At 37.6% G+C, this 71,488-nt stretch overlaps 6 protein-coding genes across 6 annotated transcripts in view; 5 read left to right on the forward strand and 1 right to left on the reverse strand.

Moving 5' to 3' along the window:
• The first annotated feature begins 12,804 nt into the window (after positions 1–12,804).
• Positions 12,805–16,487, forward strand: LOC104422036 (protein COBRA). The gene is made up of 6 exons (XM_010034250.3): positions 12,805–13,067; positions 13,500–13,579; positions 14,219–14,675; positions 15,127–15,286; positions 15,458–15,729; positions 15,879–16,487. Exons 1-6 carry the CDS (start codon positions 12,884–12,886, stop codon positions 16,166–16,168), a joined length of 1,443 nt encoding a protein of 480 aa, XP_010032552.2. The 5' UTR covers positions 12,805–12,883; the 3' UTR covers positions 16,169–16,487.
• Positions 16,488–16,596: 109 nt separating this feature from the next.
• Positions 16,597–19,213, reverse strand: LOC104422037 (COBRA-like protein 4). Its single transcript, XM_010034251.3, has 6 exons — positions 18,931–19,213; positions 18,758–18,837; positions 18,109–18,565; positions 17,683–17,830; positions 17,265–17,542; positions 16,597–17,185 (listed from the first exon to the last, which is right to left on the reverse strand). Exons 1-6 carry the CDS (start codon positions 18,977–18,979, stop codon positions 16,902–16,904), a joined length of 1,296 nt encoding a protein of 431 aa, XP_010032553.1. The 5' UTR covers positions 18,980–19,213; the 3' UTR covers positions 16,597–16,901.
• Positions 19,214–31,984: 12,771 nt separating this feature from the next.
• On the forward strand, positions 31,985–33,395 carry LOC104423644. The gene is made up of 3 exons (XM_010036108.3): positions 31,985–32,068; positions 32,952–33,040; positions 33,168–33,395. Exons 1-3 carry the CDS (start codon positions 32,042–32,044, stop codon positions 33,319–33,321), a joined length of 270 nt encoding a protein of 89 aa, XP_010034410.3. The 5' UTR covers positions 31,985–32,041; the 3' UTR covers positions 33,322–33,395.
• A 4,388-nt stretch (positions 33,396–37,783) lies between these two features.
• LOC104422038 (PI-PLC X domain-containing protein At5g67130) lies at positions 37,784–41,169 on the forward strand. The gene is made up of 8 exons (XM_010034252.3): positions 37,784–38,051; positions 38,147–38,269; positions 39,035–39,172; positions 39,259–39,357; positions 39,503–39,734; positions 39,870–40,093; positions 40,389–40,475; positions 40,792–41,169. Exons 1-8 carry the CDS (start codon positions 37,965–37,967, stop codon positions 40,822–40,824), a joined length of 1,023 nt encoding a protein of 340 aa, XP_010032554.2. The 5' UTR covers positions 37,784–37,964; the 3' UTR covers positions 40,825–41,169.
• A 16,769-nt stretch (positions 41,170–57,938) lies between these two features.
• On the forward strand, positions 57,939–60,882 carry LOC104422040 (PI-PLC X domain-containing protein At5g67130). The gene is made up of 8 exons (XM_010034254.3): positions 57,939–58,025; positions 58,115–58,237; positions 59,068–59,205; positions 59,320–59,418; positions 59,543–59,846; positions 59,982–60,205; positions 60,445–60,531; positions 60,850–60,882. Exons 1-8 carry the CDS (start codon positions 57,939–57,941, stop codon positions 60,880–60,882), a joined length of 1,095 nt encoding a protein of 364 aa, XP_010032556.2.
• A 10,206-nt stretch (positions 60,883–71,088) lies between these two features.
• Positions 71,089–71,488, forward strand: part of LOC104423646 — a 688-nt gene continuing 288 nt past the window's right edge. The window contains exons 1-2 of the mRNA XM_010036109.3: positions 71,089–71,112; positions 71,383–71,471. Of these exons, the coding sequence (XP_010034411.3) occupies positions 71,089–71,112; positions 71,383–71,471 (113 nt within the window). The remainder of the gene's footprint in view (positions 71,113–71,382; positions 71,472–71,488) is intronic.

The following is a 71,488-nucleotide window of genomic DNA, read 5'->3' on the forward strand; positions in this document are numbered from 1 at the left end:
AAAACTTAACAAATCTACATTGACTTCAAATCTTCAAAAGAGGATTATGTCAAACATCACAAGATCTCTTTCCCTCACCACCAAAAGTGACCACACAAGGAAATCCCGAAAATGGTAGAGTCGAGAAAGCACACCCCTAAGCCTATGTGAGCGTACTCTGTGTAGGAAATAAGGTATGAAACACTACCAACTCCACCTAAGCAACTCCAATGGCGAAAATGCCAATCAAGTCCAATGCTTGAACTTGGTCAAAAGAGCTAATTTGATTAACATATTTGCCAGATTATCCACCATAGGTATTTTCTTCATCGTAATTGTACCTCATCACATACAAAGCGACACTGTTTGTTGATATGTTTTGTTCTCTCATATACATTGCATTCTTCATCAATTGGATCGCACTTTGGTTATCGCAAAAGATAACATAGGTTCCCTCCTACTTCACAAATTCTGTAACTAAACGCTTCAATCAAAGAGTTGTCTTTACTGCTTCCGCTGCTACCATCTATTATGCTTCAGTGGTAGATTAAGCAATACAAAATTGCCCTCTAATTAACCGTAGAACCACCAAGCATAAAAACATAACTTGTTAAAGATCTCATTTTGTCGAGATTGCATGCATAGTTAAAATCAATGGAGCCAATAATTGAATGTCCTATATTGCAACCTCTATAAAAAAAAAAAAAAAAAAAAAAAAAAAAAAAAAACTAAACCCACATGTAAGGTACCGTGGATGTATCAAAGAATACATTTCAAGGCTTGTTAGTGAGCTTCACTCGGATGTGTCATATACCCACTCATAATACTAATAGCCTGTGAAATATTCGAATGAGTGCACATCATAGCATAAATGAAACTACCCACAGCACTAGAATATGAAACTCTAGACATCTCATCTCTTATTCTTTAGTTTTAGGCGACAAAGAAGCTGAAAGCCTAAATTGGGACACCAAAGGAGTACTCACTGGTTTGGCATTCTTCATGCCAAAGTGTTTAAACACTTTTTCAATATACTTCTTCTATGAGAGGTATAACTTCCTGACCCATTCATCTCTACGAATCTCCATACCTAGAATTTTCTTGTAAATTCCAAGATCTTTCATCTCAAATTCTCTACTAAGTTACCTCTTCAAATTTTGTTTCTCTAACATGTTCTTTGCTGCTATAAGCATGTCATTTACATATTTACAATACACACAACTATCATGCGAATTTCGCAAATAGCCATAACTTAAGATAAAGCTATCAAATCTCTTGTACCATTGTCATGGAGATCACTTTTTTTTTGTTGACACCCGAAATTTTCGACATTTTAATCATCCATTTTGTAAAAATATAAAAAATAAAGAGCCAAAAATAAATAAATAAATAAATAAAAAGAAAACAAAAAAAAAAGAAAAAAGAAAACAAAAAGAAAAAATGAAATGAAATGAAAAGAGAAAAAAAAAGAAATAAGGAAAACGAAAAGAAAAAGGAGAGAAAAGAAAAAATAAAAGAAAGAAAGAAAATAATAGAAAAGGGGATCGGGGGATTGGACGATTTTTTTTTTCGCTCTTGGAGGTCTCTCTTTCCCGCTCTCGCGCAGGCTCTCTCTCTGGGGGGCTCTTTCTCTCTCTTGATTGCTCTCTGATTTGATTGCGATCCGTTTTTCACTCTCGCTCTTTCTTTTTCGATTTTGTACTTGTATCTGCTTTTTAGTTTCGAAGTTGTGTGCTTTCATTAGCCTCTTCTGCCAAGTCACCTTAGCTTGTGTGTCGTTCATGCTAATTGCCGTGTTCGTGATGTTCATTTGGTGCCATTTACTCCATAACCTGGAAATGTTCTCCACCTGTTTGATAAAATTCCTGAATTAGATCGTGTGTGTTTCGATGCGGTTCCGATTGAGAGCTTCCCTTTGCTTGATCGATACATTAGTTTTGTTGTATAGACTTTACTTGTATTTCGTTTCCTTTCATTTCAGAACTTAGTAGCTAGTTTTAGGATTTGTTATTGAAATTCTTGGATTAGATACATATCCAAAGGCAAAAGCAAGCTGAACAAGTAGGACACGCACAAGAAGAAAGTTGATTTGTTTCAATAAAAATTGGTCCTATTTCTTCTTTGTGTTCATTTTTTAGAGTTCCTTGTTCACAATGTTGAATGTGTTCTTTGCCATAAAGTTGTGAATTCATTGGTGCACTTCAATCTGGACTGCTGTCTCGCATTTTGCCCCTTGATGAGTTTGTAGCTGTCGGTAGACCGGTATGAGTTGTGCCCGAAGTTCACCTTAGTGGAGAAACATTTCCTCAGCAGCAAATGATTTTATATCAGGAAAGGATTTTATATCTTTGGTGCGTGTTGGACGATCTGTGAACCTGGCATCTAATGCTTACATTCATCTTTTGCTAGGGCCAGCAACAACAATGCTGTTTGAATTTGTCAAAAAAATGCCTAAACATGAAACTGAATGGAGGCTGGATCTCGCTTCTCTTTTAGGCGTATTTTTTTACATGGGTTATCATTCAACTATTCCCTGTTGTCTTGACAGATCTGGTTTATGAGAAAGAGTAGAAGCTAAGGATTATGATGAAAATGCATGGGCTTAGTGATGGACCATTTTAGCTGATTTCCTATGCTTGTTTTCTCTCCTTATCTTCAATCTATATGCTGAATATGATTATCTTATCTTCTTTGAACTTGCTTTGCCTTGATATGCAAATTCGTATACCTGATATATCACTTTCTGTTTTGGTTGAAACAAGGTGTTAGATAAGGTTTTTTGAATTCGAGCCCTTCTAGACATATAAAATGCATTTCTAGAGCTTCGATTTGATATGTTGCACGCCCTGAACGGACGTCGTTCAGTCATCGAAAAACACCTACAAAGTCTGCAATTTTTTTAGAATGATTTGCGGTTCTGACTTACTGCGATTTTCTGTTTTAACTGGAATGAGCTAGTAGATTATGGTAGATGATGTTATTAGGACTTAATGTCTTCTGGAGATTTGTAATAGACTTCACGAGCTTTTCATAGACATATTATATGTGTGATTTGACTATCGTTTGCCCTACCTAATGAATGTTACCATATCAATGTTTGATTCTGAAAATTCGGAAGATAGATTAGACTGATTTTCATTCGTGCTATGATTTCTATGATGATTTTTTGACGAAGTTGTCTATATGAAACTTGTGCCTCATTGTCTTCTTGACATTTGAAACACGTATTACAAGTTTCGCATTAATGCATGGCATATCATATTTGAATCTCGTTTGATATGAATATCATCCATCCATTTGGCTAATTGCAATTGAAATTTGTTAAGCATGACATTCTTAGTTCCAAGTCACTTTGCAATGTTAATGACTTATGTGACTTATTTGCATTCTGATTTAGGGTTAAATGTTTACCCAAACCTTTTTTCGCATTCAACCTTACATCATGTGCAAGTTTCACATTTTTGTACATTGTCTAGGTGGTCTTACGAACTTTTAAACATGCCTTGTATTTTGTCTTATTTGTGACTTGAATTTGCTGGATTCATGTTCATGTCTGATACCTATGTCTATTCTTTATAATAATGATTCCTATGCGTTGTCTTAGTCATATAAGATGAGGCAAGGGATCATTGTTTCTTAGATTAGGTTTAGATTAGGACCCTTAAGATGGATAAATGCATTTCAACCTACAAACTTGATCTTCTTCACCCTCAACAATGAATCCCTCGGGTTGAGATATATAAATTGTCTCCTCAAGCTCACATTGTAGAGAAGTGGTCTTGACATCAAGTTGCTAAAGCTCTAGACCATAAAGGGCTACTAACGAGAGCAACATAAGAATGAAACTATGTTTTATAGCTGGAGAGAACACTTCATTGAAGTTGATCCCTTATTTTTTATTAAAACCTTTCCTTATCGAATGTGCCTTAAAAATTTCATCTTCAACTCTTGGAATTCCCTCTTTTCTTTTGAAGACCCATTTGGACCCCATAGCTCTTTTGCCTTCACACAATTTCATAAGATCCCAAGTTTGGCTCTTATGAAGAGACTCCATTTCTCCATTCATCACAATAAGTCACTTCTCATATTTAAAACTAAAAGTAGCTTCAACGAATATATAAGGTTCTTTAATACTAAGCTCTTCAGCAATTGTAAGAGCATATGTTACCAAATCAGTGAAAATATACCTTTACAAAGGGTTAATTTGTCATTTAATCCTTCATTTAGCCAAACTTTGAGGTTACTCAATTTCTTCTACTTCTTTTTTGATAGAATTTGAGTCTTGTTGCTCATTGCACTTTTTGGCTGAATAAAAACATCTTTAATTATTTGTCATATATGCTCTACATGAATCTCTACCTCTTTCTAAATGTTCTCCTCATGATACTTGTAGACTCAATAACAACATTTCTTTGTCCAAGCATAGGATTTCCATCAAAAGTAACATCCCTACTAATTATAAACTTTGATGACTGAGGGTCAAAATACTATAGCCTATATCTTTTAATCTCGTCTACATAACCAATGAAAATACACTTCTTGGCCCTGGGTTCAAACTTACTCTCTTTTACATGATGATAAACAGGACATCCAATTATTTTTAAAGTAGAATATCAAAAGGTTTACTTGAACATACCTCATTAGGAGTCTTACATTCAATTTCGGTTGGGCGAACGATTCACTAAATAACACGTGTGTTCACGGCTTTAGCCAAAAAATCTTTCCAAGTCTAGCATTAGAGAGCATACACCTAGCTCTCTTTAAAAGATTCCGGTTCATGCGCTCCGCCACCCTATTTTGTTGAGGTGTGTACCCGACTATTTGATGTTGGACAATCCTCAAATCTTCGCAGTATTTATTGAAATCACCTCTACAAAACTCAAGACCATTGTTCATTATGAGATTCTTTATCTTTTTTTTTTTTTCAATTTGATTTTTTTTTAACATCTCCCACTTCTTGAACGGATAAAAAATGTCACTTCTATGCTTCAAGAAATAAACCCAAAATTTCCTTTAAAAAATCATCAATAAATATTAGTAGATAAATTACACCACCTTTAAATGTTACTTGTGCCGGTCCCCACAAATCGAGTGAATATAGTCAACTGTGCCCTCCGTCGAGTACACTCCAATACTAAAACTAACTCTCGCTGCTTCTTAAAAACACAATGTTCACAAAAGTCAAGTGAGATCGTATAATCTCCATAAAGTAAATCACATTTACTCAAGATAGTCATTCCTCTTTCACTCATGTGACCTAACCGCACATGTTACAACATTGATTTTTCAAAATCTGAAGAGAATGATATATTTAAAGAACCTACAACAGCATTTCCCTACAAAACGTAAAGGTTTTTCTTTATGTTATCTCTCATCACAATCAATGAACATTTTGAAGTTTTCAAAAACTCCACATTCACTTGTGTACATGTACCTAGGGCCATCAAATTGGTGGGTTGGGTCGAAAATGGCCTGACCATATTGACCTATTTAACTAGTTTTGACCCATTTTTATGTAATGTAAATTTGATGACTCATACCCGACCCGACTCATACCCAATTTGACCCATATTATTGAAACACGTTAATATTTAACTCAATCTAGGAAAACCCACTCCCACCCATTTAATCACTTTAAGCTCTCTCTCTCTCTCTCTCTCTCTCTCTCTCTCTCTATATATATATATATATATATATATATATATATGTGTGTGTGTGTGTGTATGTATGTATATGTATATGTTACTTGAATAAAAACTTCACATCAAATTAAAAATGTAAATTAAACAATAAAAAATTAGTAAATAAAATAAAAAATGTGAAAAACCTTAAATTGAAATACTTTTGAAAAATTATTGATAAGAAAAAGTTTGATTAGTTAGTGATTGACATATAATTAATATTTGTTTATAAAAATTTTTTTTTTATCAAATGTGAGAATACGGAACTTCTTAATTGTGATTTACCAAATTAAAAATTACAGTATAATATTTAGAATTTCTATTTCAATATTGATTGAATTTCAATCTAGACAACATTGAGCTTCTTCTAAAAGTACTTCTTCGGTATGTATATGGATATCTACTACCAAAAATATTTTTAAAAATTGATTTTTTAATTATTTTTTAATTTATTATTATTATTATTATTATTATTATTATTATTATTATTATTATTATTATTATTATTATTATTATTATTATTATTATTATTATTATTTATTTTTCTTTCTTTCTTCTTTTTTCCTTCCCCCTTGTTCCTCCGCCAGCGGTGACTAGTTAGAGCTTACCGACCTAAGCTCTGTCGTGGCCAATGAGCCTAAGATCAACCGACCCAAGCGAGCTCCAACTCCACCAAGGTTGGCGAGATCCGGCTTCGCCGAGACCAATGAGCTTGCTGCTCACCCAATCCCAACGAGATCTCAATGAGGCAGAGCTTGCCTATGGTTGTCGCTAGCCTCCCTGTCACCATCTCCACCATCGCGCACCTGAGCACCTAGACGTTTACGAAGGTGAGTGGCGAGGAAGCTTTAGGTCACCGGAAGAAAATGGACGACCTCCCTGCACCTACACTTCTATTTTGTTAAGTGTTAAGTGGGCCACTTGATATTTTAAAAGGGTCGAAAATGTGTCATAAGTTCTAACCACTTTCGACCCATTTAAATAAGACTCACTTTTTGGACACAATTTTAACTGAGTCTTCAAAAATCTCTGACCCATATGCAACCCATGTAGATAAAATATGAGTCCAAAAATGGGTACATGACCCATTTTGACACCTCTACATACACTTAACGGAATCTAAACTATTCAATGAAATAAGGTTTTTTTTTCTTCAAATTTGGGATATGCCTAACATTTGTCAAAGTTCTTACTATATTGTCATGACATTTAAATTTGCACTATACCAATACTAATAATCTTGCAAATTGCATTATTGCCCATCAAAACTGAACCACCACTAACTTCCTCATATGTATAGAACCAATCTCTATGTGGACACATGTAGTATGAACATCTAAATCCAAAATCCATTCATTATCAACATGACAATCTGAAGACAAAACAATAAGAACATTGTTTGCATTAGTTAACTCGATATTTTTCACTAAACTAGCTAAATAGAAACTCTATCAACTTCTTCCCCTTCCTTAGCTTTGAGCACCAGATACTCACTTTTGTAGTGTCTGAATTTGTGACAATAGTAAGACTCCACCTTATTCTTATCTCTACCTGATCTAGACTTCGAACACCCTTTACTATTACCGTGTTTATCACGATGATTTAACCTTCACCCGACAACTAAGCCATCAGCTTTATCCCCACTACTATTCACATTTAATTTTGTACACATCTTCATGGAATTCAACGAGGCTTTCACATCCTCAAGAGTTATAGATTCCCTTCTATATAGCATAGAATTCACAAAATTCTCATACGAGCTTGGTAGTGAGCATAACACAATTAGGGCTTGATATTCATTATCTAACTTCAAATCTAGATTTTTCATATCCATAACGATTTTACTAAATTTATCTTGATGTTCTTGGGTAAGAGTATCTTCTCACATCTTTAGCATATAAAAATGCTGCTTCAAGAATAATCTTGTTGTAAGAGATTTCTTCATGTAGAGCCTTTCAAGTTTATTCCATGATCCCAAAGCCATTTCTTCATTAGCAACTTTGCGAAGCACCATCGGATGATGGCATTAGAAGGTGCTATGCGCCCTCTCTTTCATCTCCTCGATCTCAACTGTAGTCATATTGTCGCGATAATTTCCGTCCAAGGCTCTAATTGAACCTTCTCAACGCAATAACCTTTTTATTTATTTATTTTGATCCTTCATAGTCCAAAATTGTTTTGGCCATCGAAGAGTGCTACTTCAAACTTGATAGATGCCATTTAGAATAAGAAGATTGAAATTCCTTCGCTCTGATACCAATTTGTTGTAGGAAATGCCAAAAGATGCACCAATTGAAGCACAAATAGCAAATGATAAAAGCAAAATCGAAATCACACGAGATGCAAGATTTACGTGGAAAACCCAAAATGGGAAAACCATGAGAAGAGAGGGGTTTCACTATCTTCGACAAAGAGTACGAAAGTATAATCCAAAAGCTCTAAAACCACTTGGTGAGCCATAAGATCTAAAGATCTAATAAGAAAATAAGAAAAAACAAGAGAGGAAATAGTATGGAGCTTAAAGTTGGAGATGTGTTATTAAACACATATTTTTATAGTCTCCCTTTGAAAAATCTTAAAACATAAGTATATGGTCTAAAATACCCTTATCTCTTAATTTGAAAGTGAAAACTCAACCATCATTAATAGTGCACCGTTAACAATGCTCTTAATCGGCGAATATCTGATTAGCAAGTGCAACGCCTTCCCTTTACAAGTGGGACATGTCACATTCAATGGCCCGGATTTTTTAAATATATGTATTACCTCAACTAATGATTTCTTTATGTATATTTTGACATATGTACTGCTCATTGTGAGCAGTCAATGTTTCTGCGCCTTAGACTGAACATTCCAAAAATAAAAGTAAAGTAAGGGAGGTCTCATCCTCGACCAAATCCTTTTTCTTTTTTTAAAGGAAAAATGATAGTAAATTAAAACCTCTCCTTTTCCAAATGAAGACGAAGAGGAACTTCTATAGTCCTAAAAATCGTCAATCTCTTCCAATAATAACTTAGCAAAAATGAAGAAATACATGGACAAATGGCCATCTAGTGGAGGTAAGTGTTTCAAGGTGCTAAAACTTTTGGCTACGTTATTTTTAATTGGATAACAATAATTCCCAGATCCATATAGCGATGAAGATCTTTGGGTTGGCCCAACTGCTTCGCTGGGTGGCGATTGCATATCATTACTATGTCAATTGATCAGTGTTACGTATACATGTCGTGATCTAAGAGCGATTGTCAAAAACAAAAAACACGTTAGTATTCCTATGAAGGTCATTAAAAGAAAGATGGAATACCCACTTTTTCTTTTTTTTTTTTATCAGGGAAATAACTTAGAATGAAAGTTGAGGTTAGGATTTTTCTCGGCCGAAAGGGGTAGTCGGAAGGGTTTTATGCGATTGCTTCGCAGACAGGCAACATTAACAATGCTCTTTAATTGGTAAATTTCCATATCACTGTAACTACAAGTAGGGGGAACCCGATTCCAGTCTGGTCGAAACTCCTTTCAAGTAAAGAAACAATAAACTATCACCACGCGTGTTCAAAATGAAGACGGAAAGGAACTTCTAAAAGGGATAAATGGCCCTGGAGTGGCGGTAAGTGCTTCCGGGAGTGATGCTTTTGGCTTTGTGATTAATTAATCATTGAATATGACGATTCCCAGATCCATATGGGGAAGAAGAGCTTGGGATGGGCCCAACTGTCTCACTTTGGTGCTTAAAGGACCGGTCATATTTGGGCATCATCGGTGTTCATTGCTATGTCAATCAATCAATCAATCATATGTACTCATGACATGATCTACAATCGATCGAAAAAGACTGAGAAGACATTCGCATACCTATAGAAATCATTGAAGAAAAGACTCAAGTTTCTCTTTGTATCAGGGGAGTTAACTCTAGAGGAAAGTTGAGGTTGGAATTTTCTTTGGCCGGAAGTGGTACTTAGAACCGGTCTAGGTTATTGCATCCCATTATAGACGTTGTTAACAATGCATTGAGCTGTTCGTCCACCATTAATAAGTGACCATAAAAAGAAAGGTCGAATCCTCACATTTGGAAGCAAGATATGTTATATTCAATGACCGATGTATTTTAACTTATGTACTCCGGCAACTAATGATTTTTGCTCGTGCTTTTTAACATATGAACTATTTCAACTGGGCTTATCCTGTTAGTGCCTTTTGGTGCCTTATAAACTGATCATTCCAACAGTAATGGAAGATAGGTCCTAACTCGATTTAATCCCTTTTATATAAGAAAAATTATAATGATATCATATTAAATTACCAGCTCTCCTTTTAAAACGAAGATGAAGAGAATCTAGCAAAAATGAAGAAATATATGGATAATGGCCCTCTAGTGGAGGCAAAGTGCTTGAAGGCACTGATACTTTTGGCTATGTGATTAATTAATGATTGAATATTTTAATTCACAGATCCATTGGTGGAAATTCGGCTTCCAAAGAATGTGTGACTTGTTTTCTCTAATCCTTCAATATGAAAAGAGAAAATTTATGTAGCGGTTGTTGGATTGATTAAAGAATTCGATGAGAAGGTGAATGAGCCACGATGAGAACCTTTGACCCAAACAATTTTGTCGTGTTTTGGACGTTCAAACCGTGCATTTTCTTGTAAACTAATGCCATTGATCCGGTCAGAACTCGGAATAAGTTTCATATGAAATTAAAATGACTATTATTTTTGCACACGCATCATGGGAATCATGTCTTTTTGTTTATCCTTTATATATCTAGAGGGTGCCAAACATTTTAAAATTTTCAATTTCAAGCCTCATTTAGAATTGAATTTGCGCCAATTTAATTCTACATTTTTTAGTCTGGTCAATTTAATCCTAAATTTTTTGACAATTTGCTATCCAACCAGTTTTGATTGAAAATCACCGATATGAATAAATTTTTAAATTGTTTTAAAAACTTATAATTTTTCAATTCTCTTTTTCTTTTTTCTTTTTTCCCTTTCATCGTGGCCTATGGGCGAGGTTCGTTGTCCTCACTCCTCTAGGAGAGGCCATTGTGGCTATGGGCAAGGCCAGCCTCGCTGGCCGCGGGCGAAGGTGGCTTTGCCCATAGTTGGCGAGGTTTCGCAGCTCTCACAATAGCTCACCAGCCATAATAAAAAAAGAAAATCAAAGAAAAGGATTAAGAAAAGAAAAAATGAATAAATGATTCAAAAAAATTGAAAAAAATTATCCACGTCAGAGTTGATTATACCACTTAAGATGACCAACATCCATGTCAGTTATTTTTGGCCAAAATTGATCTAATAGACTAAATTAAAATATAAAAAAATTTAGGATTAAATTATCCAAATTAAATGTTTTAGGACTAAATGGCACAAATAAAATACGTGCAAATTTTTTTTTTTTTTGGATAATTTTCTGCTCGATTTAGGAGTCAAGTTACTAATAAGTGCATGGTAGTTAAAAGTCAAGGACCTATTTTGGAAAATTACGGTCTTATATGATGTTGTAAAGGATACGTACCATCGATTCAGGCATTAAAGGAAACTCGTAAAGAGCCTTCACTTAAGATCGTCAAAGTAGATTTTGCATTCACCTTAATCATACTTATTATGTGCAGTTTGCAAAATGTCAAATCTCACATCTAAACTAAAATCTAATCTTATATATTGTACTGATACTGACTTTTGCTGCTTACGAGCATTTATGGAGGCAAATTAATTACATAATTCTTTTAGTTGAGTTATTACGTGAAAAAGGAAGGCCGCTGGAGTTTCTTTCCTTTTGGGTTCATTCTCTCTCTTCGTACATAGCACTATATCATTAACAAAATTAAAGGGATTAATTTAATCATCTAGCTCATTATTCTTCATATCTAATATACTTGATTTTGATTTAAAAAAAGAAAAGAAAAGAAAAGGACATCATCTAGATTCAACGTACATGATATGCTTTAGTAATGGGAAAATATTCATAGTAATGGATTTCAATTAATTTGACTTGGTCAAGAGAAAATACTGCATACAAAAGCACAAGCATCTATATCTATGCAAAAGCATAAGGACGAAAATACTTTATTGGGTGCACATACAATTTTTAGTTTAGTATAGCCGAGATAAGGTTGGATTTCAATAGAATAATACGCCGTGTAATAGAAATACTATATACAATTGTGCTATAAGTGAATATGACTTTATTATGCACCATATACTTTGTGATGGTGATATATCTCTAATTGTGTAAACATGAGTCGCTTCTAATATAGATAGTAAAATTACTTCATCTCTTATGCAATGTAAGATGTGATACACATTGCACCGACAATAGTCCTAATAGTAATTCTAATACTTAGTTGCAACACGTGATGGAGCCAAAGAAGATCTCACCCTAGCAAATTTCCTAGAAACTTTATGGAGTTAAAAGTCCGCAATATCGCATACTTTACGGAAAAATGTTGGTAAATTTCCCTACTTAATTGGGATTTTTCTTTCGGTCACCGTGACTTTCGATAGAAGATGTTAGAATGTTTTTTTTTTGGGTACATGAGACATTATTCCCATTCCCATGTGACCCATGGACTTCTCCCACACGTTAAGATATCCAAACAATCAACCACGAGATGGAGCTATCGAAGTTTGACATGGTCGCCCTCGCTTGCATTTCTTCCTTATCGATCGGCGGTGAACATGAGTTCACACCTCCCTTTCCAGCGTGCCCTGAGTTTCCACATGTATATCATCCCTGCTTGTCAAATCAATGATTAGTCTAATTTGATAATCCAGTTTATACTGGAGACTTTTGTGCCTAGGTTACCACTTCTAAATAAATACACACATATTATCAAAAAATAATAATAAATACTCATATATTCATCGTCAAACATAGGTCAGATACCCCTCTCTCTCTCTCTCTCTCTACATGCCGTGTAATCTCTCTTAGGTTAAAGCAACCCCAGTTTCGTCCAGTCCAGCACCTCACTTAGAAATTTGTCTCTCTCTCTCTCTCTCTCTCTCTACATGCCGTGTAATCTCACTTAGGTGAAAGCAACCCCAGCTTCGTCCAGTCCAGCACCTCCCTAAGAAATTTATCAGTGGGCTCAAAAAGTCTCCTCTCTCTCTCTCTCTCTCTCTCTCTCTTTTGAATATTACTTTACTCGCCATTGCCGGACAGCAGAAGGCCAGCCCAGCGCCTCCGCGTCATCTCTCTCTCTCTCTCTCAAGTGGGTCACACGGAGATGTGCTCACGCGCAGAGCACAGACATTCCCGCTCTCTAGAAAGATCGTACAGAGACCCAAAACAAGAACAAGAAGAAGGCATGGGCTTTTGCTCCTCCCCAGCTTCAAGATCCGTCTCCATGTTGTCCAACACGAGCGTCTTGCTCGTGTTGTTGCTCTCTTGCACCTTCTTCGCTTCCACAGGTTCACCGCATTCTTCTTCATCTCTTCTTTCTTCTTCTTCTTCTTCTTCTTCTGGGTGGTCAAATGCGTCGCTGTTTTTTTGTATTTTTTCTTCCATCTTCGCGTTTGGTGTCAGTCTTGGTCAGCACGAGCTCCCGCTAGTCGGCTGATGCGCGAATGGTCCCAAGGGGATATCTGATGATCTCCCCTGCATGCGTGCTGGGTTGTGATTGATACGGAAGATTTCTCGGAACCGGACGAGTTCCTTAGAATCTTGGTGCGGTTGACGGAATGGCCAAGCCGTTGAGTAACCAAGATTGTCACTGTTTCAACATTAAGTCGAAAGATTTTGTTGTTGTTTGGGGACTCCTTTGGGTTTCTCTGTAATCGCATTGCCTGATAGTGTGTGAACTTGTATTGAAGGAGCTGTTCTGTGATTTTCTTCTGTTTCAGAATCTTATGATCCTCTCGACCCAAATGGCAATATCACGATCAGATGGGATGTTATGAGCTGGACTCCTGATGGCTATGTCGTAAGTGCTGTTCTATTGTTCTTGTTTGTATTCGTCGATGGATGACTCGAATTTGTCCTCTTTCCTTCCTCTCGGACGCCTGTAGGAGTTCTTGATCAATTCAAATATCGATTCTCATCTTGTTCAGGCTCGCTCGCGGTTTCGCGAAAGCACGTCTTGTTCCTGCTTGAACCAGTAAAAATGATTCTGTTCTTTTCTGGGATAAGCATGTTCTAAAGACCCATCTTTGCGTATTTCTTCTTGTTGTGGGAAACGCTCGGTGCAACTTCTCAGATTCTACTAGCATTCATTTAATTTAAAATGATCCCTCGATTTTTTCAAATGCGTGTTTAGGTCTTGAACTGAGCTGCATCCTTTCGAAACCCAAGTTCTTTCATTTGAGGGGGAAATTTGATTGTATCACTCGATCCAACAGGGCGGGAATTGATTTCAGGGCTTGTCTTTTCCCTTTTCCTTTGAGTTTTGGATTTCTTTATCACTTGTTCCAGATTAGATACCCGTATATGGAATTGTGCTCTTTGCTTGTAACGTGATGGACATAGAGGCAAAATTGGAGCGTTCATGCCACAATCATATCCTTCTTTCTTCCTTCCTTCTCTTTTACTTATAAGAATATCTGTGTATTGTTAAAACTTGCAGGCTGTTGTAACGATCTTCAACTTCCAGCAGTATCGTCACATCCAAGCTCCTGGATGGTCTCTGGGATGGACATGGGCGAAGAAGGAGGTAATTTGGACCATGTTGGGTGGCCAAGCGACAGAGCAGGGGGATTGTTCCAGATACAAAGGGAATGTTCCCCATTGTTGCAAAAAGAATCCTACAGTAGTAGATTTGTTGCCGGGAACGCCGTACAATCAACAAATTGCCAACTGCTGCAAAGGAGGAGTGCTTAGCTCATGGCTTCAAGATCCTGCAAATGCAGCGAGTGCGTTTCAGCTGAGTGTGGGGGCTTCTGGAACCACCAACAAAACAGTCAGATTGCCGAAGAACTTCACTCTTAAAGCACCAGGGCCTGGTTATACTTGTGGGCCTGCTAAAATAGTTAAACCCACCAAATTTCCTACTGCAGACAAAAGGAGATTTACGCAAGCACAAAGTAAGTTATGAATAAGAAATATAGATGATTAATTTTGTATTGGAAGGTTGCATGGGATCTTTGGTAAGTGACCATTAGTTATAAGGAAGATACATTCTTCTGCAGCATGTTTGTTAACCTTCTCCTCGCTCTGCAGACTATTCTAGCACCCACTCGGTTTTGTGTTGATAGTATGAAACAATGAATGAATTTTTGTACTTCAAATGAAGATATCTGTTCTATGAACAATTTCTCATAAATAGCAAACCTATCTGTGGTTATCTGTTTATCTAGGAGTAGAGTATGTTCAGGTAATAACAGAGAAGCCTGACCTTGCTTTAATAACATTTAAGAATGCATTAGTTATTAAAATTTACTTTTCTGCTTTAAATTTAGATTATTGTCTTATGTCAGACCCAATATAGCTCGAACTGAAATGGTCGGGTCTAATGACTCTTCTTTTCTTTGGCAGTGACATGGAATGTTACATGTGCATATTCACAATTCCTAGCCCAAAAAACTCCCACTTGCTGTGTCTCACTCTCATCATTTTACAATGACACTGTGGTGTCCTGCCCAACATGTGCTTGTGGCTGCCAGAACAACGCCACTCAGCCTGGGAGCTGTGTGGAGTAAGTACTTTTCACTTAGCCAACATCGTTTTCTAATAGGGCTTTGTGTTCTTTCATTGAATTCATAAAAAATTTATGCTCATCAGAAATCACTAGAACTCTCAGCATTTATCAGTCATTCAAGAAGTTTGCTTGGCCTTAGCTTGTGATTGTTTTGCTGATTATTTACAGGCCAAACTCACCATATTTAGCTTCAGTTGTTTCGAATGCTGGAACAAACAGTCCTCTCGTTCAATGTACGAGTCATATGTGCCCAATCAGAGTGCACTGGCATGTTAAACTCAATTACAAGGAGTACTGGAGGGTTAAAATCACAATTACGAATTTCAACTACAATATGAACTACAGTCAGTGGAACTTAGTCGTTCAGCATCCAAACTTTGACAATCTGACGCAGAGTTTCAGCTTTAACTACAAGCCATTAACACCATATGCAGCAATAAGTGAGATCTCTTTCCCTGGTTACTCCTGTAATATATCCTCTGATAGAAGTATTGTGCCATAGTAACCCAAGTCTCATGTCACAATTTCTATGAAAATGCACCTGCCTTTTACATACTAAGCATTCTCTCGACCTTTTTTTTTGAAACAGATGATACTGCCATGTTATATGGAATCAAGTTCTATAATGATCTGCTTATGCAAGATGGCCCTTCTGGCAATGTTCAGTCAGAACTTCTATTTAGAAAGGATGCATCGACTTTTACCTTTGATAAGGGCTGGGCTTTCCCGAGAAGGATCTATTTCAATGGGGATAACTGTGTGATGCCTCCTCCGGATGCCTATCCGTCACTGCCAAATGCAAGTATTCGATGGGGTGTCTCAAGATTTAGCATAGCAGTGATCTTGTTGGTGCTATTACTTCACTTGGGGCTTTTTTAAGGGAATAATTGAGTGGCAATATTCTTACTCTGTTGATTCAATTTTTGACCTCACAAGATTGATGACGGAGTCCATGCTTGGATGATGATACTTGTTCCAGGGGGTGATTCCGTCAAGTGATCAGATTGCCTTAAGGTGCATTGTCACCTTCACAGAGACCACATTGTTTCTTTTTTACGTTTTTGTACCAAACTGATGGGTCCAACACTTCTTTTGTACTTCACCTTATATTTGTAAAATAGTCGTTCGGTCATGTTGTTGTTACCTACTATTGACAGCAATGTAAATTGAAAATGCATTACATTTTTTGTTTCCTGTACTCCGTGCGATGCAAAACGTTCATGTCATTGGACTGTCAAATGCCCTCGATACTAGGAAGGCAACGTGGAAGAACCGGAAGGAGAAAAAGAAGAAAGAAAAACACACCGCACAAAAGTTAAAGAGCTTTACATTAAATATGTCTTCAATAACATGGAGTAAAGGCAAGTTAAACTTCCATGGGATCAAACCATGTATTGATCATGTTCTGCTTCTTTGTCAAGTAGCCGAATTTTACTGAGAAGTTTGTTTGACTATAACGCACCGTATTTATCTGTCAAGGAATCATGAGTCTGTATACATTACTCTCAATAATCTGATCTGACACTGTTCTCAAAACTGCTGAGAATTGCAGCATGTAAAAGAGGGGGAAAATGAATCTGAATACTTGGCAACTCGTGCTCCTGGAAGACGATTACCAAGCAGCAAACATCATGAGAAGGACCCAAGAGACTAAGGTCGAGACAGGCAGTAACTTCCGACGTGCTGAATTTGGCAGAAAAGGGTATGAATCTGGCGGGGGCAGCATGCACTCGTCGCCGTTGAAGTAAACCTTCCTTGGAAATGCCCAACCTTGCTTAAAAGTAAACGTGTTCTTGTCCTTTTGAAGAAGTACCTCGGACTGAACATTCCCAAGTGGCCCCGCTTCCATCAGCAAGTCATTATAGTACTTCATACCGAAGAACATCCCCGTGTCATCTGCGTATGGAAACACAGATTAGTTCATTAAATGCCCGGCTCATGAAATGGTACAAGAACCAAAAACAGGCACACTCACTTATGGATTCATACGCCACGAGAGGCTTGTAATCCATACTGAAAACTTGGGTCACGTTGTTTAGGTTGGGATGCTGGACTACGAGAGACCAAAGCGTGTAGTTCATCCGATAATTGAAGTTTGTGATGGCGATCTTGACGCGCCAGTAGTCCTTGTAGTTGAGCTTCACATGCCAGTGTACTCGGACTGGGCACATGTGGTGCGTGCATTGTAATAGAGGTGCATTGTCTTTTTTAGGTGTGTTTACCCCTGCCATGCTTAGAATTTTGGAGTCACTCCTGCATCACCAATAGCCACATCAAGTTTAGTTACTCCAGTAAACAGGCTTCGGGTGATTTATCATTGAGCACATAAGCGCTCGATCCTATTTCGGAAACAGCAAGTGCAATAAATGAGTAACAACCCATTTTTGGCTTACTTGACACAGGTATTCTTGTTCTGGCAACCACAGGCACAGGAGGGGCAAGGAGTGATGGTTTCATTGTAGAAAGATGAGAAAGAGACACAGCAGCTGGGATTTTTCCTAGCCAGGAACTGGGAATAAGTGCAGGTCACATTCCATGTCACTGCAATTTAAGAGCACAGAAAAGGTATGTTAGAAGTCACAACCACATGTTTCAGTGTTACACCATGGTTCTTCGGAACGGAGCTGCAGAATTGCATAAGGAATCAGTAAGAACCAGGAAATACATGTCAATGAGGTGAAACGGTTACGCTTTGCCTTTATTCTTTTAGGCTAAGTTGAGACATTCCACCATTAGAACAATAAATCAATCTGAAAGTTCTTTTCGCACAACAGGGTTGAAATTTCGAGATACAAAAAGATTGTGCAAAGCGAACTTACTCAATGCCTGAGTTTTCCGGCGCTTGTCGGTGGTAAGGAAGTTGGTGGATGGCACGACCTTCGCAGGCCCACAGGTGTACCCAGGTCCTGGACCCAGTAAAGTGAAGTTCTTCGGGAGCTTGACCGTCTTATTTGAAGTACCAGACAGGCCGACGCTGATTTGGAAAGCAGAGACCGAAGCCAATGGATCTTGACCCCAAGCGGCGACAACCCCGCCTTTGCAGCAATTTGCATACTGCAGGTTGTAAGGGACACCGGGGAGCAAGTCCACGACTGTGGGTGTTCTCTTGCAGCTATGAGGTATAGCGGCTTTGAACTTGGAGCAGTCGCCTTGTTCGGTGGTTTGAGCACCCACCATGGACCATATTATTTCCTTCTTTGCCCAGGCCCATCCGATGGTCCAGCCGGGGCTCATTATGTGTCGGTACATCTGGAAATTGTTCAAAGTGACGACCGCCTGCATTAACCGGTAGCATTAGGAAAGGACATCGGTACATTTCCCTTTCTTTTCTACGATGGTGCAGTGGTAGTCGAGGTGACTAGAATCACACAGGCTTTGAAGACGGATTTCGGTGGAGAATCTACGATTTCTCCAGTACATGGGTTTACATCACTGGAGATTAGCGAGATTGTATTCATCAGTACTTACCACATAACCGTCTGTGGTCCAAGACATGATGTCCCATTTGATTGTTACATTGCCATTCGGATCCAGGGGATCATATGCAGCTGCAGCGACGATGAAACACCAATTTTAGAGTGGACAAAAACAACCGCAAGATAATTCATCGATTCCCCTTTGGGACATAGAAGCTTACTTACCCGCATGGAAAACGAACACAAAAACGAAGGCTAGGATGACTGATCTCATATCGAGAAAGACAAATCAATCGCGTCTATATGGCAAAGGATGTGGGGCGTGAGTATGCTCTCATGCAACTTCCGGCAAATTCTTCCCAGGAGCTGCTGAAGCGAACTCGCAAGATATATGGTGATGAAGTGCTTCTAACTAGGAGATGCAATGGCTAATGGGAACGCTGCGTGGTTGTGCGCTTATTAATTGGAAAATATGAACAATCTGTGAACAGAATTCTCTTAGGTACGTATCTGGAGATGGCTCACCAACTGGTGGTTGGACACTTATACACACACTCTCTCTCTTGCAGCTTTCTGAATGGGGCTTTCCATATCTTCAAGCAACAGCTTTGTGAGAATGGGCGGGAGAGAGAGATGGAAAGAGATGTCATGTGTGTAGTTTAGTTGAGAATAACTTGCCAACCTTCCAGGTTGAGATTGACTATGACAGGTTCAATGGAACAATAACAGCAATGACTACAAAGTCCCATCCTAACGAAAGGAAACATCTCTTCTTTTTCCTCCAACTGAGGAAGTTCAATGAATATTCCCTAGTGATGTAAATGGCAGATCATTCTAGATGGTTACGCAGCTAAATTTGTACAAAGATCGATATAAAAAATCAAATAATAAATAAATAAATAAAATTTATGTGCATGACCACGTATCACGTTGTCCTGGAACATGGAACATATAGGCCGTTAGATTTTGGGGAAAGCATGGAAACTATTATTTCCTGTGAAAATTGTGCTTTGGTTCTGCTCCTGCTGAAGAAAAAGAAAGACTCGTCTTTGCTAGTCACTTTTAGCCAGAGAGGGAGAGGAATGAGTTAAGGGAAGTAAAGAGCGTAGGGACAAGTAGACAGTAGTGAGCAATGCTCTTTTGATTTTAATAGAGAAGACATACCCACGGGAAAAGTACCAAAAAAGTCATAAATCTATTGTATTGGTATCAATTCAATCCTAAACTTTTCAATTGAACCAATTCAGTCATAAACCTTTACTATTGGTACCAATTCAGTCCATCCAATCAATTTTGGCCAACCGACGTTGACGTGGATGTCGGCCGATGGCCGGATGCTGACGTGGCAATTTTTATGATTTTTTAATTATTTTTTTTCGAATTTTTATTAATTTTTTTCTTTTTCTTTTCTTTTTCCTAGTGTTGGCTTCTTCCTTGCGTGAGCCTCCAGTGAGGCTTGCTGGGCACCGGGAGGGCCGTGACCCTCGCCGGCTCGCCCGTCTCTCCTAGGGCGCAGTGAGGCCGGCCTCGCCTAGATCGGCCGCCGGTGAGGCGTCTTCGCCTAGATCTAGGCGAGGCCAGCCTCGAGCGACCTTCACCGGCCCTCGCCGGCCCGATCCGTGAGGGTTGTGGCCCTCGCTCGACCTCACCTAGGGTCGTGGGCGAGGCGGCTTAGCCCAGGATTCGCCGGGCGAGTGGCCGCTCGGCCTCGCCTGCCTCACCGAAGAGGCTCGCCGGCCACCACTAGGAAGAAAACAGAAAAAAAAAAGAAAAAAAGAAAAAGAAAAAGAAAAATATTAATAAAAAATAATTAAAATTCGAAAAATAATTAAAAAATCATAAAAATTTCCACGTCAATGTTTGGCCACCGGTCGACGTCCACGTCGGCGTCGGCCGGCCAAAATTGGCCGGATGGACTGAATTGGTTCAATTGAAAATGTTTAAGACTGAATTAGTATCAATATAATAGGTTTATAACTTTTTTGGTACTTTTCTTTTTTTGTTACAAACTGACAGGCACGAATGCTTCCCAAGTAGAACTTCTCAAATGCCTCTACTTTTGCAGCCTCAGGGCATCTGACGGGTCTATACGAATTTGGGGGCCAAAGGCTAGTGATAATGTTATAATTTTGGTATGACGCTCATGTTAATGCTATAACTTTTTAATCAATTACTTAAATGTGACAAGTTTTTAAAAATCGATCATTTAAGTGAGGTCAGTTATTTTCCTTACTTGAAAATCTCACATGTTATTAATTTCATATCTCACATGTCATTAATTTCATATCAAATCACATGACGTGGCTGGCCACAAATTATTATCACGTAAGAGTTTTCGTTGAGAAAATCGCCAATGCGGTTTTAGTGATGTGCTTTTAAAATTAATAACACTTAAATGATTATTAAAAAAGTTATGACAACAAAATAAATGCCATGCAAAAATCATCGTATTGTTAGTGTCATTATCCCTAAATTTAGAGTGGGGATTTCTACTCTCCAACGCACTAAAAACAATAATAAACGCAAATCAGATGAATCTAATTCGTGTACAATGCGGTTGTAAACGCAATGCTATGCAAAATAAAGAAAATTCTCAAATTCACATTAACATTCAAAGATTATTGAAAAAACTTTCTTATATACTAGAAAAACCATAGAACACTACATCAAAAGTACCATAGTCAGGTAGTAATTGAAAAAACAAACAAGATAATATCTAAAATTTGGATAGATGATTGATTAAAGAAGGAAAAAAATCACTAAAGTTCTAAAAAATTATCTAAAATAAAGTAATTATCTAAATAAAGAAAAATCATAAATTTTGAATTACATGACTCAGCGTTATTATATTAGTTCACACTTTGATATATGCTAATGTGTTTAGGATATAGCATTGGCGTTTTATTGTTCACACCCTCTCAACACCTTGAGTTGACCACATTATTCATTGAGGATCCTACTTTAGTATGCCGCTCGAACTTACTTAATTTTCAATTACGGGATTTTACCCACAACAAAGACTGAGATCATATATGGGGTCCACTCTTGATTTAAGCTTATATCTCCATTTTTCTTCTTTTTATTTGGTTTCAATTATACTAAAAGTATAAACTACCCTTTTTCACCCTAGCCTCATATTCGACACCCTTTATATTTGGAAGTTTCCTTCATATTTGTCCTCTTATTTTCCATTGTCCACTTGCATGAGAGTTTAACCAATTGTTGTAATATGAGCAAGCATTAATCGTACATGGAACTAAAAGAAGGTTAGCCTAAATTCTCCTCATGATTGTGGGACTTTTTTACTTCGAGTTCCGGTCCAAATGTATGAAAAAAATTATTCAAAGATTGAATATTATGGTAGATTTGCTGTACATTACACGTAATTCATATTCTACTGTGGTTAGTCTAGAGACTTTGATCCTCATAACTACATGTGTAAGTAGAAAAAGACTTAAAACAAATATCATGATAAAACAATTTAATAGTTTGAATTCTTAATAGCTAAAACTTTTCATTTAAATTTAGAATTTTACTCATCTTCCATTATATTTCTTTTTGTAGTGCAGTCACTATGAAAAAATATATTCAAGAGCACTCCAATTGCTTAAATGTATCTATTGATGAAAATGCGAATGGAAATGGAAAAGAGAAAGAGAGACAAATAAGTTCTTTTTTATTGCGATAGGGGAGGCAATTATTGTGATTAATATAATTTTTTTTATTACATGTCAGAGAAGAAAAACCAAATTTCGTTTGATTCACTATCCTTTTGAAGTTCGTGGCTTGAAAAGGAAGGATTAATCATTGTCACTTAATACATTGAATACATTGCACAATCACGATCTATTGAGTGATGTGTTCAAACATCCTACTTGTCTTCACTGAATGAAACAAGAGTTGAGCAATTCAAATACATGAACCTTAATATAATGACATATATCAAAGTAATAATTAGACAAAATGCATCCATTAAACCTAGTAGATGATTCCTTTCACTCCAGGTTACACTTGAACCGAATGCATTCAATAAAACTACGAGAGGATTTTATTTACTCTTACATATATTATGTTATCTTTAGAATAATGTTTTTGTAGTACCCCATAAAAAATAATTTACAACTCATTAACACAATAACTAGTTGGCTATTTGCCAATAATTTTTTTTTTTTTTTTTTAAAGAAGGAGACCAATTTTGTTCGAAATGAGGAAAAAATAAGAAGAAACCAAGCGAAAAAAGAAAAAGAAGAAGAAGAAGAAGAAATAAGCTTAGAACAAGAGTGAACCCACATTTGACTTTAGTTTTCATTGTTTGGGTAGAATTGTAATCAAAAGTTTTAAGTTCTAAAATAAAGCTATGGTGGGACTTGTAAAAATTATTCATAACGTCCTAAATTGATTATACTTTTACTAATTCAATCTTAAATCTTTTAAATTTGTCTAGAGCTGGCAAAATGGGTCATAAACTCATAATATGACCCATTATGGGTCAAGTAAAAGTTAAATATGAGTCAAAAATGAGTCTGAGAAAGTAAAGTACAAAAAGAAATGGGTCTGAATGGGTTATTAGGAAAATCACTTTGAACCCATGGCTTTCCCTCTTTAACTTTATAAACATGTTTTTTTTTTCTAATAAAAAATCGAAATTATAATTATTTTTCATATTTCAATTTTCTTTTCTTTTTTTTTTTTATTTTTCTTTCTTTTTCTTCCTTCCTTAGTCGGCGACTGCTAGCCACCGGCCAAGCAAGGCTTGAGCCTCGCCGGATTTGGCAAGACTCGAGCTCGCCGGTGTTAGCCGGATCGACAAGGCTCGGCCTCGTCAACAACCGGCGAGGCTTCGGTTTGCCAAATTTGACGAGACTTGAGCTCATCGGCATCGGGTGGGGCCTCGACCTCGATAGATAGGCGAGATCGAGCCTCGCCTGATGCCGGTGGAGCCTCGCCGAATCTAGGGCGAGACTCGAGCTTGCCGACGTTAGGCGGGGCCTCGGCCTCATCGGATAGGCGAGATCAAGCCTCGCCCGATGCCGGTGAGTTCGATCTCACCTACGGCTTGGTCGTCGACCATCGTCGTGGGCGGGGGGCCGAAGAAGAAAAAAAGAAAGAGAAAAGAGAAAAAGAAAAAATAATTATTAAAAATTCAAAATTATATTTAAAAAAATAAAAAATAATTTTAAATAATTTTTTAAAATAAAAAGAATTAACAATTATATTTAAAAAAATTAAAAATTCGATTTAAAAAAATATTTTAAAAAGAATTATAAAAATTTTCCATTAAATTTGTATTGCATAAAAGTGTCTTAGCAATACTTTTTTTTATTTATAAAAAATCATAAAAATAAGCTTTTTAGGTTTAGTTAAATTTTTTAATATTATAGTTTTTAGTTACTCAATGGTATGTGCACTTCAAATAAGAGAAGCATGTGCATGGTTTAATTCTTTATAAATATTTCAATTTATAGGTTTTTTTAAACTTTTTTTATTTACTATTTTTAATTTAATTTGAAGTTTTAAACCAATTAGTATATAGTAGATGTGGGTTTTCCTAGAATATTAATAGGTTTTAGCAATACAGGTTGGGTTGGGTATGTGTCACTTGATTTACACTACATAAATATGGGTCAAAACGGGTTAAATGGGTCAAATATGGGTCAATCCATTTTCGACCCAACCTACCCATTTGACAGGTCTAAAATTTAAAATTTACTAATTGAATCCATTAAGCTAATTTTAGTTAGAAATCATTAACGTGGACGCTAATACTAATATGGATAATTTTTAATAATATTTCAATATTTTTATTTTTATTTTCCCTTTTTCTTTGATTTTTTGTGTTGGCAAAGGTTGTTAGTGATCCTCACGGCATAAAAAAGAAAAAAAATAAAACAAAGAAAAAAAGGAAAATAAAAATAAAGAATGAAAGTTAAAAAAAATTCAAAAGATGTTAAAATATTATTAAAAATTGTTCACATTGGCGCTAGGATAACTAATGTCCAGGTTATGATATCCAATTAAACTTGGTCAAATGGACTTAATTGGCAAAGTGTAAAATTTTTATATTTGATTGGCAAAATTGAAATGTTTAAGATTGAATTGACAAAATTATAATAGGTTTAAGACTTTTTGGACAATCCCCATGGCCGGAGGACTAATAGCCTACCTTTTGATTGGGACTTGTACCCTTCCTTGGCCCTTTTGGATTTATTTGCTTTGAAGCTCTTGATATGTATTCACTAAACTTTTTTAAGGGAATGGCAACTATGTATTTTTGACAAAAGAAAGGTGGCTACGTCGTATGCGATGAAAAATAGAGAGAAAAGAGTTATCTCATAAAAGGTGCCGATTAAAAGTTTTCAAACACTAAATTAGCCTCCCCGATTGTTTGCAGAATAAATTAATTAATTGAATTCCCATCCAGTCACCAAATTCAAGTTCTGAGACTGGTTGCCTGTACTTAGGGAAAAAACCTAAAACATCGCGGCCAAGTGCTGCATCCACCATCAATATCTCCAAACTATCACAATACCACGAAGTTCTTACTTTTACAAACTCATAATTCATTTTTTTTCACGAAAAAATTTTCGAAATAAATTTTCCTCATTTTTCGGCATTTGGTTTGCTTGGGAAAATGAATTACTGAAAAATGTTTTCCTAATCAATGGAAAATTTTTCAATAAAAACTTAAATTCAAGAAAATTATTTCTCCTTTGAAAGAACTAGAAAATGTTTTCCAAAATGTTTTTCTAGCTTTAGAGTCCTTGATTAATGAAACGTTTATTCTTATAAAAAAATTAAAAAATTCAAAATTTTATTTTATTTTTATTTTTTTCTTCTTTCTTTCATTCTTTTTCTCATTTCTTTCTCCTTCTTCTTGTATCGGCTGCATGCCTCGATGACTACCGATAGCTCGGTTATCAGCCATGACGTGGGCTAGTGAGCTTGAGAATTGGTCGATCCAAGCGAGCCCGAGTTGGCCAAGGCTATTGAGCATGGGCAATCGCAGCTTGCCCAAGGTTGACAAGCTTGAGCTCGCTTGTAGCCATCGTCGATTGGTTATGATGGAGGAAGGGGAAAATAAAATGAAAGAAAAGAAAAAAGAAAAAGAAAATAGAAAATAGAAGAATAAAAATAATTAAAAATTTAATTTTTTAAGAAAAGAAAAATAAAAGAAAAAGAGAAAATAAAAAATAATCATTTTGATCCACCCGCGGTGGACACACTGGTTCGTGCCTTGCCCCCTCATTCGGGAGGAGAGGGTTCGAAACTCCGTGCCCCCATTGCGTGACTCACCCGCGGCCCGTGGGAGATGGGTCCCTATGAGTCGCCTCGGGTTTATGCCACCGGCTATACGACGGTTCTCGAGTCACCAAATAATAATAAAAATAATAATAATAATAATAATAATAATAATAATAATAATAATATTATTATTATTATTATTATTTTTTGTCTAAAATAAAGTCATGAGATTGAAATGATTTTCCAATGAGATCCAAATATCAAAAAATATTTTCGATTATGTATATCATTAAATATAGGAAAATTAATCGTATCATTAGAAAAATTCTTGAGTTTTTTGTAAAATAAAGCATCCAAATGCCGAGAAATATATACAAGCACAAACAAATTGAAGAGGCTGAGGGCTTGAGTTGCACAAACAAGAGGGTTATTTCTAACTAAAAGCCAATGTGGAGTTGCCAATCTGTAGCATTTTGGATTTTGCAAATCATGAGGTCGCCCGCAGGGCTTGAGTTCCTAGATTTCGCAAATCTAGATGCGACTTATTAGCTTCTAAATCGATTTATTCGAATTCTTGAGATAGAAAAAGTTGCTGGCAATCCTTACCAAAAAAAAAAAAAAAGAAGTTGCTGGCAATCATTTTGATTGAATCTAGATTGATTGTGATTGAACACCTACAATACTTAAGCAGTTTCCAGAAATGAAACCACCTAACAGGCGTAAGAGGATCCGCCTCCATGGGTAATCGAGAGTTTTAGGTCCTTGAGTTTGGCCAGGTGGGGAAGAGTTACCAACCCATGACGCCTCTATCGGCACCGCAAGCTCTAAATCCCTATTTTATGCCATTTTTTATAAATTCGAAATGAGAATGATGTTTGAAAAAAAAATTGAACGTAGAAATCGATCAATTTGCAATTAGGCAAAATATACTGCATATCTTGCTAATTGAAAACTTTATTTGCATGTGTGATTGTGAATTTTAATAATATGCAATAAATAAGACATTTGACATGTGAAACGATATATGAATGACACAACATATGAAGTGGAATTTAAAAATGATAATTTACCAAAAAAATGGCACATACGATATGTGCAAATTACATGACATATGAAGTGAAAAATTGAAAATACGTACAAGTGGCACATGAGGTGATAATAGAGAGGGAGAGCCGGGGGATTCGGGTCAGGGTGATCCCAGCCCAAGCGTCGACACATTGCCCATCTTCGCCTACGGGGGCAGTATCCTTCGCATCATCCCACCACGTCATAACACAGGGCTCACATCTCATAGTTTGCCCCGTCAATCCAACTTTTAATGGAAAAAATAAAATGATAAATACTTGGTGTTATCACATCATTCTTACCTTAGATTAATCACACCACAATAATATTACTTATTTGCTTCCAACTTTTGATGGAAAAATAAAATGGTATGGGTTGTAGACCCCTAATGCTTCAGCGGTGTCATGGTGATGGGATCGCTTACTTCAATGGTGCCGAGTAACAGAGGCTCAACCTCGCTTAAACTAAAGCATTCCAGGACGGATTTGAAACCTTTATGGTTTTTGTCTAGATGAGGTAGTCACTGCTGGTCGCTCCTCCAAATTATCTCTCTTTAAGGACAAAAAGAAAAACACTTTTTGGGAGTTCTATGCGCAAGTCGTGGCGAGGCAGGGTTACAGGAGATTGCATCCCCACCACCTCGCCCCACCCTGCAAAATGTAGATTTTTATTCTCTATCCCTGCTCAGAAGTAGGGTCACCCCAATCCGGGGAGAGGTGAAGTGCGCCCCAACAAGGCAGGTCGGCCCAATGTTGTCATCTCCACATGCGAATGACCGGACACAGCAATTGAAAACGACATGCCATTGACATAGAATGTGATATGGCATTTGAAATCGGAACATGCTAATGATGTGGTGTGTGACGTGGCGCTTGAAAGCAATGTTGGGAAATGAAAATTAGGGGTGATCAGGGTTCCCAAAATTGGGAACTGGGTACCATTGGTCCAGTCCGAACCAATGGACAATTCACTTTCTATTTTTTCCATTACTTGATAAAATATGTTATGAGGAAATAATACAAAAAGCTGGTTAATTTTATTTTTTTGAAGATATAATAAAAAAAGGTATATGTAGTTGGTCCGGTTCTCCTTTGGTATTGAAAACTAGATTGTGCAAACACTGATTCTACTTTTAAGAATTAGGAATTAAACCAACACTCTTGGGAACATGACACAATTGGCCAGTTCAGTTTGGTCCAGGCAATTCCTAGTTCGAACGATTCATTTTGCACACCTCTAATGAAAATGATATGACAAGTGACTTGGTAACTCAAAATGCATGGCATTTAATTGGCATGTCATCCATTCATGTTACATTTGATTGTCATGCCATCATAATGCATGTCATCCGTACATGGTATACATGATTGACACATCATTTCACATGTAATTCATACATGATTGTTGTGTTGTACATTCATGTCACATAGGAGTTCTGCATGTCATTTACACATCATATTTAATATCTACACGTTATTTGCACATGTCATATTCGATTTCTATGTATCATTCACGTATATATCCTATGCTATTTTTACATAATCGCTTATGACTTCTTCTAAGCCATTCAATCAAGTCATAATTGCACATCATGCATGACCTATTTCAAATATATCTTCACCCACGATGGGGTTGCTTGATATGAGATGAGGTGATGTTACAAGGGTGTATTGAGTGATGTTGAAGGAAATATGAATAGATCAGAGTATGTGGGGATAGATGTTGATGGACAAGCATAAATGAAAGAAAATATACAATTACTATCAAGGCCTAACGGACTCACCACTAGCCAAGGAAGACAAGCAGGATCAACAAAGTTCATCACCAAGACTTAAATGATGAACCACCTGCCAAGGATAAAAGACTCCGGATAGGCCAGGCCTATAGGATGAACCACTAGTTGAGGATAAAGGCTTTTTGGCTTACTACCAAGGAGTAATTCAATTTTCAAGGATAAATAAATCATGATAGGAGTTGTCCATTTTCCAAAGATATATACTTATGCCTTTTACAATGAGATTACGCCTCAATTTATAGGGATACTACTAAACAAAACAAAGACTTTTCAAAGTCCTAGAAACCAAACAGACTCTTAGGTAATGCACCTAATAATGACTCTCAAACACAACAACACAATAAAACTCATAAAAGTTGCGAATAAAGAGACTTAGTGCATTCGTTTAATTATTAGATGCAATGAAACTTGATAAGAATCTCTAAATTTGTGCTCCAGCCTTGGAAACCAAACGTTCAACCTAGAAGATCATTAAATCAGACTGGGCCGCAAAGGCTCATGGGGCTTATTTACTTCTTCTAATTGGGTCTTTTATCCTCCTTCTTTTCTGCAAGACCTCATGTACTTTGATTTTATGCTAAGTGTAACCTCAAACCCGAGAGTTTAATATATCAGCTGTTTTAGACCCCCAAAAAAAAAAAAAAAAAACCTAGAAAATCATTAAACAATAGTAGAAATCAACCAAATTAGCCTTCCATCATTTAGTTGTCGTTGGGGAGTAAGCCTCGTAAATTGACAACAATGTCGCATAAGCAACAACTTTGTCCTCAAACCCACATAATTAAATTGCAGTGAAAATTAGCTTTCGCTTGCATGAATAGCAAATTGATTAGTTCAATCGACAAAATATGAGTTGACTTGTGGGTTGATTGATAGGTTCCAATGCTCCCGCATTAGATGAGGCGATTTTTTTTCTTGGTTGCATACCAGTTAAAATTCGACTTTTCAAACACTTTCAAATAAATTAAGGAAAATGCACGATAAATATGAATTATGGCTTAATCAATAAGTTGAAGTACTGAAATGATATTTTGGGTCGCCAATCCATTCTTCACGTAATTGAATTCCCAAATCTCAGCCTCTCGTTAAGGTATATATAAACTAGTCATCTTACACATGTCACTAGATACTTTATTAATCTATAACTTTCTGAAACAACGAAATTACTTACGTTGTTTTGACATGATTGCAATAACTCTTTGATGCATGTGGAAGGCCGGGAACAATTTTGTTTTCCGGACGACAGATTCCACATCCAGAAGCCCTAATTGATTCCTCCCTCAAAACGCTACGCACGTACAGCAAATGGAACCCCCCAAAAAATGAACTTGGAAGTGGCAAATAGAGAATTACCTCGTGCTTGGCTCCCGCCGAGGTGCATTACTACGAGGATAAAAACATTGACGACTCCATTGGGACGGGGTCATTGACAGAGCTATTATTGCGTGCATAAATTGAGATTAGTCGGAGTTCTAAGGAACACATTCGCCAAATCTGCTCCAGTGTTGTCTGCCATACAGCTCGAAGCCCTGGGTCTTCTCGAGGGACTGAATTTTGTGCAAGAAAGATAAAGCGAAGTGCTGGAGATTCAGTCAGACCGTTTGGAAGTGGTCAAAGCAGTGAACATAGAGGCCCGCGAATATTTGGGCCCTCTTAAGAAGGCCAGTGTTTCTCATGTGGGTAGGAGTATGTATCAAACTGCAGATTGAATAGCTAAAGTTTAGCGTTTGAATATCCTCCCCATAATTAGGTAACTCAACCGCAAACCTATTAAAATAGCGTTTGATAGTCATAATAAAATTCAAAATAGGATAAATTTTACTCAAGATAAGATAAAGTCGGATATAAGAAGGATATAACTTTGATAAAATTATCCTATGTTGAGGTAGGATAAATATGAATAGGATTTATAATATCTATAATGAGAAATTTATTTTTATAGAATAAAAATTTCTTATATTAATAAAATTAAAATTATATTTCAATATAGATAATATTTTAATTCCAATATAGGAAATTCGAAATAACAAAAATGACAATTTAGTTTTTTAATTTAACCTTTTTTTATTTATATATAAAAATTTAATTATATCTTATAATATATATTCAATATATAAATAAAATATATATTTATATTTATTACATATTTTAGGTATTTTAGTATTTTAGGTATATGAGTACAATTTACTATTTGATAAAATTTTATTAGAGAATGATGGAAGGTAAAAAGACATAAAAAAGAACATAATTAAAAAAAAAAGAAGAGAAAATTATTTATTTTATTTTTTTTATAACAAAGCAAATACAAATAAAGTAGGTAAGAATGGCCCAAGAGATTTTTACTGTTTCTGTTTGTGAACTTCTACCTTCATTTATACTAATATGCCGCTTTATTGACTAATGAATATAATATGATATGAATATGTCTAACTTTAATATTATGGTTCACCAAACAATGTATGAGATATATCAAAATTCTTAAATTTCATATCATATTCTATCCGGTCCTTCTTTGACCAAAAATCATGATAATCAAACGTAGCCTTGGCATCTACTTTGTCATGATGCCCCTTTGTTGGGCTCTTGTGTTTAAGAACTATCTAATAATACTAGTTTTTCCAACTAAAAACAATTAATCTACAGCTTTTAAAGTATTTTAGGTATCCAATCAACCCAGGTTAAATAAATCCATTGATGGTAACTCCTCTCTACTTTATAATTCATGTATATGGTGTCGTAAGCCAGCTCGAACCTCTCGGGTGAAGACCCTAGGGACCGAGGCACCAACCTTGGTCTACGAAGTTCATGGAGCTAAAGTACCAAAGAAATCGCAAGGAAACATCTTCTTACGGGTCCAATTACTAATGCCAGAAAAACTTGGATTGTCGTTAACGGCCAGATCTGTCTTGCCGTTTAGATGACTTCCATGGATGAACAAAGTCATCTTGACTCGTTCAATCTTCCTGCGTAAACCCTAGGGAAATCATAAATTTCAACGAACGAACCAAGGAAAACCTGAAAAAACAAGAGGCTAAAGCCCCTGGTTCTGTCTGAAGTCAAACCCCTGATCGCCCGCTGTTTGAGCAGAAGCTTCTTTTGCCGTCCAAAGTCATGTCTGCTCATTCTCGCGAGAGCGTTATATATATATGCAAATTACAGGCTTATAAGCAATTTATACTCAAATCAAGGAAGCAGCTGGAGAATTTAGCACAGTTCCTGAAGTGCACGGACTTCATGATGGGGCGTTGGGTCAAGCCAGACGTGAGTATCTATGTATTTTAATTCTCTTCTTTTGTTTTGTGAAAAATGAATAATTTGAAAAATATATTTCAAAAAATAATTACTTTGATCATTTAAAGCAATTACTTGATAAATTTTTTTTCTTTATTGATCACTATTTATGTCTATATATTTTCGTAAATCATAAGAATGTTTTTTGTTCTTTCATTTTTATAATCGAAAGAAGCAATTATTTTTAGGAAACTGTTTTCTAAATCATCCATTTTCCACAAAACGAACGCATCCGTATTCCCCAAATTACTTGTCAATGTGGTTTGCTTAACAAGTGTTAATATATATATATTTATTTATTTATTATTTATTTATGGGTCAGTGTCTCATTACTTCTATCTTCTAGCACATAGCGTGTATAATCGTAGTTCCATAAACAGCCTTATTCATCCTTGGTTTGATGGTTAGTGAGAGGTTGGATAGTTAAAATCCTTAACTCATGGACCGATAAGTCCGCTTGTGTAAAGTTTTCTTTACATTGTTTGTGTAGGACGAGAATATAGCGACATAGTATTGGTAAGCTAAAATGGAAAAAGTCTACAGTGCAACAATCAAAATAGCCAGACACTTCCCCACAGGATATGTGTAGGACGAGAATATAAGTTTCTAAACATACTTCGGATAATTCGACGATTGAGTTGTTTAGCCATAATATGATGTTTGTAAATTCTAAACCAGAGAAAATATTGCATGGTTTTCAGATCATGTAGACGAGGTCGAGCGGGACATATCGATAAGACCCTTATAGTTAATCAAACAATACAAGATAATCACTAGCGTATTTTTATTTTTCTTTTACCTCAAGATAGGATATTCATTGACTTAACATCCATGGCCCTGTTCTTATATATAGGTGTATCCACTGATGGCGGCAATGACATTCGTGACAAGTCTTTGCATATTCCAGCTCACAAGAAACGTTCTCTTGAACCCTGATGTCAGGTAACGAGCACTTTCTGATACAATAAAATTCCATGAAAAAGTCCTCGATGACAATTAATCAACAGCATAATCTGTTGAATTTCTTTGGCTCTTTATTGTTTTTCTTGAACTGTTCACGAGAATACAGAATCAACAAGGCACATAGAGGCATGGCAGTGTTGGACAATGCAGAAGAAGGGAAGAAGTACGCCGAGCACGGGCTCCGCAAGTTCCTCCGCACTCGGCCGCCGGAGGTCATGCCAACCATCAATCACTTCTTCTCCAAAGATAAATCTGCATAATTGTACACCTTTTAAAAAATCCTGAAATTTGAAATTATGTTCAGTGTACTTGTGAATGAAACTTATGATGTATAGCTAGATCTGTGATGTGTGATTGGCAAACTCTAAGATGGATTATATTGTAGATGCCGTTCTTGTTTTCTATTTCATGGACATGAGTGTAATCAGGCTAAGGTAACCGCGGGCCTTCATTTTGTAGCCGCAAATTTGCACGAAGAATTGGCCGTGGGTTCCTGATGAACATTGCGGCTATGAAAGCACAAATGTTTTTTGTCTATGTCCTCGATGTTTTGCACGTTTGTAGCCCACTTAGCTGTTTGCAGCTTAAACTAGGATTTCCTACTAATCCAGCGATAGACCTGACCGATGGGTGGGGAACCGTGCACCGAGCTTATAAATCTTTAGCCCAGGCTTGCCGATGATTTGAGAAATATTAAATATTATTCATGAGATGATCAGGCCTGTACAGGCCCAAGAAGGAGTTCATTTGCTCAAGTCCACTTAATTCGTGCTTCCGGCTTTTACGGCTTAAGTGGGCCTTGCGGGCTGCCAGGCTCGTGATAGGTCAAGTTAGGAGCGAGCATTGAGAATTCTAAATGTTTTTTACATGTGAATTTTATTTAGTATTAAGACATCATAAAACTATTTTAAGTAAACAATAGCTTTGCATTTATAACGGATGTTATAACTTCATACCATATATAATTAGCTTCAAAACTGTAAACCAATGTCTTCTGTAATGATTCTAGCTATCGTCCATTTTGTTTAATGAGTCCTAAATTTCAAATGACATTTTTGTGAATTGAAGACTTTTATTTGTTAATATTATTCGAGGATAACAATTAGGAATCTCAGAAATAGTCTGACATCTATGTCATAGCTTCATCAAATTTAATTTACTAGGAAACACAAAACCATAATTATATACATAAATGCCACATAGATAGCCCAAATTGATGCACAAATCCTCTGATCTCATCTAGATGCATAAGGTATCATATTGGTAAAAGTTTCAGATACATACTAATAATGGTTTGCTTTATAACATAAGGATATAGGCGCCTTTAGAATTAGATGATCTTTACAACTATCTAATTTAACTCTTGAGGACAAGACATTTTTTGTAAAAAAATTATTACACAGGTAATCTTGAAATTAAAAGATCCTCCAATAATGGAAAGAAAAGAGTAAGTGAAATGAAAGAAAAATCTGTGTTAGTTTCGTGACACATCTTTTGATTATCCTTCTTCTCTTCTTTTTCTTGGAATTCTTTTACTTCCTTTAATTATCTTTTTTTCCCTTTCAACTTCCCTGATTTTAACTTAGATTATCAAATGAATATCATCACTTTAATTGTTTTGATGGAAGTGGAGGGTTGGGAAGAGAAACGGAAACTTCGAAAAATACTCATGCAATTCAAAACTAGAACAAAGACCAAAATTACTTATGTAAACATTTTTTTTTATGTGGGTGCAAATTTGTAACCAAGTAACCTTTCCCAGGCCAAACACATAGGTGAACAAAGTTTTTTGGGCCAAACATGTAGGTGATGAGAAGAAGCGAATGAAAACCCTGGGATAAAGCGCATGTCTGAAAAGGACAAAACTGCAATGGACAATTGCAATCAGTTGCAATCATCCCACTTGCCATGCAACTCTCTCTATAGGTAGCATAAAGATGCTGGACCCGATGTGTCCAAGGTCCTTGATTATCTCTATAATTATGATGATGATGGATGTGTGCTTTCTATATGTACATCATTAAATCTTGTGGATTTTATGTGAGATCCGTATCAATACTGGTTAATGTGGGCCGGGTCACATAGGTTGGGATCGTGCCAGATATTTTCCAAGTTACTTGTGGATTGGTTGGTGTCAAAGGTCATACCGCATTGGCCCACATCTATTCGACCATCCAGCTGAGAAACTTCTTGGAGTCTTTGATTGGGTGACCCGCCATTTGGCTGTTTCCTTCTTTTGGTAGCATATTCCATGTTTTATGCCACCAGCGAAAACAGTGCCGGACATACAGAGTAAATATGCTAAATCCTTTGACAAAAAAGAAAATGTGAGGATATATGAGCATATTCTTGTTGAAATATTTTTATTTTCAATCAGTTGTCAATAACAAATTTTTCTTACTTGGGCTTTTGTTAACAAAATCGTTCTACAAATTTATCTGCATGCTTTCAAAATCACAGTGCTTTGAAGCTGGGAGAGTTAGGTGCGTTTGTTTGTGTTTGTTTAAAAATCGTTAGCCTGCGAAAATAGAAAAAAAGTGTTTTCGTCATTCAGGAACAATTTTGAACAAAAAAACGCGTTTGGTAAATTTGTTCCGGAATAAAAAATAAACAAAAACACGTTTGGTAAATTTGTATAATTTTTTATTTCTTTTATTTTTTAATATTTTTATTCTATTTTTTTCTTATTTTTCCTTTTTTCTTTTTTTTTTTTTCTTCTTTTGGCCGGTGGCCTCGCCCAGCCACGGCGAGGCTCGCCGTGGCCGGGCGAGGCTCGGCTCGCCGGGATCTGGCGAGATCGAGCTCGCCCCCCGGCGCGAGGTCGGCCTCGCGAGCCACCGCCAGTCGACGTCGCCCGCGGTGGCCCTGCGAGGCCGAGCCTCGCCGGTTGGGCGAGCTCGGCCTCGCCGGATCTGGCGAGATCGAGCTCGCCCGAGCCCGGTGCGAGGCCGACCCTCGCCGGGGGCGCCCGAGCCTCGCCATGGCCGGGCGAGGCCGCCGACCCTTGCGTCGGGGCCGCGAGCCTCGCCGTGGCCGGGCGAGGCCGTAATTTGTGCTGCAAAATTTGCAACTTACCTGCATGCTTCAAAATAAGAAGAAAAAGAAGAAGAAATACAAAAGTGTTTCTAAGATTTGTTTGAAATTCACAAAATTTGAAGCTGGGAGTTAGCTTAAAAACAAAAAAAAAAAAACATAAACAAACAGACCTTTAGCTTCCTGATGAGTGGTAGGTTGGGTGGGACTCCAGAACGAATTTGACAGAAAAAAATTGTTTGATGAGTTTGGGGTAAATAAGTTTGCCATGGAAGAGTTCACCACCAAGACATAGATGAATATTTTACCTATCAAGGATAAAAAAACTTAAAGGTTCAAACCAACAAATTAGAGAAAGAACCAAAAGAATTTAAGGTTCACTAGATCAAAAAACGAAGGAAACACTCACTTGTGAAAAGTTCTCATATATTATGAATTGAAAAATCTATGTGCTTAAAAGTAAGAATGCACCTCTTATTTATGAAGGGACTTGGACGCTAGATTAGATAAAATTAAGCTAGGAAAACGTTAAACTAGGAAAAACTTAATATATGGAAAACGTTAAACTAGGAAACACAATCAAATTAGGAAAAAAAAAGTGACCTTAGAAATCTCATCAAATTAGGATACCAACTTAAATTAAGAAACAACCCTTTAGCCTTTTGATTCGGGTTTTTTTTTTATTTTAAATATCTATCCTATTCTAACTTTTAATTCACTTTTAGACTTTGCCTCTTTTTAGATTATAGGAGTCAAACCCCATAATTGAAACTAAACATCCTCACCCTCGAACTCTTATAAGGTAGGGAATCAAACTCTTCATTTCCCCATTTCCATGTGAAAACGGTTGCCTTTGATTCTGTTGAATGAACCTTTATTCTCCAATTTATAGAAACTACATTTTGGCCATTGGGGGTGACCCCCATTGTTGGATCTTGAATGGTGTTGCAGCTGTGAGTAGATTGCCAAACACTTTAAATAGCTACATCCTTTTCACAGCTATAGTGTTTTCAGAAATATGTATCAAATGGGCTCTTAAGGTGAGTATGAAAATTTTTTTATTTCTCTATTTCTTTATTTTTCTATTCTAAAAATAGATTTGGAGTAGAAATCGAAGTTTAAATTTTTTAACTTTTCTATTTTTGGAATAAAAGTGAGAAATTAAAACTTTTTTTTATTGTTTATACTCGTCACTGCTCGCCACCAATCTGCCACTCGCCGAACGCTGGCTGGTCGGCGACGGACCCCGGATGCCGGATGTTGAACGCCCATCACTAGTAGCTAGATGCCGGCTGCTACCCTATAGAAATAAAATTTTTATTTTATTATCAAACGAATTTTTATTCTAGAAATTGAATTTTGAATTGTTATCAAATGCATTTATTTGCTTATAAACTCATTTAGGGAATAAAAATTGAGAAATCGATTTCTGATCAAAATTGAATTTCAGTTTCAGAAATTTTGTCATGCACGCACTTAATAACTGCTATTTTACGTTTTAATGCATTTTTTTGTGTGTATTACTTGTGCTTAATACTTTCAAAATCAAAGTAACTCTTATTAAACCTTTTTTTTTTTTCGGCAATAAGTTTTTAAAAAAAAAAAAAAAGGACATGTTAATAAGACCCACAGAAGAAGAATCAAAAGCATTATACCTTTTTCTCGTTTCTCGTTATCGGGGCGCGGGAGTTGTTCCCAACTAAATGGATGGATTTCCTTCCAATGTCATCGGCGGATGTTTCCCTGTTGTCCTGAGCGGAAGTTTCTATGCATTTTCCATCAGACCAAAGTCCCTCCCACTTTTTCCAAGGAAGATCTCTGTCGACCTACCGCGTAGCACCATCCTCGTTTCCATCCCATCCACATTCAGATGGCTCGTCGCGAATGCCTTCTCTTGCTCGTACTTTCAGCGACGCTCTTCAGTTTCGGTGCCTCTTGCTCCAATGGAGAATGCAGGGTTCGTATGTCTCTGTCAAATTGTACTTCGGTTTTCAGCATGAATCTTGGGAGAATTTCCGATTTTGTTGCTTGTGTGGTTTTTCGTGAATGAAGCTTCTTGATGAGTGCTCGAGCGATAGCGACTGCGTGGCCGGTCTCTATTGTTTCTCTTGCCCTCAAGGCTTTTCAGGTTCCAGATGTGTAAGATCAACCATTACTGACCAGTTCAAGCTCTTGGTAGTCATCTCTCCCTCTCTTTCTGTAACTTTTTTCTTTGCCTTTAAAACGAATTCTCTTTTTCTTTTTTGATTGTTGCAATCGACCTTCTCAGTGATATCGGAGAACTTCAGACTCTTTGGAGGGGACTTGCTTAAACGTTGAACAACTGAGAAATAAGGTTTTCCATCCAATTCTGCATTTTTTCTAAGTGAGCTAAATAAAAGTTGGACTAGAGCAGCTGAAGTATTGACGAACATGGAGTTAGGTTACCCAAATATATAAGAAGAATAAGGAAGCAACTTCTCTGTTCATATTACATGATCAACCTAAATTCAACTGCCCATGAGCATTCATTTCATGTGTGAAGAAGAATCTGAAGTTTGACTTTTACAGAGAAATTTACATAGCCCATGCCACTGAGAAATTTGCAGTTCATTTTCCCAATTAAAGCCTCAATCATCTATAATATGCCAATTCGTTGCTGTTTTTAATGTATTCTGGTGTTGTTGGGAAATGTATAGATGTCACAATTCGACATCAGGGCTACGTAAGATTGTTAAGAACTTGACTGGGTAAAGAATGATGGCACTTTAATCATGCAAGATACTGTACACATTTTCTGAAAGCTTGAATTACAGGCCAGAAAACTTTCTGGCATGAGCATTTTGTTTTCCTTTTTTCTTTTTTTTCTTTTTTTGAGTTTCGGCAGGTGTATTGGAAAGGTTGACTGGTATATCATCGTGATCCACTATTTGATCTGCTTCGTCTAACATTTTTTATTAGAACAATTCTCTTCCTTTCAACAAATATGCATTTTTGACGACCCACAATGCGTATGCTATTGATGGAGAGCCACCGCACACGCCTGTACCAAGAGTAACGGTTACAAATCAAGAGGATACTGTCACTCAACAGCTAAACGTATGATTTTTCTCATTTTCATTTTCAGGATGTTTTAGGAACATGATCTCAATTTAATGTCGCCATTGGTGTTTTTCCATTTCCAGAATGGAGTTCGAGGGCTGATGCTAGATACATATGATTTTGAAGGAGATGTATGGTTGTGCCATTCTTTTAAAGGTCAATGTTATGACTTCACTGCTTTTGTAGGTATTCTGTCCTTAAAGTGATAGTTTTTTTGTCCACCCCGTGCTTTATGATTTTCCTTTTCTCATTCAAAATTTCTCTTTCCTTCCTTCACATATCTTCTTGGTGCACCTCAAATGCTGAGGATCCTGGTTTGCCATGTAGGAACCGGCTATAGACACTCTCAAGGAAATAGAAGCTTTTCTATCTGCTAACCCGGCGGAGATAGTCACTTTGATACTCGAGGACTACGTTCAGGCACCGAACGGGCAAGATTGGCCACTAGTTAGTGACATGGTGGCCAATAACCAGCGGCTGCTCGTGTTTACCTCCATCCTGTCAAAGGAACAGAGTGAAGGGATTGCTTATCAGTGGAATTACATGGTTGAAAATCAATGTATGTGCATAGTCAAGTTTACTTAGAGAGAATCTTTTTGGCTATTTGGCCTAGAATTTTTCAAAAACATGATTTGTTGTTGACAGGTTGTGTCCATGCATGTAAATGGCGCATTAATTAATTAGTAATTTGCAGATGGCGATGGTGGAATGAAAGCAGGAAGCTGCCCAAACAGAGCTGAATCGGCTTCTCTTGATGACAGGAGCAAGTCCTTGGTTTTGGTGAATTACTTCCGGTCTCCGCCCATCAAGCTACTCAGTTGCGGGGACCATTCGGGCAACCTCATTAACATGCTTCATACTTGTTATGGTGCGGCCGGCAACAGATGGGCTAATTTCGTTGCCATTGATTATTATAAGGTACAAGTCCTTTGATCTTCTCAACACTTCTCTCTGTCTATACGACATTCTGAAATTCAAGAAAGTATCAGGGATATCTTGTTTTCCTTGTATGTCCTAGTTGAAAAACTCACAGATAGAATGCACCTTGGGCTCATGCTCTTGTTTGGGGTAGATACTCAGACACGCCTAGAAGTTGGTTATAGTAATACTAATTTTGTCTGACCAAATTGCTCGATAGATTGAAACCTGCATTATTTGGAATTAAAAAGTTTTGGAAAAGCATTGACACAGGGAGCTCTTTGCTTTTATGCAGAGGAGCGACGGAGGAGGATCATTTCAAGCAGTAGACACCCTAAACGGGAAGCTGCTATGTGGATGTGATGATGTGCACGCGTGCGTGGTAAGTGAAACTTGAGGTGCTGATTTATTTCTCTGAAGCGAGAAGAATGTTCTCTTCTCGATGTTGGCATTATTGTGGATGCGTCATCCTTGTCAAGAGGTCAAGTCAGCTTGAATGGATGTCCCAACCATTTCGGTTGCTTTGATGGTATGGGGAACCAAGCCCGTGACATAGCCTTATCTATATGGACATGCTTTTCTCTCCATTATGAATTTGAATCCATGAAGTTCATTACTGGTTCGGAGAACATTCACAGACAATTGCATATTTCTTTTCTGCAAAATTTGCTGACGTAATTGATATATTCACTTTGCAGCCGGGTTCAACTTCTGGGGTGTGCTCTCCATAGAAAACAAGAGTCTTCTGAATAGAACAGAAGGAACCACAACAGCTGCTGTAACTAGGAATAGGAAATTGCTCACTGCAATACATGCCCAGCCTCCAGCAAATATGGGAATCAAATCAATAGTTGCTGCATTTTCTTTTTTGTTTTACGTAAAGATACAGTGACTTGGCCAGAATAGCGGATACTTAACACGCAATCGATGTTCTTCAATTTCTAGACACTCCATCTTGGACTTTTTTGTTGGCCAACCGTGCCTATTGCAACGCCTCTCTTACAGAAGCGAAATTGATAGACTGCGTCCAACTAAAAGAATGAATGGGAAGCAGGCCTGGTCTATTTTTCTCTAGATATCTTTACTTCCCCTACTTGCAATGGGACCTAATCTACATTGAAAGTCCATCGGTAAGCCGTTTACTATTGCTTGTGATTTGTATCCACCTGTCAAATAAAAATTGATTAGCTAGCCAGGAAAGGTGGGTAAGAGGCCAATGCCCAAAAACAACGAAGAGGCCGATTTGAGAACAACCCATCCCGCCTTGTGGGGGTTGGGACCAGCCTACTATCCCGATGAACCTGGTTCTGCTTCACTAAAAAATTTTCTTGCTCACGCGTTCTGATTTCTCCTTTCATTCCATCCACCCAAGTTTGTCTATGAAGAGCAGGCCCTCTTCTTCATTGGATCTATTAAATCATGTTGTGGGTGAAATGTCCCTTTACTTGCGTAAGCATCAAAATGTCCGTAATGGAATTTGATGCTTCTCCATCACTTCCTAAAAGCTACTAGAATCTGTTGGACCTTGGAGGATGTTGTAGCCGTGAACAGATTGGCGAGCACCTTTAGTAGCTACAACATCCTTTTTAAAACTATAGTTTTGCCGGAAAGTTGTATCAAAAAGGCTCCTAATAACAAATACCCTGCAGTTTTTTATGTAATTTTATTTGGCCTAATACCTTGGAAAAAAAAAATCTCTTAACTTTAGGTCTAGTTCCAATTATATCCTTAACTTTTTGTTGTTCTATAAAATATCCCCAAAAATAGGTCTAATCCCAATTTTACCTTGAACTTTCTTTTTGTCTCATAAGAAACCATAAACTTTTACTTGAGTCCTAAAGTTAATCTTCCATCTAAAATCGCCTTTAGTGATGTGGTATTTTCACATTGTTGCTCTATTTTTTTCCCCAAATTTCATATCCAAAAAATCGTCTTTTAGATATAAATTACCATGTAAACGAAAACGTCTATTTGATCTAAAATTTGGTAGAATCTAGAGCAATTAAGGTTGACTTTCTTCAATTACTCGTACATTTAAGAGAGTCTTTTTTCCATCTCGCTTAGGAATCTTCTATTTTGTATTTACTCTTCCATCTCTCATGCTCATGAGCCTTCCATCTCCTACGGTTGGAGAGCTCATGCTTGAGACGCATGGGTCGGGACGCTCAAACTACTCAAGCTTGGGATTTTCCATCTCTCTATTGTCAAAGAAAATACACTATTAGTGTCAAAAGTTGTGTACAACATTCACTTTGGTGCCAAAAGTTTATTTTGGATCACTTAAGTACAATTTTTTTTTTGAAAAAACGACCATTTCAGTGCTAACACCGATCTGATCGGCCAAAATATGACGTGGCCTTTTTTTTAAAAATTAATTTCTTATGCTGATGTGGCTCATTGGAGGGTCCAGTTAGCATCTAAAGCAAGAAACGATGTCGTCTAGTTGCATTTCCCCCCAAATAAGAACCCTAATTTGCCAAATTGAAAGAAATCCCCAATTTCAAACCCTAATCAGGCATTGAATGAATCCTCCCAACTTGATCTGCCATGCTTTGGCAACTTGCTGGCAACAAGCCACAAAGAAGCTGCTCCACTTGGTCATCTTGACCTCCGCCGTCGTAAGTGCTTGTCCCACCCCTTCTAGAGAATAGAGAAGATCAAACCTCAACTTCAACTTTGGTCTCAACAGAACAAAACAGGGAGTCAAATGCTGTATGGTCTATGGACGATGATGGAGTTGCAATTTGTGACTAGATCTAGGACATAAAGTTCAGTTATCACCATCGGCGGGAATTAAAGTGAACGAATAGATTTTAGGAGCGATTTCATCACTTCATATCTCTTGGTTGCAAAGTAGAGTAAAACAGAGCATGCCTCGCACTCTTTTGGAATCGATTATTGTTGGCAGCAAATGAAAGTTAGATCGACGTGAAGAGCAGAAGATCATGGCACATCGATAATATTCCGATGAGCTCTTAAAAAGAAAAAATTGAAGACATCAAAACATGGCCTCTCGGCCAAGCTTGCTGAGACAATACGAGTGGTTTGCAAGTGACATCGACACTCATCCATGGACGAGTGGTTCACAAGCGTCGGTATTGCTCGACCAGATCTGGTGGTGACAACTAGTGGCAACCTAGGTAGCACGGACACGGCGACACGGACACGCGACACGACACGACACGACACGCGATACGTCATTTCTCAAAAAGTAGATAATTCCGACACGTTCTGACACGTTAAATATTAAATAAATATTTTTATTTTTAATTAATTTGATTCAAATTCATAAACAAATAAATAAATAAATAAATAGTTTACAATGAATTTATACTAATAATATTAATAAGTCTTACACTTTTTTTTTATTTCATTATCCTAAATTTATATTTATTTTTCGAAATCCTCCCTCTCCCCAAATTTACTTTTATTTTTCGAAACCTCCCACCCCCCTAATCTGCGCCCAAGCTTCCCTCGTTTTTTTCCCCCAAATTTTTTTAGCTTTCTTTTTCCCTCCCCACCACCCGACAGCGGTCGATTCCCCCACCCCCAAATTAATTTTTTATTCTTTCCCTCCCACCATCGTCCATTTCCCCCACCTGTCCGTCACTTTCCCTCCCCCCAAAATACGTACCCATCGACTCCCATTTTGTTATTATTTTTGAGTTTCTCAGAAACCCTAGCTTCTTTAATCCTCCTCGCCGCTCGCGACCTTTCCTCTTCTCCTCCTCCCTCCTCGCCGCACACACGACCACCTTCCTCGCCGCCGCTCGCCGCTCCTCGCCCGACTCCTTCCTCGCCGCTGCTCGCCCGACCCCCTTCCTCGCCGCTGCTCGCCTCTCCTCGCCCGACCCCCTTCCTCCCCGCTCGCCGCTCGACCGCCTTCCTCTCTTCTTCCTCTCACCTTTGATCCTTTCTCCCTCGCAGCCGTAGCCTCGTCCGATCCATCGCAGCATCACAGTGGCGGCCCTCGCCTCGCCTTTATGCTCGGCCATCTCTCGCCGTCGCTCGCGGTCTGCTCCCTCCCGGACACGCGTGTCGAAACGTGTCGGCAAAGGTTGACCACGTGTCGGAAAATCCGACACGCGTTGACCACGTGTCCGGCCGTGTCCGAGCGTGTCGAGGTGTCCGACACGCTCCGACACGTGTCGGACACGACACGGAAGCACGGACAACGTGTCCGTGCTACCTAGGTGGCAACGATGGAGGAGGGGCAGAGGTCGAACTTGGAGAGAGGGGATAACCATATGGGTTTTTCAAGCAAGAGGGATTGGAGGCGTTTTGGTGAAGGTGCTCAACTAGATCTGGTGGTGACAATTGGTGGCAACGATGGAGGAGGGGCAGAGGTCGAACTTGGAGAGAGGGGATGATCAGATGGATTTTTCAAGCAAGAGGGATTAGAGGCGTTCTGGTGAAGGTGCTCGACCAGATCTGGTGACAACTGGTGGCAACGATGGATGAGGGGTAGAGGTCGAACTTGGAGAGAGGGGATGACCAAATGGGTTTTTCAAGCAAGAGGGATTAGAGGCGTTTTGGTGAAGGAGAGGGCGGACACCATTGTTGTAGAGAGCGAGCTTATAGAGGGTAACAGAGGAGAGATTATAAAAAAATGCCAATGTTTTCTTTCTTTCTTTTTTTTTTTTTTTTTAAAGATGTTTTCTTTCTTCTTTGTTGGATAGCAGCCAAGAAAGTCCACATGGACTGATTTTCTATAAAAAAAATGCCTAATCATATTAAATTTTTAATTAAAAAAGCCACGTCATTTTTTGACTTGAATTTTTCACCAGAGGCACTTAAGTGATCGCTTTTTCTTCGGTTTGGCACTTAAATGATTTGACGGAAACTTTTGGTACCAAAGTGAGCGCCGTACATAATTTTTGTGCACTGATAGTATACTTCTCCCGAAATTTTGGATGGAAACTTAATAGGAATAGATTTGAAACTCAAGTAAAGGTTGGTAGTTTTTTATGAGACAAAAAAGAAAAAAAAATTAAAGTATGATTGGGAGTATATCTCAAGTTGGGAATTTTTTATAAGGTAAAAAAAGTTTACAATTTGAACTGAACCTAAAGTTGGAGTTTGTTTTAGGGTATTACACCATTTTGTGTGTGTATTACACGTGCTTAATGCTTTCAAAATCAAATTAATTCTTATTAAACTTGCTTTATAAGTAAAAACAAAGGAACACGTTAATAAGATCCATAAAAGAAGAATCAAAACGTACATCTTAAAGTTAGAATGCATCAATGAAGTACCAAGGGCTATGCTAGGGCAACGACAAAGCAAGATTGACAACGTTGTTAACAATGTTAAAGAAGTTGACTTGAAGACGGATGTTAAAGAAGCTGACTTGAAGACTGTATCTGTGGCAATGCATGAGAAACGAAGAAACATTTGAAGATAATTCAAGACTGGCTTGAAGAGAGAGTTTGCTCATCACACGTGTTTGCAGAGCTGGAAGACTTAAAACAAAAGTAAATACACGTGTCATAATTCATTAGAGCGGTTAGTCTGTTATATGTAAAACCGAAATTGTTAAACCGGTGTTGAGTCGGTTGATTCGTTTATCATCATCTTCCTTGAGTATAAAACTACAGAGGATAGCATAGATAGAGGGTGTGGAGAAAAGCAAGAAGTGTAATTGAAGAACAAAAAGAGAAAGCTCTCGTTGAATGTATGCTTTTGCTCCTTCGATTCGAGATGAAAAGAAATCCTTCCTCTTCATCTTGTGTTCTCTGTTCTCTGTTCTTTGTTTTCTCTGTTCTTTGTTTTCTCCGTTCTTCGTTTCTTCACATGGTATCAGAGCAATCCTGAGAGCTCTAGTTTTCTCTGCTATACTGTTCGAAATCCTGTAAAGTTCGTGTGATCCAGAAGATAGTAAGAAGATCAAGAGCAGAATCTGGTTTCTGTTTGAGAGTAGTCGAGAAATCATATCTTCAAGAGCTTCTGGAAATACAAAATGGCAGCAAGGATACAGAAGTATCCATTCCCGATCCATGTCAATATAGCAAACTTTGTTACAATAAAACTAGGTGAAGATAATTTTCTACTTTGGCAAGCATAGTTTCATAGGTTCTTGCGAAGTCAGGATCTTTTTGGATTCATCAATGGCGAAACGCCACCACCAGCTCAAATGATGCAGATTGAGATTGAAGGAAGTGAAACGGAAGTGGTGAATCCTGATCATACAGATTGGATGAAGACCGATCAGTTAATCTCATCTTGGATAAGTGGAGCAGTATCTGAGAACATCTTAAGCTTGATCATTGGGCTAGAAACATCATATGAGGTATGGCAGACTCTTCTTAATCGGTTTACACAGAAGTCAGTAGCAAAAGAATTCGAACTTAGGGGAAAATTGCAAGCATGTCAGAAAAGAGATAGAACATTGAATGTGTATCTTCGAGAGTTTAAGTCTATTTGTGATCAACTTAATGCCATTGGAAAACCTGTTGATGAGATAACCAAGATGTTTGGTGTTCTCGAGGGATTAGGTTCAGAATATGAAAGCTTCAGAACAACAATGTATTGCTTAAAACCTCAACCATATTATGATGAGGTTATATCTCAGCTTGAGAGATTTGAAACTAGGCTACAGACATATTCTGTGAATCAATATAATCCTAATCTAGCCTACTATGGCCAAAGAAAGTCGGCTGGAATTGTGCAAAACTCTAACTTCAGAAATCAAAGAGGAAATAGTCGAGGTGGATATGGTTATGGCAGGGGTCGTACAATGAATATTAGAGATCGTGGTAATGACTATGTTGAAACAGGGAAGAAATCAGCATTACGGGATGAATAACCCGAGTCTAAATCAAGAAGATCGGGTTAACAAATTGTCACACAATTGGTCTAACTATGGACAAGGGTTCAGACCATATGTAAATTCTTCCCAAAAGTATCAAGCCACTAAGTCGTATCCACCACAAAGTGTAGCATCTGGTCAGAATATGCAGAGTGTGAAAATAACAAGTAATAGTCCATTAGAATGCCAAATCTGTAAAAGGCCAGGTCATACGGCACTTCGATGCTAGTATCGCTTTGATAATTCATATCAAGCGGATGAAATAGCAACTGCACTAGCAGCAATGCATATTGAAGACTCACATGGCACTGAATGGTATCCAGATACAGGAGCCTCAACTCATATCACTTTGAGACCCTGGTATGCTTCAATCTTTATTCTTTTTATATAGTGGTACGTCTTTTGGTATGATAGGAGACGGTTCTTGTTTATCAATCTCCTGTGTTGGTGATGGCTTATTGCATACAACAACTAGCTCATTACCACTGAATGATGTTTTGATAGTTCCAGAAATAAAGAAAAACCTACTGTCTGTTTCGAAGTTAACAGATGATTATCCCTGTTCTTTTATTTTTGATAAACATGGGGTATACCTGAAGGACAACTGCAACAATACAACAGTGAGGCTAGGAAGCAAAGTCAAGGGACCGTATCAAGTTGATCCTAAAGTCAAAGAAGTTTTCTTCACTCAAATTCAAAAAGAAGTAGGAGAAGACTTATGGCATCAGAGGCTGGCACATACCAGTTTAAAAACAGTGAAGTATCTGCAGAATCAGCACCTAATTCAATGTAATTCAAGAACTCAAGGCATATGCAGTAGTTGCCAGATTGCTAAGAGTTCAGCCTTACCCTTTCCTATGTCAGACTATACATCTAATACTCCTCTAGAAAAGATACATTGTGATGTTTGGGGATCCTCACCAGTTCAATCCTTTCAAAAATTTCGATACTATGTCATTTTTGTGGATGATTTCTCTCGATACGAGTTGGCTGTATCCAATGAAACAGTCAGAATTCTATGACATCTTTATCCTGTTTCAAAAGCAAGTTGAGAATCAGTTTGATCATAAGATAAAAATCTTTCAGTGTGATGGAGGAGGTGAGTTCACTAGCAACAAAGTTCAAAATTATCTACAACAATGTGGAATTAAACAACACATTTCTTGTCCCTATACACTAGAACATAATGGTCTATCTGAAAGAAAACATCGACATGTGGTGGAGCTAGGACTAGCAATGCTATATCATGCCAAAGTACCCTTAAAATACTGGGTAGATGCTTTCATTACAGCAAATTACATCATTAATCTGCTTCATGCTTCAAAGCTCCATATGGATTCCCCTTACAGAAAATTGTATCAACAAAAACCAAGCTATACACATTTAAGGGTCTCGGATGTGCTTGTTATCCCTGTCTCGAGACCATATGCACAGCATAAGCTTGATCCAAGATCCCTTATATGTATTTTTTGGGATATAGTGAAAAACATAAAGGATATCGATGTCTTCTACCCACTAATGGACATATCTATGTAAGTCGTCATGTGGTGTTTGATGAATCAGTTTTTCCCTTCACCGATCGACTACCAACCGAGTATCATCAAGGTACAAACTTGTACAAACAAAGTGGATAAATGGAGTAACATTTCTAGACTCTATAACTACGAACAAGTTCAGTCTATGTCCAATGAACGGATGGGGTATTTGCAAGATCTTTGGATTAATACGAACTCTCACATTCATGCATCACAAATGCATACTGAGGAACCAATAGGTTCTATGCCAACATTGCCAGAGGTTGATACTGATCAAGTACAAGGTAGTTCTCCAGACAATACACACTCTACTGAATTACTACAAGTGCATACTGAGGAGCAAATGTGTTCTATGCCAACACTGACAGAGGTTAATACTGATCAACCACAAAGCAATTCTTCAGACAATACACAAGGTATTATGTCTGTTCATCCTATGCGAGACAGATTAAAATCTGGAATAGTCAAACCTAATCCTAAATATGCATGCTTGGCCGAGTATAAAGTTCCTCTCGAACCAAAAACAGTCAAATCTGCCTTTGCGGACGAGAGGATGGTATCAAGCAATGCAAGATGAAATGGATGCCTTATTCACAAACCAGACATGGGAATTAGTGCCTCAAACTGATCACATGAATGTTATAGGGTGCAAGTGGGTGTTTAAGACTAAACTTACTGCAGATGGTAAGCTTGATAGACTTAAAGCAAGATTAGTAGCTAAGGGGTTTCATCAAGAAGAAGGTATTGATTTTATAGAGACCTTCAGCCCTGTCATTAAACATGCTACTATTCGAATTATTCTTTTTGTGGCAATGACAAAGCATTGGCCAATCCATCAGCTTGATGTTAAGAATGCCTTCCTACATGGCACTTTAAATGAAACAGTGTATATGCAGCAGCCACCAGGTTTTATACACCCTCAGAAGCCTCATCATGTATGTCTGCTCAAGAAATCCTTGTATGGTCTTCGTCAAGCACCTCGAGCCTGGTTTGATAAATTCAGTATCTTTCTTCTTGAAAATGGGTTTTCTTGCAGCACCACGGATCCTTCATTATTTATTTTCACCATGGCTCGGACACCATACTTTGTTATTGCTCTATGTAGATGATATTGTGCTCACTTTGGAAGTTCACCTCACTTACTTTCCAACTTAATTCATCTACTAAGCCTTCAATTTCATATGAAGGATCTTGGTCTTCTGCATTATTTTTTGGGAATTGAGGTTAAACAAACCACACAAGATTTATTTCTTTCTCAGACCAAATATGCTCTTGATTTACTTACTCGAGCTAATATGAAAGATTGCAGACTGTTTCTACTCCTCTCATTACGGCTTGCAGCCATGATAACGATGATATCCTATTGCAGCATCCCTTGAGTATCGAAGTCTTGTGGGTGGACTTCAGTATCTCACTATAACTCGTCCGATATTGCTTATGCCACTAATCTTCTCTGTCAAAAGATGCAGCAGCCTACATTAGGTGATTTTCACAAGCTCAAAAGAGTTCTTCGATACGTGAAAGGCACTTTGTTACTCTTGGACTAACCATTCATTCCAATAGCTTCATGCATTTGTATGGTTTCTGATGCGGATTGGGCGGGATGTAGTACTACCAGGCGATCTACTACTTGTTTTTGTACATATCTTGGCTCTAACCTCATTTCTTGGTCAGCAAAACGGCAATCTACAGTCTCTCGTTCATCGACAAAAGCTGAATATCGAGCCTTAGCCTCAGCAACAGCTGATCTTACATGGGTTAGTTTTGTCCTTCGAGACATCGGCATTGGATTATCTGCTCCAACATCTCTCTTACGTGACAACAAGTCAGCTATTGCTCTCTCACTTAACCCTGTTCTACATGCTCGCACAAAGCATATTGAAGTAGATTTTCATTTTGTCCGTGAAAAGGTTGCTTCTGGATCCTTGATTGTCTCTTATATTCCCAGTGCTTGTCAACTTGCAGATATTTTTACAAAATATTTACCTCGCTACCTACATTTTAGTCTTCGAACCAAATTGGGCTTGGGATATTTACCCCCTCCCAATTTGCGGGGGGATGTTAAAGAAGTTGACTTGAAGACGGATGTTAAAGAAGCTGACTTGAAGACTGTATCTGTGGCAATGCATCGCATCTGTGGCAATGCATGAGAAACGAAGAAACATTTGAAGATAATTCAAGACTGGCTTGAAGAGAGAGTTTGCTCATCACACGTGTTTGCAGAGCTGGAAGACTTAAAACAAAAGTAAATACACGTGTCATAATTCATTAGAGCGGTTAGTCTGTTATATGTAAAACCGAAATTGTTAAACCGGTGTTAAGTCGGTTGATTCGTTTATCATCATCTTCCTTGAGTATAAAACTACAGAGGATAGCATAGATAGAGGGTGTGGAGAAAAGCAAGAAGTGTAATTGAAGAACAAAAAGAGAAAGCTCTCAGTTGAATGTATGCTTTTGCTCCTTCTGATTCGAGATGAAAAGAAATCCTTCCTCTTCATCTTGTGTTCTTTGTTCTCTGTTCTTTGTTTTCTCTGTTCTTCGTTTCTTCACAAACAAGAGAAACGTCTTTGAGCTTTCTTCACAAGGAATTAATAGCGTTACGGGGTAGGTATGTTCTCTTTACTACTGCCCTCTCAACTTTCCCCTATCCTCTCTTAACAAGTGAGAGATCAACTAGATACTGATGATTTTGACTGTTATGGGGTTGATGAATCGACCCAATTATCTTAAAGACATTCATGGCGAAAATACTCAAAATTCATATGGAGGGGGTGCGGGGTTTCAGATACTGATGATTTTGACGGCCAATAGTCTAAATATCTCGAGAGGAGAAAAAATGACTACGTGCCCCTTGGTGCAAAGCTTTGATTATCAAACTGCTTGGTCGCAAAATTGGGTACTCCCTCCTCATTCGACGCTTATTGTGGAAGCCGAGAGGGGAAATATCAATTATTGGTGTTGATAACGGCTTCCTTGTCGCTAAATTTAATTTGGCTGAGAATCGCGGGTCAAAAATTTGAAATGAAATTTAGAAGATTTAAATGTTTGAAATGAACTTTCAAGATATGTCCCTGATCAAATGTTATCTTTGATTTCATTTTCCTTTTTTTCTCATTACTTTGAATCAATCAATTAAAATAAGGCACACGTTTATTGTAAGTTCTAAAATTTGTCACGGAAGTATAGTTGAGTTCTAAAACTTTTAAAAAGCACAATTAAACCCTAAAACTTATCATGAAAGTGCAATTGAACATTAAAACTTTTAAAAATTACAATCAAGTCCTAAAATTTGTCATGAAGTGGAATCTAGTCCTAAACCTTTCAAAAAGTGCTATCAATGGAAGGACTTGATTTAATCAATTTGATAAGTTTTAGAACTCAAATTTTAGAACTCAATTGCACTTTCGATTACATTTTAAGACTTCATTGCACATTTTAAAAGTTTTAGGATTAAATTGCACTTTGTTGATGGGTTTTAGGACTTCCAATGCACTTATTCCTTAAAATAAATGTATCATTTTGTTTTTGAAAGGAACCCCTATGAATTTTCCTTTAAAGAGAAGCAGCTATTGATATCTAGTTTTAGCTGACAAGTCTTAACAAAGGTAAAAACTCGAGATTAGAGGATCCTTGATCGTGACAGAGCCCATTTCTCAGCAAAAAATAGTCATTTATGTATTTTTCAAAAAATTTCAAGTTCTATAGCATTCTGTCTAAACTTAAGCATTGGATAATTTTTCAAGTCAACCTTTGGTAAAAAAATTTTGAAAACTTTTCAAGTCAACCTTTGTTAATTTTTTTTTTTTTTTTGAAAATTGGAATAATTGAATAAAAGTCAAATGAATTCTTTGTAAGCTTAATTAGGCTTTCAACTTGTCAATTTTACAAAAAATGATTGAGAATTGACTTTTTGGCCTAACTAAGAATCCTGACTCCAATAAGCAAATTTCAAAGTCATTAATTTCCTATCATTTTCTAGAGTAATTTCCTTCTTGACATTTGGTCCTGAGGTCCTAACACAATTTCAAGCCAATTTTAAGAATTTAAGCTTGAGGTGGGTCATTTAATTTTTGAGTGCCAATTTAGGGCCCCTATTGGTATTTCATAAGTAATGCAAATTGATACAATTCAAATTTGATTGAGCCAAATTAACTCAAATTCAATATTAGTTTTTGGCAAAATCATGGCGAATTGGCATAATTTGACCAAAACAACAAATCGCGACTAGAAAGCTCAAGTTGAGAAAACTCGATTAATCCAACTTGGTTCGACCCACTTGGGCCGAAGCCTAATTTGGCCATTGGGCCAAATCAAGTGCCATGGCCAAGCCCATGTGCTCAATTTTAGAATTAATGCAATTAAAAAACCTCCAGCTAATCCAATCAACACAGGCTAGCCTAATCAACCCCGGCTAGCATGATTGGACTCAAATCGATGTGGCCCATTGGGCTGATGCTTAATTGAGCTCACTCGACCCACTTAGCTAAAACGTCAAGCCCAATAAGAAAAAAAGGAGACAATTTAATGATTGGACAATCTTGAATCAACTTGGTCAACTTTGGCCAACCCAAGTTAATCCAATTATGTCCGACCCATTAGGCTGAAACCCAATGAGGCCTCTCGTCCTAATGAGCTGAGCATCACTAGCCCAGCCTAGCCATGGTCGGCCCTCTGTCCCCTCCCATTGCAAGGATGACAAATTGCCATCAATGTATTTACTAAAATGTCTTTTTTCATGTCACCTATCCTTGTGAAACTGAACCTCGATCATCCATTACTTATCAAATCATGGCTATCTAAGGTGTCAAATCATCAATCCATGTCAATCAAATTCAACCAATAGACGGCTTACTTAGTTACTATCTTTACTCTTGATTTAAATGAGTGGTTGTTGGCAAAATTGTCTATTGCAATAGTTATTGTAAAAGAATATGACTGGTCACTAGGGTCTAACTTGTTGGCATTTGTAGAAATGGAGGAATCGAAGAATATAACTAGCCACAGGGATATCTAGGGCGTGAATGATAATCATTCTATTTCTCTATTTTTCAGTTCCTGAAAATAGGTTTGGAACTAAAATTCATTTGGTAACGCACTTTCATTTTTTTTTTCTGAGACAAATTTTTATCTTATAAATAGGTGCGAAACAAAATTGAGAAGTAGAAATTTCTTTTTGTTTTATAAATTTTTGGAATAGAAATAGAAATAAAAACTCTTTTCATTGCTTGCCCTTACGCCAACGGCCGTCGCCACCAACTAGCCACCACATTTTGCTCGCTAGTCATCTGCCACCCATCAGTTGCCATCTAGAAATTTTAAGGCCTATCAAACCAATTTCTATTCCGAGAACAAAAATTTTGTGTTGTTATCAAACGTGTGTCTCTACTCATAAACTTGTATATGAAATAAAAATAGATAAAAATTATTTCTAGCCATAAATTGTTTCTTAGAAGAGAATGGTTATTATTTGCATCCTTAGTCTACTTGGTTAGTAGAAAATAGACTGGCTGCCAAAATAAAGAAAAGAGATAACTCAATTCCATTGTGACCACTGGAGGTGATCTGGGTCCAGCTTCAATAAATGGACTTATTCGTGATGACTCAAGTGATTATTTTTCTAGATCCGTGCAAATAGTGGGAGTGTATCTATCACGCCTTGATCCTCCGAGCGCGTGCCCATCCCTTAGCGGTTGATTAAATAGTGACGTTCTAGGTCGTGTCATTGACCCATTCATTTTAATGCGCATGCGGAAGCGAATAATAATCCTCAGACAACAATCAAATGGGATAGAAAAGCAGAGCCACAAAATTTTCAAACCACAACTCACTTATATACACATATCAAACCATGTCATATGCAATACTAGCCGACTATATACAAGGTCTGCAAAAAGGGGGGGTGTTTAGAGTGTTGTAGATCTTCAGGCATTTGAGTCTTCCTTATAATACACCAGGACCTTGGATCCGACAGATACGGTTCCACCACTGAACCATCTAGAGGGTTAGCTGTGCCTTTTCCAAAAGCAACCTCCAGCATATACACAGGTATCTCAGATTCGGTATGAGATATTCTCTCTGTCCATTCCACTCACGACGATATTATGACCTATATTGATGGGGTACCTTATGGGGTAGGGCCTCATCAACCTAGATTACGGACCTTATGAGCTCAGACACATCCCCTTGGGCTCCCATGAAGTGGACTATAAGATACCTGCTTGGTGACCTTTTTCGGTTGTCCAAAACGCTCGAGAGAAGTTGCCATCTAAGGACCTAAAAAAGTTATCCCATAATGGGGTGAGACGACGTCTTAGCAAGTTCACCCCCTAAGTTTCGACTAAGAAGAAAATATACCCCAAGGGCTGCCTAAGTGCAAACACAAGTCAGAGGACTTACCTTGGCTTCCGTTCCTTCCTATAAGTCATTACAGTTCACACACTCAACCAATCAATTCAACCCCCATGATGTTATCTCTCAATCCATCCAATAAATACTATCCATCCGGTACCATCAACACCGACTAGGCTCACACAAGTTGAAAATGATAGATAGTAGCTCGCATAAGCTGATATAGATAGATAGTAGCTCCCACAAGCTGATATAAGGATCGTTGCTCTCACAAGCTGATAAACGATCATTGCTCATATAAGCTGATAAAGTATACTGCTCTCACAAGCTGACATATCAAGCACTTATAGGCTGATATAGTATACTGCTATCATAAGCTGAAAACCAATGCTCATACAAGTAAAACTACGATAAACCCACTCCAGCCAAGGACTTTGTGCCTTGCACACCAATCCCTTAATTAAATAACGAACTTGGCCCAATTTCATCATGTTAAAATATACCCGATGAAAATAATCGTGTGTGAGTACATGATAGGCCTTAGCTAAAAGTATAATATCTTTAACTCGTAAAATCCCACTAATTATATAGTCGATAAAAACATTTTTGGCGTTGTAAACCGATACTCGGTAATTTTCTAATTAAATACTGAAATTATTAAATTTTGGGATAAATATCCCGAAATTACAATTCACACTCAATTTGCACAAACCAGCACTCAATTAAATAAACCAACCACACCATTGCAATCAATACAAAATTCCGATTACCGGCTATCCCGGTCTAATTTCTAGAAAATAAAAATTAATTAAATAATTACCAAAATTAATAAATAAATACCAATAAATGCAACTTAGGCCGGAAAAGCCTAATTAAATACTGAAACAGGCCTGGAAAAATTCCGAACCTATTTAAATAAATACTACAACTTATCTACTTACTAATTGCACTACTCTAACTACATAATATGCAATATCGAACGATTAAATTGCTAATCCATTCTTAACCTAACCACCTAATCCATATTTAACCTAAACTAATAAACTCTTAAGCATAATTGACTCCCTAAGCGAAGATTAGTGAGTAAACCCACTGGATTTGCGAGCCGATGAGTTCACTTCGATGAGGACGCGAAGATGGGCCACAAACTCCAAAGCGGGGGCACCTTTCGAGGTTCGGAAGGGCTTGGAAACAGGCTAAACAGTGCACAGCAAACCCAGGGGCTTCGGTTATGGTCGGTGGGCTGAAGAGGAGGATGATCTGCTAGTTGGGCTAGAAATGGCCAAGGTAGGTTGGCGACGAGCTGTAGTGGCTAGGCGGGCTTCACGGCGGTTAAACGTTGACGACAGAGCTCCGGCTGAACTCGACATGCACGAGGGACGGCCTGGCATTGTGACTGGAGTAGAATGACGCATGGACTGGCGCGGGACGAACGCAGCTTGCGTAGGGCTCGCGAATGGCGTGACGTCGAGTGGTGGCAACGTAGGCGGCTTGGACGGTGGAGGGAGGTTGCTGGCTAGTTCTCTCGACTTTCAAGGCTTCAAGGGGGGTCTCTAATGGGGAAAGCAAATTGGTTGGAGAAGAAGGGGTAGCTAGAGGCTTGGAGGGGGCCACTTCTTCTTCAATCCAATCTCTTTGTCCCCTTGACCAAGGCCCCACTAGAAACAACCAACCCTCATCCAATTTTGTGCACATATCAACCCCTAGAACAAGTCCCAAGGGGTCCAAAAGGTGAGGGACTAAGGGAGATACGAATTTGAAGTATTTTCCTCTAAAATCCTCTTCAATTCTCTCTTGAATTGATTCAATTTGGCCCTAAAAAAGTCCACCATTGAGTCCTTGATCAAATTGACATTCTTTTTTACCAATAGAACCAACTTACATCCCAATAACACGATAGAAAATAGTCCCATGAATTTTTCGGACAAAAACGGTCCTATAATGAATTTTCGCCAAAAATCTCGGTTTGCGAAAAATCTTCGGAAGATGAGTCGACGTTTCTAAAATGACTTGTGACATGATAGAAGTTTCAATTTTTGAAATCGGATTCAAATTCGCGGTTAATTTCAATTTAGCATGATTTTAGCGTGATCTAGTCTACCGGGTAGCTTTTAGAAATTTTTGGTGCAAATGAATTATGGTTGATTTTCTTTGAGCCACAATGAACCTCTTTGACATTGGCGACTCTTGGTGGTTGTGAAAATCTCGAGGTTTCGAATACGAACACAGGGTACCAAAACGACAGAAAAATCAGTCTAGTACCGATCGACGAGAATTTTGTAATTTGGTGGAATCACCCACGTTTAGCCACACATTTTTATTGAACCGAGTTATCTTTGATCTCTAATTGATTTTTAACTGTGCTGTAATGATCTCTGTAGATGAGCACGACAAGTAATCGATTTTTAGTCGAATTCCCAAGTTTATTGCATTAAAATTTCTTAATGGCTCTCCTAGATAGTCTAGTTATCTCATGAGTGATCAGTTCGGAGAATAGCACTATAGGCGCGTCGATGAAAGACCCGATTAATTTAATTGAAAAAAATACTGAAATTCCATGATGTCGCAGTATCCTTCACCCAAAGCAGAATTATGGGGCATTTTCTTGAGTCTCAAATTGACAATTTCTTTAGATATTATCAAACTTATTATGGAGACGAACTAGCAAGTAACCATTTCTCTGCTTTAGAAATCTTCATTGCATATTTTGGTGACGTACTTATTTCTCAAATTGAAGTTTGCTCAAATATTTTTAACAGGTTAAGATTCTTCACAATTTTAGGTAGGGAAATGTATGTGCAGATTGGCTAGTAAATTGGGTTATCCAATCCAATAATACAAGTGATAATTATGTATTAGGCAGGTCATTGATAGGTTTGCTTTATTTGTCAATAGGGGATAAGATTGAATCATGTTTTATTAAGAGAGTAAGGATATAATTTTTGGACTTAGCACTTTTACTTACGCCCCCAAAAAAAGCGCCTTTTTGTCGGTTTCTCATTGTCAGGGCGTGGGAGTTATTCCCTTTCAATAACGAAGAACGAACTTTATATGCATTTTCCATCCGACCAAAGTCCCTCCCATTTTTCCAAGGAAGATCGCTGTCGACCCACACACGTAGCACCACCATCAATTCCCTCCCATTCCAATTCAGATGGGTCGTCGCGAATGCCTTCTCTTGCTCGTACTTTCAGCAACGCTCTTCGGTTTCGGCGCCTCTTGCTCCAATGGAGAATGCAGGGTTCGTATGTCTCTATCAGATTGTTCTTCAGTTTTCGGCATGAGTCTTGGGATTTCTGATTTTGTTTGTGTGGTTTTTCGTGAATGAAGCTTCTTGATGAATGCTCAAGCAATAGCGACTGCGAGGCCGGTCTCTATTGTTTCTCCTGCCTTGGAGACGTTTCAGATTCCAGATGTGTAAGATCAACCGTTACTGACCAGTTCAAGCTCTTGGTACTTATCTCTCCCTATCTGAAACTTCTTTTCTTTCCCCTTAACCCGATTTTTTTTTTTTTTTTGATTGTCGCAATCGACCTCCTCAGTAATATCAGAGAAGTTCAGACTCTTTGGAGGGGAGTTGCTTAAATGTTGACCGACTGAGAAATAAGGTTTTTCTATCCAATTAGGCATTTTCTCTAAGTCGGCTAAACAAAAGTTGGATGTAGAGCAGCTGAAGTATTGACGAACATGGAGTCCGGTCGAACGTGTCGCCAACAAAATCACTATTGTTTACCCAAATATAAAACAAGAAGAATAAGGAAATAACTTCACCGTTCTTATTACGGATCTGCCTAATCTCAACTGCCCATGAGCATTCATTTATTGTGTGAAGAAGAATCTGAAGTTGGACTCTTACAGAGAAATTTACATAGCTCATGCCACTGAGAAATTTGCTGTTCTTTTTTCCAATTAAAACGTCCATCATCTATAACATGCGAATTCGTTGCCGTTTTTAATGTATTTTGGTTTTGTGTGGAAATTCATAGATGTCACAATTTGACATTTGGGCTATGTAAGTTGTGTTAAAAGCTTGACTGGGTAAAGACTCATGGCACTTTAATTATGGTAGATCCTGTACACATTTTCTAAAAGCTTGAATTACAGGCCAGAAAACTTTCAGGCATGAGAATTTTGTTCTCCTTTTTTTTTTTTTTTTTTTTTTTGGGGAGGGGGGGGAGGGAGGAGGTTTGGGTTCCGGCAGGTGTATTGGAAGGATTGACTGGTATATCATCTTGATCATCTTGATCAGTGATTTGATTTGCTTCGTTTTACTTTTTAATTAGAACAATTCTCTTCCTTTCAACAAATATGCGTTCTTGACGACCCACAATGCGCATGCTATTGATGGAGAGCCACCTCGCACGCCTGTACCAAGAGTGACAATTACAAATCAAGAGGATACCGTCACTCAGCAGCTAAACGTATGACTCTCTGTAAATCCGATTACTTTTTAGCTTTTCCTCATTTTCATTTACAGGATGTTTTAGGAAAATGATCTCAATTTAATTTTGCCAATGTCGTTTTTCCATTTCCAGAATGGAGTTCGAGCGCTGATGCTAGATACATATGATTTTGAAGGAGATGTATGGTTGTGCCATTCTTTTAAAGATCAATGTTATGACTTCACCGCATTTGTAGGTGCCCTATCCTTAAACTGGTAATTTTTTTTGTCCACCGCGTGCTTTATGATTTTTCTCTTCTTCCTTCACATTTCTCCTTGGTGCACCTCAAATGCTGAGCCTCTGGTTTGCCATTTAGGAACCGGCTATAGACACTTTAAAGGAAATCGAAGCTTTTCTATCTGCAAACCAGGCAGAGATAGTCACTTTGATACTCGAGGACTATGTTCGGGCACCAAATGGATTGACAAAGGTCTTTACTGATGCTGGCTTGATGAAATACTGGTTTCCGGTGTCAAACATGCCAAAGAACGGTCAAGATTGGCCACTAGTTAGTGACATGGTGGCTAATAACCAGCGGCTGCTCGTATTTACCTCCATCCGGTCGAAGGAACAGAGTGAAGGGATCGCTTATCAGTGGAATTACATGGTTGAGAATCAATGTATGTGCGTAGTCAAGTTTACTTAGAGAGAATCTTCTCGGCTATTTGGCCTAGAATTTTTCAAACACATGATTCGTCATTGACATGTTGTGTCCATGTATGTGTATGGCGCCTTAATTAATTAGTAATTTGCAGATGGCGATGATGGAATGAAAGCAGGAAGCTGTCCAAACAGAGCTGAGTCGGTTCCTCTTGATGACAGGAGCAAGTCCTTGGTTCTCGTGAATTACTTCCGGTCTGTGCCCGTCACGCTACTCAGTTGCAAGGAGAACTCAGGCGACCTCATTGACATGCTTCATACTTGTTATGGCGCAGCCGGCAACAGATGGGCTAATTTTGTCGCTGTTGATTTTTATAAGGTAGAAGTTCTTTAATCTTCTCAACACTTTTTTCTGTCTATACGACCTTGAAATTTAAGAAAGTATCAGGGATATCATATTTTCCTTGGTTGGGCTAGATACTCAAACACGACTAGCAGTCGATTATAGTAATATTAATATTGTCTGACCAAATTGCTCGATAGACTTAAACCTGCATATTTCGGAATGAAAAGGTTTTGGAAAAGCGTTGACACCGGAAGCTCTATGCTTTTATGCAGAGGAGCGAGGGAGGAGGATCATTTCAAGCAGTAGACACTCTAAACGGGAAGCTGCTATGTGGATGTAACGATGTGCACGCGTGCGTGGTAAGTTAAACTTGAGGTGCTAATTTATTTCTCTGAACCAAGAAGGATGTTCTCTTTTCGATGTTGGCATTATTGTGGATGCGTGGTCCTTGTCAAAACGTCAAGTCATCTCGAATGGATGTCCCAACCATTTCAGTTGCTTTTTGATGGTATGGAGAACCAAGCCCGTGTCATAGCCTAATCAAGACGGACATGCTTTTCTCTCAATTATGAAGTTGAACCCATGAAGTTCATTAGTAGTTCGAAGAACATTCACAGACAATTGCATGTTTCTCTTTTGGAAAATCTGCTGACGTAGTAAATATTTTTATGTTGCAGCCGGGTTCGACTTCTGGGGCGTGCTCTCCATAGAAAACAAGAATATCCTGAATAGAACAAAGGAAAATCAATAAGGAAATCAAATCAATCGTTGCTGCATTTTTATTTTTATTTTGGTTTTAGGTAAGAGTATGGTGACTTTGTCGGAATAGCGAATACTTACCAATCAAGAGAAATCAAGAAGGTGTGCTGAAATAGAATTATTTCTCTTAAGTACTATGCAGACAGAAAAGAAAGTTCCAAAGGTAGGACATCTTTTTGTTTCTCGTGCCCTATGCATTGAGTTTGTGCTTAATTATCCAAATGGTACTCATTTCCTCTCTGGGGTACCCATGGAGCACAAATTGGATTATATCATGATCGATACAATCAATCACATAGTTGTAATCGGAGTTTCCATTGCTTCTTGATATGAGGAGGGTCTACCCTATTAAAAGGAGTTCTTCATAAGACGAGGGTCTCGATGTTATGCATAGAAGTCTGGTTTGCAATTTCTGTGTACTAAATGTTGTGGCATACCACAAGTGACTAATTAAATAAGTGGCCATATTCAATAAGCGATAACAGTCTATCACATCATTTAATATAATTAGTTTTAACCAATCTAGCATTTCCAGTTAGTGTTCGATTATTTCAATAAAAACTGTTTTTGGAAAATTGTTTTTTGTCTTTCCAGTGTTTGGTGAAAAACTAATTAATTTACCGAGTCAAAATTCTTCTAAGGCAATTCTAGGTCAAAGCCCTGACGTTGGGTATTGAAAATGTTGCTTGATTGAACTTTTTGACAGAATGATTTTTAAAAAAGAGACATCTATCTAGGCCCACGAGCATGTGATCGGATCACCTAATAGGCAGATAGATTAGGAGGTATCTTTCATTACATATGCTGAAGCATATAATTTTCAAACCCTATATAGAGCTAGACATGATATATACAGTTAGGGTTCCCCATCATTCAAGCATACAATATTGTGTGGGGTCATTAACATTTTTTAGGACTTTCAATATTCAATTTGTGTGATTTTCGAAATTTGGAGTATTGAATCAATAATTAGGATAATTCAGTTGTCCATATAGTCAATAACCTAGAGAAATACGACATATATTTGAGATTAAGTATGCAATCGAGTTGATACACTGCCAAACTCGAGTTACGTATTGGAAGTTTAGTCAAGCTCAATCAAGTATTAATTTTCCCGTTCGAAGTCGACTCAATTAGAAAATTGCATTGCTCAATCTCTAATCACCTCAATTACTATAACTTATATTTAAGGTAGGGGTGTGCATTGGACCCGAGAACCACTGGACCGCCCGGAACCGGACCGGCTCGCCGGAACCGGCGGTTCTTAAGGGAACAGTCCGGTTCCCGGTCCAATTGTTGAGAACCGGTGGGAACCGGTCCGGTTCCCGGTTCCGTGGGTGGATCCGCCCGCCCGCCCACCCGGACCGGACCGGTACTATTTATAATTAAAAAAAAAAAAAAAAAAAAAAAAGCGAAGCCCCACGCCCCTAATTCGCGAAGCCCTAATTCACGTTTCTTCTTCTTTAGCCTTCGATTCTCTTTGTTCCTTTCCTTCTCTTCGTCTTCAATTCCACGGTTCCACATCGAGTATCCACGCCGCCGCCGCTCCTCCTCCGCCACTGTCCGCCCCCTCGCGCCGGTCACCACTCGCCACAACCGCTGCTCCTCCGCCTCTGCAAGAACTCTCGACCGAGCCGGCGAGCCCTTTTCTGTCACTCAACAAGGTACGAAGCCCTAATTCGTGTCTCATCTCTTGATTCTCTTCCGATTTCTTCCTCGCCTCTTTGATTATCTCTCTGTTTCTTCCTCAATCTCTTCTCCTCGTCTTCGATTCCTCACCAAGCATCCACGCCGCCGCCGCCGCTCCTCCTCCGCCACTGTCCGCCCCCTCGCGCCGGTTGCCACTCGCCACAACCGTTGCTCCTCCACCTCTGCTGTTCACCCCCCTCGCCTACGCTCGGTCCCTTCGTCTTTGATTCCTCCCCGAGCCTCGCGCCGCCGCTGTTGCTCCTCCGCCACCGCTTTGTCCGCCCCTTCGCATTTGTGCGGGTGATTTAATTGTCTGACCTTGTATAGTAATGAAAGACTTGCAATTGTAGTACCCTATTGATTTGCTTCTCCCTCCGGCGGCTCTCTCGGCGTGGAAAGGAGCTTTGCTTCAACCAAAATTGTTTCGCTGTTGAAAACCATAATTTTTGGCGTCAAAATCGGTTCCATGGATCCACCCGGGAACCGGACCGGCGGTCCGGTCCGGTTCCCGGGTGGATCCATGCAATAAACGGGTGGATCCAGTTCCGATTTTGGAACCGGTCCTTAGCGGGCGGTTCCGGTTCTAGGTCGGGAACCGCCCGCCCGGACCATGCACACCCCTAATTTAAGGCTCGAGATGTATAAGCTCAAATTTTGTATAAATACTCGGTATTTATTTTATAATTGTTAAATATATCTTTCGAAACAATGAAAACTCAATTAGATTCGATTAAGCTCTACCCAAGCTTTGTTGTCGAGCCAAGCCCGAGCATTGGTTTTTTTTTTTTTTTTTTTTTGGGTTCATTATACTAGTTTTTGGCCTGTTGACAGCTTTTTCAAATACGCCAGGGTCCAGAGGAGTGTCGAGGGCTTCGAGCTTGAACATAATTTGGTCTCTCTCTGCGCTAACTGCGATTCTGTCGGCATCTCTTTCTTCATTGACTTGTTAGGGAAAACTGTTGTGATGCTTCAACTCGAAACAGAGTTCACAGGATTTGGTTCTATGATTAGGCATGTCTCAGCAGGTCAACTAGGTAATTGCAATGCAAAACCTGTGTCTGACACTTCTCTGCCTCTAGATGCATTCATGTGAGGAACTAGACTCAAGTATTTATGTATGTAGCTCATCACCTCGTAAAATATTCCTCTGAATGCGCCTTTTGTGCATTAATATAACAGGCTAAATAAGTTCTGAAGTGACCAGGAACAACGAAGAAGTAAACGCATGGGAGATTGATAGACAAGAGTGATGACTAGGTAGACCTTGAGCTGTGTATATTGCTTGAAACAAGGGTTGCTCATATGGCATAAAACTAGGGTTTCAATGGGTAAACTATTGCCATTCTTGCAATGACATTTTTCAAATGCAAGCGCAATTTTGTTGCAATGAATATACATTTATCGATTACTTGAACTTCCTGTCCTTGCTAAGTTCGACATGTAATCAAGTAGCAAAAATTCATAGGGAAGCCACTCTAACTTAAACTCAGAAAGACTCTACTCTACTTACTCGGAAATCTAAAGAGCCATTAGGTTTAGCGTAATCCAAATATACGAAGTTTATGAAAACAGTAAATCTTAACAACGTGTTTTATTTCCAACCTTTAATTTCTACACCCATTTTGGAAACAAAGCCTAATCTCTTTTTTATTTATTTATGTAGGTCTTATTTCCTTGTCCCACTAACCAAAAGATCCTAATTCCATCTCGACCCACATACTGGAAAAAGAAAAAAATGTGACGTAGTGTGTCCACTTCAATAAGGTTTACAAATTTTATGTCAATAAATTCCACATATATAGAAGCACATATAAATCTATTTATATCAGATTTGTTCCCCACGAAATGGAACGGACGAATTAATGGACACATTGGCTGGTACCCGATATATCTTAATCTCCATTTTAATTTTTCATTTGTTGTGATAAAAGTCCGGTGACCTTAAATCCAGAAAATGAAAAGGGAAAATAAGAGATTCATTACACATCACATTCATGGTTGTGAGATAGGTTGCATGCTAGGGCCACAATCGGCTCCTGGGGGCAATTAGAACAATAGGGGTTTCAACTTTCAATGCTCCGCCCAGCCTCTTATTTAGGATGACAGCTGAAGGAGCCTCCCTTATAACAAATGCCTTTCCTTAAAAAGGCTTAGCGTTGTGACCTTCTTGCTTCCTTGTAAATAAGTTAGAAACCATAAGGTTTCATATTGGATCCTATGAAGAACGACATGATCGAAATGCATTTTCTTAGGTACGATTAATTTTGTAAATGTTGATACCTAAATTTTGGCAACCCATATAGTCATTTATCATATTAAAAAATTAGGGGTTAATTTAATCCTTGGAAAAATATTAATTGCATAGCATATAGATTTAGGTGCATTTGTTTTTAATTTGCATTTTTTTACATTTATTTATTGGACCGGTGGCGGATGTGTCGAATTGGTGATTTTTGGTTTTAAATTAGCAGGCTGGGCTAGGCCCACGAAATGAGAAAATTAACTCAAGCCCGTCGTTATGTTTAATTAATTATATTGTAAAAAATTAAGATTTGATGTGATATTATGATGATTTTTGAAAATTAAAAGGATCGCATTGTAATCTTATCTCTATTAATAGATAATGAAATCGGGGAGAATATTCATGAGATAAAGAATTTTGTGATTCGGAGGTTATAGGCAATTTTCGAAATATTCTACGAAGATCACATGAGTACGACAGAGAAATGGGGGTTTTTGGAGGGTTCTTTTCTCGAGGAAGTAAAAAAAAATCAAAAGAGAGGGAAGAGAGTTTCGGTCTAGGGCTTCTCTCTGTTTGGAAAAGTCAGAAAAAAAAGACAAAAGTCAGAAAAAGCAGAGAAGAAAGGAGGTGCGGCAGAGAAGAGAGAGAGAGAGAGAAAAAAAAAGAAGAAAGAAAAAAGAAGAAAAGAAAGAAAAGAAGAAAAAAGGCTCCTGCTCATCATCTTCTCCGAGTCTCCCCTCGCCGTTCCACCTGCCGGCCTTCGCTGCGCCGGTTGACGCCGCTGCCGAGCCGAAATCCAGACGCCGGAGCTCCTCGCCGCAGCCGCCCGAGTCCTCTGCCCGTGACCTGCAGTGCCCGACGGCCCCTCTGTCTCTGCCGTTGTCCGAGCACCGGTCCCCCCTGCGAGCGACCGCACCACAGCAACCCTAGCGCCAGTGCTCCGCCTCCACCCGAGCGACCCCTGAGCCAGATCTGTGCCCTGCTGCCCGGAGTTTCTGCCGACGTCGATCCGCCCAACGCTGATCCTGCTCGATCCGCGACTCCCCGCACCCGGAGCCCCTGCCGTACCCGATCTCGCCATCCCTCCGCTCCTCCTGCTGCTCGAATTTTCACGAGCAGCAGATCGGTGACTCGACGAGTAGGTGCCCCGTCCGTGACGCCCGTGAAGCTCCACATCGCACCACCGTCGCGCTCGTCCGCCACCAACGACTCGCGACGCCCAAGCCTGCCGCGCCTACACCGCCGAGCATCGACGCCGATCCACCCAACGCCGGCCCTGCCTGTCCGGACCCGAGCTTCCCTAGCTCCGCTCCTGTGTTGTTGCCGCCGCCGGTTCACCTTGGCCGGAGCCTCCTTTGCCGAGCCGAGCCGATTCGCCGGTTCCCCTTGGAGATCCACGAGCGGTGCCTGGAAAAGAAGAAAAAACAGAAAAACAAAAAAAAAAAAAAGGAAAAGGGAATTAGGTAGATTATTATTATTATTATTATTATTGCTTATCTAGTTATAGTTTTTTTTTCCTTTATATCTGGTTTTGTTTAGTGGAATTGTTCCTCTTAAATGTTTGATTGAGATTCCAACATGAAAGTGCCCCTTAAATTAGGGATTGACAGTCCGATTTTCGCGCCCAAAATCCAACTCGCATCTCTTATAAAAATCGGCAATCCAATCTGGCCCGAGATTCGATTCGCGATTTAATTTAAAATTAGCCAACTCGATCTCATGCGAGATATGGTTCGTCAATTTTCGAATATCAATCTCACTTGTTTGATTTGCTTGTCGTCAAGTTGATTGAGTCAATCGAATTTTTCAAAAGAAAAATCCAAAAATGTTGAATTAAGATTAGGTTTGGTTATTATCTTTTATATTTAAAATAAGAATTTTATTTTGAATCATGGAAAAGAAAACCAAAAGAAAAAGCACATTCATTTAGGATGTTAGGTTTATCATTATTTGAATTGCATGTGAAAATTTTAATTTCGAAATTAATAAAAAATTTACAAAAAATCATAATGCATATATCATGTTGAATTAAGGCATTCTTTACACGTCATTGCATGTTAGGGTTGCATGTTTATCAATTATAGGTAGATAATCTCTCCTAGATAAATTGCATGTTTTGTTAGGAAAATAAAAATGCCCATGTCATATAGAATTAGGTCCATGAAATGCATGTCATTTAGTGATTATTGTTAGGTTCATTTTTAATTAGAAATTGACCGTCATCAGATTAGGTCATTTAATAAATATCGCGTGACATATAGCTCACATGTTATTTTAATTGAAATAATTTTGTACGTCATTGCATTGCATCGCACGTCATTAGAATTAAGTCATTTGGGTAAATTTAAATTGCATATTTAATTATTACATTTCTTTATAATAGACTGCATGCTTATTTATGTCATATAGTTTAGGTTATGTTGCCATGCTATATCATTTCATGTTAAATTAATAGCATTGAATTGCATATTGACTATATTTTCATTTAATAAGTGAAAACAAAAAGAAAAAAATTGCGTGTTAATTAGAAACTATATCTAGGATTGTTGATGTGGATTTTAATTTAACACTGCAGATCTTTCGTTGCTTTTAGGTAAGTTACGCATCATTTAATTGCTTTCTTGGATGTTAAATTGGTGGTTTTCGCACCTGCATGAACACCTCACATGTTAGTGAAATAGATTTAAAATTAATCCAAATTGCTTGCCAAACATTTTTCAAAATAAAAAGAAAGGTACCGAAAGGGCGTTAGAAAAATCTAACATAACTAAGTCCCCGTACCCTTAATCTCTGGTTCGTAGGAGTAAAGTAAATCTCCCGTTACTTTACTAGGGTTTCTAATCGACCCACCAAAAATAGATTAGTGGCGACTCCTAGTTAAAATTCAATTGTATGTTAACAATTCAAACATAAGTCGCGAATTGGTATGGACTTGGGAGAGCCCGAGTTAAGTCTAGGCTTAAACAATCCATTAGCCAAACTATAGGTGATTCACACCTTGAAAAAATTGGTCGCGACAGTAAATAAGTACATAATTAATTCTTAACGTTATAATCATTCGTCAATTGAATTCTTAACAATTTATTTTGGTTAAATAAGTCCTTAATGTTTTCAAAATATTTGCAATATTGTCTTAATCTCGCCATCGGTGAGTTTATGATGTTAGAACTGTGGCTTCCGCGTTGCCTTTTTTAAATGCCACGTAGCCATGGACCTAAGAGCCATGTAGGATTGGTAATGCTGAAAGTCCATTAACGGTGAGCTCATGACTTGATTGCACTTTTATTTTCATTGAAGCGTTAATTACGAAAAATCAATTGAAATATCCATTTCAAAAATTCAAATAATCCATATGAAATTCAAGATTTTAGAATATTTTAGTTTATTCTAAATATATTTGCTCTTATCAATAGCAAATTGATGAGATAAATTATCTCTAGTTGGCATTTAGTTATATTTACCTGCCATTATATGTGTTATCTAAACCAGTGAATAAAACCTCATGTTTGATATTTTGCTAAGTATCCACATTACATTATTGATGTCATAAATGTGATAACATTTCTAAATAATTTCACAGCTATACCTTCACGAAGTAATATATGAAACATTTCTAGATAACATTTCTACATGCATTTACCATTAAACGATTGATATATGAAACAATTTAGTTACAAATCTAACTCTAAACATACATGTTATAAAGATGAAGGAATGAGCATCCCTTTACACTGACGGTGGATCTAAAAATAATTCTATAAATTTATAAACTATATGTTTTCAACACAAAATTTGAAAATGTTTAGTATCGATGCATTATCAAATCTATTGTCAGAAATTTAGATTTTGAATTTGAAACTCAATCATCACAAAAATTTTACTGCATAAATTACTATGTGCTACATAACAATCATGTTTACATATTTATCTTTGAAATATGGGAACAAGTAACACATTTCTAGACTTCTTTTTTCTTTTATAAAATTTTCGTGAAGATTAAAATACTCACTTAGGAACTTATGATGGACCTTAGATCAAGAGCTATAGAAAATTTTAAACTTATGTTTTTTATATATGCTTAATCCAAACATTTATCTTTGCTTGTATAAGTTTTTGCAATTACTAGAATTTCTTACTTAAGGATATATCATTTCCGTAAGTTCAAAGGCTTTAAAAATTACTTTTACACATTTATTTTGAGATATGTGCAATCAGGAAATATGTTAACTCTTTTCTTTTTTTCTTTTACAAAATTTTTGTAATTACTACCCATTGTCACTTGGGAACTTATCTTTGTATTTCAACAGCTATAGGGGATGTGAATTTGTTCATTTAGTTTTTTTCTTGGTGGTACTTAATTCTAGTATTGTACAATGAGCCTTATTAATAGTGATAAGAATCACCGTGTAATAAAACCTCAATGCAGAACCAATGAAATGGTATCACAGATTCATTTCTATTTTTGTGATAATTAATTGTATAATTGTACAATGGGTTTCTGCTATTTTCACCCTTCAAATATCTTTAGACAAACCCTAATATCTATTGGTCTAAATTAGCTCCTCGTTAATAAAAAGTTTGATGAAAGTGGAAAAATATGTCTTTAATGAACATCAATCAATGTAATGTTCCTAAACTATTGCTTCTTCTTCTTTTGTGTTCAAATGGAGAAGTTTACATGTTCGTTACTTTTTTACAAGAATCGCCTAAGGTTCGAGTACTTTGATAAGTTTAAGGATCGGACTCTAATTTAAAAGGATATTAATAAAACATATTTATTTACAATGTCTCTTTAAAGTTTAATCTCTAATAATCATTGTAACATTTAATTCTTTAGTCTACCTTTTATGGGAAGTCTTTGGTTGAAATAGTGAACTCTTTATTATTATAATGTATTTAAGATATGTTATTTAACAAATATCACAAACAAGATTCATACTCATTATATCGGTTTGAGCAGATTTGTATGCAGAAGAGAGGAAATGAAATTTGTTTAAAAAACGAACAGAAAATAACATAAGGTTGTTGAATATAACATCATTGTTTTTATTACTATGGACAGTCTTGCATTTTGATGACAATGTGTAACTTTTGCATTTCTAAGAAATTTTAACTTCCACCCTTTTCTATTTCTAATTTTGATTAATTAGTTCTCTTGAGGTTATTTTCATCATTCAATAAGCTAGGAGTGTTATAGTCACTTAGAGGGTGGAAATAGTATGAGCCTATACAATGAGCCTCGTTGATAGAGATAGGTATTACCTTTCTATAAAAACTTTGATGGAAGACATTGTTTTCATTAAAGTGATAAGAATTTTACCTACCTAGGTTTTCAATCATTCATCTAAATAGAATCTGTAGATAGAGAACTATCACCAAAATATGCATAAGAATTAGAGACATACTAGGATTAGAGATTTAAATTTTAATTGCTGGGATTTTATTACCAAAGTATACATCGATTAAGGAGTTACTAATAAAATATACATACAAATTAGAGATTTGCTCAGATTTTTCCAAAATATGCAGACTAGAGATTTATTACCAAAATATGCACGATCAATTATTTCTTGTACATCGACTAGAGATTTATTACCAAAATATGCATAACTATTATTTCTGGTACATTGATTAGAGATTTATTACTAAAATATAAGAATTAGAGAAACATGTCAGAGTTGTAAATTGATTAGAGATTTATTACTAATAAAATATACATACAAATTAGAGATTTGCTCAGATTTTACCAAAATATGCAGACTAGAGATTTATTACCAAAATATGCATAGATAAATTATTTCTTGTACATCGACTAGAGATTTATTTCCAAAATATGCATAACTATTATTTCTGGTACATTGATTAGAGATTTACTACCAAAATATAAGAATTAGAGAAACAAGTCAGAGTTGTAAATTGATTAGAGATTTATTACTAAAATATGAATAAGAATTAAAGAAACTGCCAACGAACGAACCAAGGAAAACCTAAAAAACAAGAGGCTAAAGCCCCTGTTTCTGTCTGATGTCAAGCCGTTAATAGCCCACTGTTTGAACAGAAGATTCTCTTGCCGTCCAAAGTGATGGCTGCTCCTTCTCGCGAGAGCAGTATATATATGCAACTTACAGACTCACCCACCCTATTGTCTTATAAGCAATTTATACTCTAAATCGAGGAAGCAGCTGGAGACTTTAGCACACAGGTTCTGAAGTGCACGGATTTCATGATGGGGCGTTGGGTCAAGCCAGACGTATGTATGAATGTTTTGGAGTTCTCAAAATCTATTGACAACAATAATATATATCTTCTCTGCTTTATTGAGTGGTATCTCCCAAACTACTTGTCAATGTATTTTGCTAAATGTTTTTCAGGCATGTAAATCAAGTCGAGCGGGACATATCGATAAGAACCTTTACTTAATAGAATAATACAAGATATTCATTAGTGTACTTTCTTTTTCTGTTCCTTCACAATAGGATACTCATTGACTTAATATTCATGGGTCTGCTCCTATATATAGGTGTATCCACTTATGGCAGCAATGACATTTGTGACAAGTCTATGCATATTCCAGCTCACAAGAAATGCTCTCTTGAACCCTGATGTCAGGTAACAAGCACTTTCTG

This window comes from Eucalyptus grandis, chromosome 10 (assembly GCF_016545825.1).
Source record: "Eucalyptus grandis isolate ANBG69807.140 chromosome 10, ASM1654582v1, whole genome shotgun sequence".
Taxonomy (NCBI): domain Eukaryota; kingdom Viridiplantae; phylum Streptophyta; class Magnoliopsida; order Myrtales; family Myrtaceae; genus Eucalyptus; species Eucalyptus grandis.

Bases quoted from the DNA above. Each gene is read 5' to 3' on its own strand.
- LOC104422036 (XM_010034250.3), top strand. From the start codon at position 12,884: ATGTGCTCACGCGCAGAGCACAGACATTCCCGCTCTCTAGAAAGATCG. The intron at 13,580-14,218 runs GTAAGTGCTGTT...TAAAACTTGCAG, and splicing joins GGACTCCTGATGGCTATGTC to GCTGTTGTAACGATCTTCAA. The intron at 14,676-15,126 runs GTAAGTTATGAA...TTTCTTTGGCAG, and splicing joins GAGATTTACGCAAGCACAAA to TGACATGGAATGTTACATGT.
- LOC104422037 (XM_010034251.3), bottom strand. From the start codon at position 18,979: ATGAGATCAGTCATCCTAGCCTTCGTTTTTGTGTTCGTTTTCCATGCG. The intron at 18,838-18,930 runs GTAAGTAAGCTT...TCGTCGCTGCAG, and splicing joins TGTGTTCGTTTTCCATGCGG to CTGCATATGATCCCCTGGAT. The intron at 17,186-17,264 runs GTGAGTGTGCCT...TTCCATACGCAG, and splicing joins CGTGGCGTATGAATCCATAA to ATGACACGGGGATGTTCTTC.
- LOC104423644 (XM_010036108.3), top strand. From the start codon at position 32,042: ATGATGGGGCGTTGGGTCAAGCCAGAC. The intron at 32,069-32,951 runs GTGAGTATCTAT...TCTTATATATAG, and splicing joins GGCGTTGGGTCAAGCCAGAC to GTGTATCCACTGATGGCGGC. The intron at 33,041-33,167 runs GTAACGAGCACT...ACGAGAATACAG, and splicing joins CTCTTGAACCCTGATGTCAG to AATCAACAAGGCACATAGAG.
- LOC104422038 (XM_010034252.3), top strand. From the start codon at position 37,965: ATGGCTCGTCGCGAATGCCTTCTCTTGCTCGTACTTTCAGCGACGCTC. The intron at 38,270-39,034 runs GTAGTCATCTCT...ATTTTTTATTAG, and splicing joins CTGACCAGTTCAAGCTCTTG to AACAATTCTCTTCCTTTCAA. The intron at 39,735-39,869 runs GTATGTGCATAG...AGTAATTTGCAG, and splicing joins TTACATGGTTGAAAATCAAT to ATGGCGATGGTGGAATGAAA.
- LOC104422040 (XM_010034254.3), top strand. From the start codon at position 57,939: ATGGGTCGTCGCGAATGCCTTCTCTTGCTCGTACTTTCAGCAACGCTC. The intron at 58,026-58,114 runs GTTCGTATGTCT...TCGTGAATGAAG, and splicing joins GCTCCAATGGAGAATGCAGG to CTTCTTGATGAATGCTCAAG. The intron at 59,847-59,981 runs GTATGTGCGTAG...AGTAATTTGCAG, and splicing joins TTACATGGTTGAGAATCAAT to ATGGCGATGATGGAATGAAA.